The 65,030-nt window shown below is 42.3% G+C and overlaps 2 protein-coding genes across 2 annotated transcripts; both read right to left on the reverse strand.

Annotated features, from left to right (window-relative positions):
- Positions 1-32,879: 32,879 nt before the first annotated feature.
- Positions 32,880-44,246, reverse strand: LOC137643214 (uncharacterized). Its single transcript, XM_068376061.1, has 4 exons — positions 43,758-44,246; positions 42,716-42,718; positions 38,757-39,217; positions 32,880-33,045 (listed from the first exon to the last, which is right to left on the reverse strand). Exons 1-4 carry the CDS (start codon positions 44,244-44,246, stop codon positions 32,880-32,882), a joined length of 1,119 nt encoding a protein of 372 aa, XP_068232162.1.
- A 20-nt stretch (positions 44,247-44,266) lies between these two features.
- Positions 44,267-45,260, reverse strand: LOC137643215 (zinc finger BED domain-containing protein 5-like). Its single transcript, XM_068376063.1, has 2 exons — positions 44,506-45,260; positions 44,267-44,282 (listed from the first exon to the last, which is right to left on the reverse strand). Exons 1-2 carry the CDS (start codon positions 45,258-45,260, stop codon positions 44,267-44,269), a joined length of 771 nt encoding a protein of 256 aa, XP_068232164.1.
- Positions 45,261-65,030: the final 19,770 nt, after the last annotated feature.

Consider the following 65,030-nt stretch of genomic DNA (forward strand, 5'->3'; position numbering starts at 1 on the left):
CCAAAAAAATTTTTTTGAAGGGAAATAAAATCGAAAAAAAAAATGTAAAACAATATATTTTAGCTAAAAATATTTGATGATATTCAATCAAAAAAGAAGTAAACAAAATTTTCCGACAAATAAACATCTAGAGGAATCATTACTCTGTGATAGTTCCTTAGTACGTAGTAATTTTGAAAGAAATGGGAAAAAACGAAAAAGTGGCAATCGCAGGAAAATCAAACACATACCTATATATACGCCATATCTGGCTAAAAAATAAAGATAGGCATGGGTAGCCAGATCATCTAGAAACACTTTCCAACACTATAAAAATACAAGTTTCGCGACACTACTTGCCAATTCCTTACGGTAACATGACTAAGCAAAAAAATGCAAAACAAATAAAAAGGGGCACTCGCGGAAAAATGGCCAACATTCTAATATACGGCATTTCAGAAAAAAAAAAAATTCAGCCACGTACTAGGCAAACCATCAAGGCACATTTTCCGACAAATAAACATCTAAATGAATCATTACTCTGTGATAGTTCCTTAGTACGTAGTAATTTTGAGAGGCTGCAACATCTGCTCGACCCTGCTAACTAACGGCTTCGGCGAAGCCCACTTAGTTACCCTAGAGACTAGGGACGCAGCGAGGGTTACCCTTCGCAAGTGGGTATGGGGGTTCCAGAACTTCCCGGGACCATACTTACCAGATGACTCCCTGAGGCGCATATTGTTCCCCAAGGCTCTTCCTAATGTGGTGGTGTCCCAGGAACAGCTTCAGTCTCTTCATCCATCTGAAGGTTGACTAGGACACCAATAGGACCATAGAGGACATGGACATCCAACAAGAGAGGATGTCACAAGTGTCCTCCGACACGGAACAAGACCTGCTGCACGGTATCCCTGAAGAGGACGAGGATCTTCCCCTCATGAAGGAAGAGGAATCCCTCTCGATGGCGACAGAAGACCCCCAGTTTGCCGTGGCTGCATACCAGTCACTACCAGTCACTACTACAACCTATTGATCAGGCCAATGCGAGTGAAGAGATTCTGTCGTCTCTTAAACTCATAATGGAGTTGTTCCAACAGGAGCAGAAGCCCATGAAGGAGTTATTCAGGCAGCAGCAAAGAACCATGCAGGAGAAGATTGACCGTCTCGGAACCACCAGGGCGCGTCTAAGAAGCCTCTTAGAGTGTCCGATCTCCCTCATTGCTCCCAATCCAATCCCTGGAGGTATGCGGACCACATGCCCGTGATGGATGGGAAACTATTCGTTCCCGAGAAGCTGGGGGCCAGGCCGATTGAAGACCTCGAGTTCTGGCCTAACTTCCCTGCTTATCCCGAGTGCTATGCGAGACTGCGGGATGAAAGTGCGACCCGAGAAGAAATGGTTCCTAAGGAAGTCATCGTGTTTGAACACGATACAGCGCAGGCCATCCTTCTGAAGACCCTGAAGGGAGCCGAATATTCTAATTTTAAAGTTTCAGCACTGAACAAGAAACACGCCACTTTTCTTGCCCCTTCCTCAATCTCATTTCCCTTTACAGAGAAAACGTTCGACTCTGTCATCAAGGCTGCCGACAAGGGAAAACCCTGCCCGACTTTGGAAGAATGCAAGCCATTCTCCCTCTCACTGCCTACCAGTGAAGGAAAGTGAAAGGATGTCCACCTAACCTTCTCTTTCTCCAAACTAGACCCAGAGATCGCAGGACAGCAGTTCAACAAGAACCTTTTTAAGTTGCCAAACCATCTTCTGAAGAAAAAACAGGAGTCAAAAGGAGAGAATTGTGGCCTCTCTCTCTCATCAGAACTGCTTGGAACTAAGTGCGAGCAAGCATAATGCTCCATAAATCTTCCTTTTCCTAGCCAAGTCTCACATGGGTACCCTTGTGAAGGACTTTTATGCTTTCCTCAGGGCGAGGAGAGCTTACAGAGAGTTTGTCCTGGCTGCAGCAACCATTCGGCACGAACCAAGAAAGTTGATTACCTCGAATATCTGGGGTAAAGACCTCTTTCCACAGGATCTGGTCCAAGAGGTCATTGTGAGGGAAGCGACAGAGAACATGAACCTTCTCCAAAAATGGGGTATGTCCTCGAGGAGGAAATCTTCTACGGAAGGAGGCCCCCAACCCAAGAACAAGAGGGCAAGGAGACCGGGAAGACCTGCGCAAGTCCCAGCCATGACCATGATCACAATGCCTCAGACCACCTTCCAGATGGACCCTCAGCAGCTGGTAAGTCAGTCACCTACATTTAACCCGACCTTTGAGAGGCAGTCGACTTCCTTTCATCCCAGCCAGAAAGGAAGAGGTTTTAGGAGAAGTTCTCCAAGAGGTAACTTCTCTCGAGGGCGAGTAGGACGTGGTCGCGGAGGCAAATCTGCAGGACCCCCCAAGCAATGAGGGGTTTCAGGTAGGGGGCAGACTCCATCATTTTCGGGATCGCTGGACCTTCGATCCCTGGGCCCACAGCGTAATTATGAATGGACTTGGGTGGAGATGAATCAAAACTCCACCCCATTTTCCAGAATTCTTCCAACACTCCAACCCCTTGTTAGAAGAATATATCTCAGAACTCTTGACCAAGAAGGTGATTAGGAAAACGAAGTCCATCAAGTTCTAGGGAAGGCTGTTTTGTGTTCTGAAGAACATTCTAGACTTGTCTCCATTCAACAACTTCGAGAACAACAAGTTTCGGATGCTTACTTTGCAACACATAAGGACCCTTCTGGTCTCAATAGACCTGGCAGATGCTTACTGGCATCTCTCGATGTGTCGCCTCTTCTCCTCCTACCTAGAATTCAGACTACACAAGAAGAAGTTTGTCTTCAGAGCAATGCCCTTTGGACTGAACACAGCCCCAAGGATATTCACTATGCTAGTAGACACAGTCGTTCAACAGCTATGCACTGAAGGTGTTCAAGTGGTAGCTTACGTAGACGATTGGTTGGTATGGGCAGCATCCAAGATTACTTGTCTGCAGGTTCAAAAAGTGATTCAGTTTCTGGAACACTTAGACTTCAAGATCAAACACAAGAAGACTTGTCTCACTCCAGCACAACAGTTCCAGTAGTTGGGAATCCAATGGAACTTAAGGTCACACCACTTCTCCATTCCATCCAAGAAGAGGAGAGAGATAGCGGGGTCTGTCAGGAGACTAATCCGTTACAAGAGGATTTCAAGACGCCAACAGGAAAGTCTTTGGGCTCTCTACAGTTTGCAGCAGTGACAGACCCAGTGCCAATGGCACATTTAAAAGATGCGTCAGGAGTTTGGATGAAATACGCATCGAAGGGATCAACTAAGGTTAACTCAGGCCTTGTTGCGCAGACAATTAAAGCCGTGGTCCATAGCCAAGAGTGTAGCACAGATAGTTCCCCTGCAACCACCACAACCATCGGTAGTGATCCATACAAATGCCTACTTGGAAGGATGGGAAGGTCATTCTCACAACAGGAAGATGCAAGGGACTTGGTCGTGCCAATTCAAAAAATTTCATATCAACATTTTTGAAGCTATGGCTGTGTTCCTGACGTTAAAGAGACTATCTCCTAACAGATCAACCCACATCAAGTTGGTCCTGGACAACGAGGTGATAGTAAAGTGTCTAAATTGACGAGGTTCGAGATCACCTCACATCAACCATGTGATGTTAGCCATCTTCTACCTGGCAAGGAAGAAGAGATGGCACTTATCAGCAGTTCATCTACAAGGAATCCGCAATGTGACGGTGGATGCTCTATCCAGGTGAAAGCCCATAGAGACAGAATGGTCCCTGGACGCAGACTCATTCTCTTTCATCTTGGGAAAAGTCCCAGAACTGCAGATTGACCTGTTCGCAACGAGCGACAACAAGAAACTATCTCATTACTTAGCCCCTTACTTGGACCCTCAAGCAGAAGCAATGGATGCCATGTCTCTAGACTGGAACAGATGGAATTATATTTACCTGTTTCCACCAACCAATCTCCTGCTAAAAGTCCTCGACAAGCTAAGATCCTTCAGAGGGACGGCAGGGGTGGTAGCCCCAAGTGGCCCAAGAGCAATTGGTATTCTCTAGTCCTAGAGTTGAATCTGAAGCTGTTTCCACTGCCGAATCCAGTGCTGTCCCAACCGGTCCAGAAGCCGACTGTCTATGCTTCATCCTCGAGAACCAGAAACCTACATCTCATGATTTTCTCGCCTTAGCGGCGAGCAAAAAGTTTGGAATCTCAATGGATAAAGTTGACTTCATCGAAGAGTACAAGTCATGTTCTACTAGGAGACAGTAGAAATCATGATGGGAGAAATGGGGGACATTTGTGAAAGAAAGGAAACCGACAGAAATATTGATAGATTTCTGTCTTGCACTCTCCATACACCTCCACGAGCAAGGCCTGGCCTCTACTACAATTACTTCTTGTAAGTCAGCCCTGGCTAGACCACTTCTGTATGCTTTTGAGGTGGACCTTTCAGGTGAAATCTTTAATAAGATTCCGAAAGCATGTGCTAGACTCAAGCCTACAGCTCCACCAAAGCCCATCACGTGGTCTTTGGACAGTCTTGCACTATGCTTCGAGCCTGGATAATAAGAACTGTACTCTAAAGGATTTGACACAGAAAGTTATCTTTCTGTTCGCAATAGTCTTAGGGGCTAGAGTTAGTGAAATGGTGGACTTATCTAGAAACAAAGGCCATATTCAGTTCCTGGACTCAGGGGAACTGAATTTGTTTCCCGATCTTGCCTTTCTCGCTAAGAATGAGCTACCCACCAAGAGGTGGGGTCCTTGGAGGATCTCCCCATTGAAGGAAGATGCCTCTTTGTGTCCAGTAGAGTGTCTTAAGGTCTATCTTCGAAGAACTTTAAACTCCAAAGGAGGACAGCTCTTCAGAAGTGAAACCTCAGGATTGAACCCATCTTTAAAACAACTGAGAGCGAAGCTCACCTACTTTATTCGCAAGGCGGATTCTGACAGTACACACGAGGAAAGTTGCTTCTCCGCTGAACTTCTTTCAGCATATGGACTTTGAGAAACTCGGCTAGTACACTGGGTGGAAGTCATCCACAGTCTTCTACAAACATTATGCAAAGCAAGTACAAGAGATAAAACATTTTGTGGTAGTGGCTGGTAGTGTGATTAAACCTGCTGTCTAGTACTACGATGAACGGTGGACTGTTTTGGGACTTTACAGTGCTTCGGGTGCATGGGTATTTGTACCCACTTGTGCAGATCACAACTATGGTTGACGCACTGTTCTGAGTAGGAGCATATCTGATCAATACTCCAGTGCCGAGTGAACGTTTGCGTTACGGTGTCTTATGCCTTTCCGAACATCTGGCTACGTCAGATAGATTTGGTTTTCACATCTTCCATTGAGTGACATTATTTTGATGATGTATGTTGTATGTTTTTTCTTCACGAGAAAATATGTGTTTTATGTCTGGATTTCCACATATAGGTCTAGTAGACCAGATAAGGAGAATCTATTCAAGGTAGAAGGCACATACACAAACCCACATCAAATAGTAATTTCAAGATATTTCCATAGCATACTTCCATCAGCACAACATGGCCTGAACACAAAAAACGGATTTTGATCAAGTGAAAAATCTTTTTTTGGGTGACAGGGCCATGTCGTCCTAATGGAACCCACCCTTTTGCTGATCCCTCCTAAAACTACTTAATTTGTGGTCATTTCCGCTTAACGGCAAGAATAGGAATGGCGTCATAGTAGTAGTAGGGAAGGGGATCCACTGGGTACCTAGAACGGCACCCTTCCCTTTTTGCCACTCTTCCCTCTTACATCGAAGTGTTAAATTTATTCGGGGTGAAGATTGCCATGTGTCATATCTAAAATACGTCCCCTGATATTATACGATATCCTTTATTGGATATTCGTGCCAGGAGTTGGAATTCTGGAGACCTTTGGTTTTAATTCTATGGGAGTATCACTGTAGCAAATATCCCTTAGAAGGCTACCTTCCATCAGGACGACATGGCCCTCTCACCCAAAATAGATTTTTCCCTTTGATCAAAATCCGTTTTTTATAGAGATATCTGTTGATGAATATAAACCTCAAATTGACATAAAGAAAGGATATTATGTTATGAAGGCAGATGTTTTTATTATCATTGACTGCCTTTTTATAGATATATCTGTTGATGAGTATAAACCTCAAATTGGCATAAAAAATGGATTTTGTGTTATGAAGGCAGATGTTTTTATTATTACTGACTGCCTTTTCATAGATATATCTCTTGATGAGTATAAACCTCTAATTGGCATAAAGAATGGATATTATGCTATGAAGGCATATGTTTTTATTATTATTGACTGCCTTTTTATAGATATATCTGTTGATGAGTAAAAAAAAAACCTCAAACTGACATAAAGAAAGGATACCATGTTATGAAGGCAGATGTTTTTATTATTATTGACTGCTTTTTTTATAGATATATCTGTTGATGAGTATAAATCTCAAATTAGCATAAATAATGGATATTATGTTATGAAAGCAGATGTTTTTATTATTATCGACTGCTTTTTTATAGATATATCTGTTAATGAGTATAAACCTCAAAATGGCATGAAGACCTTACTTCAAAAATTTATGAGGTAGCTTTATACTAGTCAGTTTTGGAGTTCTCTTTTGTGAAAGATTCTCCTTAACTAGACTTTAGATTTAACTATTATATTTAGTTATTTATTTCTATCACTTTATTCAGATCCTTTGAGGACGTGGATTGGATTGTGCACCTTACAAGTGGGATTCTATTACGGTCCCCCTTGTCAGATTTTGGTTTTAAATTTAGCCTTTTATTTATCTTTGATTGCTCCAGTTATCGATGCGTCGATATATATGTAAGGTAGGTGACTCCGTTACCTTCCCATTAGCCCTTTCTCTGCAGAGAAAGTAGGATTTTGTTTTTGAGGAGTGTGACGAGCCGAGAGAAGGTTGTGACTCAAAGGCAGATTGAAAGCAACTGAATAATTTATTATAGAACACTCTCCTTTATATACAAAACCTCAAGGCAACAGGAAATTTCATGTTCTAAAAACAGACAAAGTTACAGAGGAAAAACGGAGACATGTTTATTCTGGTTCTTTTTAGTGCGAAGGAAGAGCGAAGATACAAGCATGATATATACAAAATGAATTATGTACGATTGTGTGCCACACGGTTGGTACATGGCTCCCCCCTAAAAATTACATATTATACATGTTAAATAGGGCACCCCGATCTAGAGAGGCGAACTGTAGGCGGGTTATCTGGCAGAAGATAAGCAGGTTTTAGACGATCAATGGAGACCCAGTCTTCTTTGACACGAATGTCTAGTAGGAATGCTTTCGGACTGCGACGGATCACAAGGAAAGGGCTCATGTAAGGGGGCGTTAGCCGTGGCTTGCTAGTGTCGTTGCACAGGAAGACGTGCGTTGCAGAGTGCAAATCTGTTGGTATGTGATGCTTTGCTGGGGGCTTGTAAGTCTGGCAGCATGGAGTAAATTTTCCCATGACGTGACGTATGCGCTGGAGATCGTCGGAGGAGGTTGTAGAAGGAAAAAATTCAGCAGGGACGACCAACGGGTCGCCATACACCATTTCAGCTGCCGAGACGTCGAGGGCGTCTTTAGGAGTGGTCCTTAGTCCCAGGAGGACCCAGGGAACCTGAGTAAACCAATTGGAATCCTTGCAGAGGGACATCAAAGCTGCTTTGAGGGTGCGATGAAAACGTTCAACCATTCTATTGGCAGCGGGGTTGTAGGCCATTGTCTGATGTAGGGTGATGCCCAGGAGATTCGCTAATAATGTCCACAATTGAGAGGTGAAAGTGGTTCCCCTGTCAGAAGTAATATGCTCAGGGATACCGAATCTTGCAATCCATCCTGAGAGTAAGGCAGATGTATATGCGGCGGACGTTGAAGTTTCCATGGGAATGGCTTCAGGCTAACGAGTGGAGCAGTCGATGACGGTAAACAGGTAACGATGTCCTTGTGATGTGGGTAGGGTGTCTACAACGTTGACGTGAATGTGTGCGAAACGACGCTGAGGTTGAGGAAAGGTGCCCACTCCTGAATCCATGTGTCGATGTACTTTGGAAGTTTGGCAAGAAGTACAGGCGAGGACCCAATCCTTAGCATCTTTAGAAATGCCGTGCCAAATGAACTTTGCCTTCAGCAGCTGTGCAGTAGAACGGCACGAGGGATGTGAAAGGCCGTGAATGAAATCAAACACCTGCCGGTGCATGGGAGCAGGAATCTAAGGTCACGGTCTACCAGTACTGACGTCACAGAGGAGGGGGGTGTTGGAGTCTTCGAGGGGGAAGTCTTCCCACCGGAGGGACATGCAGGATGTCCTACATGCTTGATACTCTGGATCCTGTCGTTGGGCTTCAGCCAGGGCGTTGTAATCCAATCCCAGTTGAACGACAGCCGTGTTTCTTGACAGGGCATCGGCAACGGGATTCATTTTCCCAGGGACGTATTGAAGGGGGCAATTATATTCAGCCACGGTGGAGAGATGTCGGCGTTGCCGGGCGGACCAGGCATCAGACTGTCGAGTAAAGGCGTGCACCAGAGGCATGTGGTCTGTGCGAATAACGAAGGGCGTACCTTCTAACAAATGGCGAAAGTGACGGACAGCCAAGTGCACTGCCAGCAATTCTCGATCAAAGGTAGAATAACTCGATTCTGCCTTGGACAGTTTTCTGCTGAAGAAGGCCAATGGGCGGGGCGAGCCGTTGACCACCTACTGCACCAATAGCGACGTCGCTGGCATCAGTGGAGAGAAGGAGAGGGGCATGTGGGATAGGAGAAGTGAGAACCGCAGCAGTTGATAGGGCCTTCTTTGCATTGCAGAAAGCTGCTTCTTGAAGGGGACCTCACTTCAGGTCCTTTGGCTTGCCCTTGAGGGAGGTGTAGAGGGGAGCAATGGTGGCGGCAATGGCTGGCAGAAAACGGTGATAATAGTTCATCATGCCCAAGAATTCCTGCAGAGCTTTGACGGTTGAGGGTGCGAGGAAGTTCTGAACGACTGCTACCTTCTCAGGGAGGGGATGGACTCCTTCAAGAGCGATGCGGTGCCCTAAGAACGACACTTCATTGGCGCCAAAGGTACACTTGTCGTACCGGACTACAAGGCCATTTTGTTGCAGGCGGTCGAGCACGATGCACAGGTGACGGAGGTGTTCCTCTTTTGAGGAGGAGAACACAAGTATGTCGTCCACATAACATACACAAAAAGGAAGGTCCCCTAAGATGCCATCCATGAGACGTTGAAACGTGGCCCCAGCATTACAAAGGCCAAAACAGGAGTAATTGAAGGTATGTACCAAACAGAGTGGTGATGGAGGTCTTGGGGATGTCTTCTTGGTTCATAGGCACCTGATAATACCCCTTCAGGAGGTCGAGCGTGCAGGTAGGAGGTCACGTCGGCAATGTTTGGGAGGGGGTAGTGATCCAGTTCTGTTTGCATGTTCAGGCGCCTGTAATCCCCGCACGGACGGAGGGAGCCGTCTTTCTTCAGAACGATGTGTAAGGTGACGACCATGGGCTGGAGGCCTTTTGGCAAAGGCCCATTTCCTCCATTCGGCGAACGTCTGTTTGGCGGCTGCCAATCGTTCCGGTGCCAGACGTCTGAATTTTGCGAAGACTTGGGGTCCCGTCTTCTTGATATGTTGATAAATTCCGTGCTCGGGAGGAACCGTGGGCGTTTGGCGAAGTTCTGGACGGAAAACTTCTGGGTACGACTTGAGGAGGTGGGCGTAGGCATCCGTGGGTGTGCTGATGTGGAGAGCGAGGTTAGAGGGGGCAGGTTGAAGAAGTGTCGACAAGTACGAGTCTGCGTTGACCAATTGTCGGTGGGCAACATCGACCAGAAGGTGGAAATGAGAGAGGAAATCCGCACCTAGGATTGGCAATGTGACGTCAGCAACGAGAAACTTCCATTTGAATTTACCGTTTCCGAACGATAATGTGAGGTTTTCATAACCATAGGTGGGTATTGCAGATCCCTTGGCAGCTACCAAGCGGACGTCGGCAGATGTAGACAGACTACGTCATGTCTTGAAGAGTTCCCTTGGCAAAAGAGAACGACAAGCACCCGTGTCTACCAAAAATCCCACGCCCGTTCTTTCATCATGTAAAAGGAAAAGATTAGAAACATGGGAGGCCACCGCCACGAGCGATGGCCTACTTACACGTTTTTTGGCCACTGACAACCCTCGGCACATTTCTTCGCGGTTGCCCCGAATCTGAAGTGATAGTAGCAAAACTGCAGCGGATGGGAGGTAGTAAGTGGCTGTAAAAGTCGTTTGTTGGGGTGCTAGCGATTGGTGGGTGGTGAGTGGCTTTGTTGCCGCTTCGGCACGTCACGGGGTAGGCGTGTATGTCCTACGGCATTCATGTCAGCTTCGGTTGACGTTAAATAGGCATCCTCTTCGTCAGGGGTGGAGGCGTTGATGGAGGTCTTGAAGTGGCTGTCTATGAGGGCGTCGGCTTTGGTCATCAAGTCCTTTATGGGTAAACTATCGACATTGGGTATGGCAGCGCGTATAGGTCCAGGTAAATGGCTTATCCAAAGGGCACGAAGTAGATTCACCTCACGAGGAGAGCTGTCTGCTGCAGGTTGAAGGTGAGCGATACATGTCATTTCCCTGAGGGCGAGCGAAGCCCTTTGGTCCCCCAACGGTTATTGCGAGAGCTGAAAAAGCTTTGCTATACGGGCGGCTGGCGACGGTGAGTACTGCTGCAGAAGGTATGTTTTGAGGGCGTCGTACGCTATTGGGGTGTCCCCTTGTTCACAAAGCCAGTCGGATATTTCTGGGAAGGTGTCCTCGGGTATCCCCGCGAGAACATAATCTGCTTCGGTGGTTGAGCGAGTCATGCCCTTGATGCGAAACTGGACTTTTGCGCGCTGAAACCAAGCAAACGCCTCTCTGCTGGCGAACGATGAAAGTTTCAATGGGACAGCCGCAGCGCTAACTTCCGTAGAGTCCGCCATAGTACCAACGATGGAGGGACGAGGAGGGTGGGGGTGGAAGGCGGTGGGAGCGAGTCGAGTTCCGGGGTCACCAATGTGACGGATCAGGAGAAGGTTGTGACTCAAAGGCAGGTTGAAAGCAACTGAGTAATTTATTATCGAACACTCTCCTTTATATACAAAACCTCAAGGCAACAGAAAATTTCATGTCCGTAAAACAGACAATGTTACAGAGGAAAAACGCTGACATGTTTATTCAGGTTCTTTTTAGTGCGAGGGAAGAGCAAAGATACAAGCATAATATATACAAAATGAATCATGTACGATCGTGTGACACACGGTTGGTACAGGAGCATTCTTGTTCCCTCTTTTATCTGAACGATATTCAAATGTTAAAAGGGGACAATATCAATTGGCTTTACTTCTAATCTAACGCCATTTTAGGAGTCTGAATATTGTGGTCCCTTTTTCTCTTTACTAACCATTCCTTTCAATGTGGTGGTCTAAAGAGACTAAATACTCATGGCTGATTTTTCCTCTTTACAGGCGGAATCTTCGAAGAAGATACATTGTTGAGTTCCGATCTGTGCCAGGACCTAAGGTATCCCTCTGGTCATGATACCTGCAGGATACATGTTCAATGCGGGAGAATGAAGGGTCCACTCTCCTAATGGGGCCCTCAGGTCTGCAATATGATAAAGACTTACATTATTTTGGATGGATATTGGAGGGTGTTCTTCCACAATATGAATGCTGAGCAAAGGCGCCTTATCTTCCTTCCTTAGCTTGGAAGAATACTCTTTTCCGAATGTGGTCGCGATCTCGGTTTTGGTGTATGCTCCACCTATACCCATTTCTACCGTTCAGTTCCATGTAGATGAAACTTTTAGTTTTTGAGCCTTGACGTGGACAATTTATCCTCGGTTTCTTCTTTATCTCCGAATTGAGATTCGGCTCTCCTATCGGTAGTAGATTCGGATGAACCCCTCCCTCATGTGGATGATTCTTACCTGTCAGAATTGGACGAGGTTAGTGTGACTTCCATGAGAGACTCGGTGCGTTCCGTTGTTTCAACTGCCGTCACTACGGTGGGTGCTCTATCACAATTAAGCGCTTTTACTGAAAGGTTGGCCACTCTTATGGCCCCCGACACAATGGTTTTTCCTTTGCTTCAGAAGTCTTTTTCGCTGGGGAAAAGGTCTTCAAGGAATGTAAGTCTTTTCCGGTCTTGGAAGAAGGGAAACCTGGGTCACTCTTTATTCCCCCTTGACATTGAACACTGGTTGGATATTCAGTTTACTTTTGTCGAAGGGAAAATTAGATAAGGGTATAGCCTGCCAGCAGTTAATGAAAGACTGCCAAGATTTCTGGCACACCTAGTTAAGGCGAAATTGGAGGCTATGGAGAGACTATCATCTTTGATGTTTCTTCAATGCTGTGTAGAAATGATAATTGGTAATCTGTTGATGCCCCTGTCTTTACGCTTTTGGCCAAGATGCATATGGCTACTTTTATGAAGGATCTTTTTAACTTTTTTTCAGGCTTGTAGTGTCTGCAGGAGGCAGGTCTTAGCTTCTGCAATTATTCGTCTTGAACCGAAGCGTCTTATTGATGCCTGTGTTGGGGTGAAGATCTTTTTCCATAAAATTTAGTAAGGAGATCTTGGATAAAGCGGCAGCAGAACATGAGAGTCTTTTCCGGAGATGGGGAAGATCTCAAAAAAGGGAAATTATTCCTGAGGTTCCCTTAACCTAAGAGGGTCCGTACACCAACATAACTTAGGAGGCCCTTCACTTCTGCTTCAGGTAGTGCAGGATCTTTTCACTGTTCCTGACCCAGTGACTTTACGGTCCCCACCGTTCAATCCTGGATTTGAACAAGGGACCTCGTCCTCTCGTCCCCCGTAGACTGTAAGAGGGGGTAGAGGTCGGTCCGTCGAAGGTCGTAGGCCAGGGATTCGGGGTCTCCGAAGTAACAGGGGAACTAAAGGCAAACATCCTCAACCTAGTAATGAGGATACTCCAGTAGGGGGAAGGCTGTTATGTTTCAAGGACAGATGGCTGTTCAGTCCTTGGCCACAAAGCGTGAATTCCAGTGGTTTAGGCTGGAAATGGTAGAGACAAACCCCAAGGATCAAGAGATTTTTCCAGAAATTAACACCACATCTGGTACAATATGTGCAGGACCTTTTGGGAAGAGAGTTATCCGTTACACGAAATCTATGAAGTTTTGAGGTCGTCTATTCTGCGTGGCAAAGAAAGTTTTGATAATTTCTCGAACTATTTTCGACTTGTCCCATCTAATTCTATTCGTTCTTTGCGACAAGTTCTGGAGGCTGACTATTTCGCAGATAAGGACCTTACTACCTGGGGGGGTTTACATTATCTCTATAGATCTTACCGACGTTTATTGGCATCTTCCTATAGGTCGACGCTTCTCCCTCTACCTTGATTCCAGGCTAGAGAGAAAGGCTTATATATTCAGAGATATTCCATTCGAGCTCCCTCAGCAAGGGAATGCACGGAAGCAACATATTACGTGGCAAGAATCCTCCAATATTTTGGATTCCAAATAAGCTTCCAGAAGTCAAGGCTGAACTCGAATTTCCCATGGTTAGGGATTCATTGGAATCTAACGACTCAGGTCCTCTCTATTCCTGCTGCCAAGAGGAAGGAGATAGCCCAGTCAATTCGGTCTTTCATCTACTTGAGAAAGACCACCATACGTTGTCAGGAAAGGGTTCCGGGCTCATTTCAATACGTTTCTATAACAAACCCTCTCCTCAGGGTCAGACTAAAAGATGCAAGCAGGGTTTAGAAGAGAAGAGCTTCCACAGCTCCCCGCAATCATCAGAAGACGACCCCGGGATTACTTCGATGGCAACTCCGTCAGTGGTCACATACCTGGAGTATTCCAAGATGGTTCCGTTGCACTTTCCACCTCATAGAGTGTTTCTACCTACGGACGCCTCACTAGATGGTTGGGGGGGGGGTCATGTTCCTCTCAAGAAAGTGCAAGGTCGTTGGTCCCAGAGTTTCAGGCAATTCTACTTCAATATTCTAGAGACCATGGCAGTCTTCTTATCCCTGCAAAGTCTATATTTACAAAACAATATTCATTTCCGTCTTGTATTAGACAGCAGAGTAATGGTTCATTGCATTGACAGGCAAGGGTCAAGATCTCCCCAATTAAACCATGTACTGATTGCCATTTTTTCATTGGCATAGTGGAGGGGATCTCTGTCTGCATCTCACCTTACGGAATCTGGAATGGGATCTCATACTCTCTATCTCGAATACATCCACCACTAAAGACAGAAGGGTCTCTAGATGAATCATTCTCTTTCATGCAGGAGGTAGTCCCAGGTCTTCAAGTGGACATGTTTGCAACGAGTCTCAACAAGAGACTTAGAAATTATGTGGCACCATATGCAGATTTAAAGGTGATAGGCATGGATGCGTTATTCATGAATTTGAAGCATTGGGAGAAGATTAACGTATTCCTACCCTTCAATCTTCTCTTGAAGGTGTTAGACGAGTTCTGTTCGTTCAGGTGGACAGCAGCCCTTGTTGCTCCTCTTTGGCCGATGAGTAACTGGTATCCTTTGTTGACATGATGAACTCCAGGTTGGTACCTCTACCCAGCCAAGGCCTGTCTTAAGAAGTACAGAGGACAACTGTCTTCGCTTCATCTTAATAACCGAATGTCCTTCATCTCATGATTTTTCTTTATTCAAATTTAATGGGACAAATTGGCATTTGTGGAAAATTATGCAACTTCCACTACTTTGAATCAATATGAAACTTTGTGGAAGAATTAGGTTTGATATGTAGAAGAGAAAAATAATTCTTCTTAATCTATGGATTTTTGTTTAGGCTTTCTGATCGACTTACATGCGACAGATTTAGCATCCTCCACGATTGCGTCATGCAAGTCGGTCCTACCTGGACCCATTTTATATGCTTTTGACATAGATTTTAACTCTGTCCTCTTTGCCATGATTTCGAAAGTTTGTGCCAAGTTGAGGCCAGCAGTCCTGCTGAGGCTGGTCTCCTGGGTATTGGATAGTCTTTTATAACTAGCTTCAAAAATCGATGATCAAACAATGTCTTTCCGAATTTTATCTCGAAGAGTTATTTTTCTTTTCGCTATGGCTTCTAGTGCTCTGATTAATGGTGTTATGGCTCTCTCTAGAGATGAGGGTCACATAGAATTTACTGACAATGGTGAAGTTAATTTTTACCCTGATCCTACCCTTTTGGCTAAGATAGGCTACCATGTAAACATTGGGGACCTTGAAAAATAGTTCCCATCAGAAGTGATCTCACCCCGTGTCCAGTACAGGGTTTAAAGACATTTCTGGACAGGACAAAAAAGGTTAAAACGGGCCAATTCCTTGAAGGTGAGATGGTCAGTTCAGAGTTGTCTTTGAAACCACTGAGAGCAATATTGGCAGCGGGGTTGTAGGCCATTGTCTGATATACAGTGATGCCCAGGAGATTCGCTAATGATGTCCACAATTGAGATGTGAAAGTGGTATCCCTGTCAGAAGTAATATGCTCAGGGATACCAAATCTTGCAATCCATCCTGAGAGTAAGGCAGATGTGCATGAGGCGGACGTTGCAGTTTCCATGGGAATGGCTTCAGGCTAACGAGTGGAGCAGTCGATGACGATAAACAGGTAACGATGTCCTTGTGATGTGGGTAGGGGGCCTACAACGTCGACGTGAATGTGTGCGAAATGACGCTGAGGTTGAGGAAAGGTGCCCACTCCTGAATCCGTGTGTCAATGTACTTTGGAAGTTTGGCCAGAACTACAGGCGTGGACCCAATCCTTAGCATCCTTAGAAAAGCCGTGCCAAATGAACTTCGTCTTCAGTAGCTGTGCAGTAGAACGGCACGAGGGATGTGAAAGGCCGTGAATTAAATCAAACACCTGCCGGCGCATGGGAGCAGGAATCCAAGGTCGCAGTCTACCAGTACTGACATCACAAAGGAGGGTGGTATTGGAGTCTTCGAGGGGGAACTTTTCCCACCGGAGGGACGTGCAGGATATCCTACATGCTTGATACTCTGGATCCTGTCGTTGGGCTTCAGCCAGGGCGTTGTGATCCAATCCCAGTTGAACGGCAGCCAATGTGTTTCTTGACAGGGCATCGGCAACGGGATTCATTTTCCCAGGGACGTAATGAAGAGTGCAATTGTATTCAGCCACGACGGAGAGATGTCGGCGTTGACGGGTAGACCAGGCGTCAGACTGTCGAGTGAAGGTGTGCACCAGAGGCATGTGGTCTGTGCGAATGACGAAGGGCGTACCTTCTAACCAATGGCGAAAGTGACGGACAGCCAAGCGCACCGCCAGCAATTCGTGATCGACGATAGAATAACCCGATTCTGCCTTGGACAGTTTTCTGCTGAAGAAGGCCAATGGGCGGGGCGAGCCGTTGACCACCTGCTCGAGCACTGCACCAATAGCGACGTCGCTGGCATCGGTGGAGAGAAGGAGAGGGGCATGTGGGATAGGAAAAGTGAGAGCCGCAGCGTTTGATAGGGCCTTCTTTGCATTGCAGAAGGCCGCTTCTTGAAAGGGACCTCACTTCAGGTCCTTTGGCTTGCCCTTGAGGGAGGCGTAGAGGGGAATAAGAGTGGCGGCAATGGCTGGCAGAAAACGGTGATAATAGTTGATCATGCCTAAGAATTCCTGCAGAGCTTTGACGGACGAGGGCACGAGGAAGTCCTGAACGGCTGCTACCTTCTCAGGGAGGGGATGAACTCCTTCAGGAGTGATGCGGTGCCCTAAGAACGACACTTCTTTGGCGCCAAAGGTACACTTGTCGTACCGGACTACAAGGCCGTTTTGTTGCAGGCGGTCGAGCATGATGTGCAGGTGATGGAGGTGTTCCTCTTTTGAGGAGGAGAACACAAGTATGTCGTCCACATAACATACACAGAAGGGGAGGTCCCCTAAGATGCCATCCATGAGACGTTGAAACGTGGCCCCAGCATTACGAAGGCCAAAACAGGAGTAATTGAAGGTGTAAGTACCAAACGGAGTGGTGATGGCGGTCTTGGGGAGGTCTGGGTTCATAGGCACCTGATAAAACCCCTTCAGGATGTCGAGCGAAGAGAAAACCTTCGCTTTGTGCAGGTAGGAGGTCACGTCGGCGATGTTTGGGAGGGGGTAGTGATCCGGTTCTGTTTGTATGTTCAGGCGCCTGTAATCCCCGCACGGACGGAGGGAGCCGTCTTTCTTCAGAACGATGTGTAAGGGTGACGACCATGGGCTGGAGGCCTTTTGGCAAAGGCCCATTTCCTCCATTTCGGCGAATGATTTAGATTTGGCTAATATCATTTGATTAGGAGGATTCTGTAGGCTTTACCAAATCCTTTCCCCATTCCGACATGAGGTGGTGTACATAAATCTAAAAAAGAAAGGCGAGAATGACCATCCTCAAACTGAATTGTTCCCATTCTTTGCATATATCTTAATCTGCCGATCAACTGGGGCGGTCTTTCACATGTACATTACATAGCCGTCTATTGGCCTTTCTCGAAACATTTTGTACAGAGAAGGTTTAATAAGAACCATTATCTCTGTGCAAGAGTATATATAAGGCCTTATCCGTAGATTTAACAAAGCTGCATTTTATACTTAGTCCCATCTATAGTGTTTTGGATATATATATATATAAATATATATATATATCTACATACATATATATATATATATATATATATATATATATATATATATATATATATATATATATATATATCTACATACATATATATATATATATATATATATATATATATATATGAATGTGTGTGTCTGATCATTTTTTTTAATTAAAGAGATTGCATCTGGCATGTCTGTGTCACTGCGCTACCAGTTGGCTTGAACAAACAATGAATATGTATTTGGAAATTTGTAGGTATGGAGCATTGTTATATTTATGTTTGTTGTAATTTTCAATATTTAAGTTTATATCATAGATTTATACTTGTATTTGTGTAATAAAAAATGTTTGATGTTTGAATTATCTGTTAATTAGGATATCTATTAAAAGCGATATTTAACTACAAATTAGGAAACTCAAAATAGATTCATATATGCCGAAAACATTGATGTGTATAAACCTAAGCAGCAGTAAGACATGTATATATATAAGACAGAAATGACAAATGAGTTGTTGGTGATTACTTAAAATGCAGATAAATATAGTCTCAAATTCTCTAAAAAAATGTAAAATGTATCTATGTATAATGTTTGTTTGTGTGTGCACTACATGAATATATAAATGACACAAATGAAGATACATATTTGTATTTATGATTATAAGTTTTTATAGCATTTCCACTGATATCATCATAGTTGACATTGGCAAGTCTTAATTGACTGATTTTAAACTCTCTCTCTCTCTCTCTCTCTCTCTCTCTCTCTCTCTCTCTCTCTCTCTCTCTCTCTCTCTCTCTCTCTCTCTCTCTCTCTATTGATGGATTTTACAAAAAGTTGTTACAATTATGGCAATGGCAAACGACAAAGGAATGCAGAAATATATGGAGGACTACATTAACATAGGTAATACTTGCTTTATCTCAGCAGAAAAAGAAAAACCTCAATTTGTGATGTGCATTGAAGTGCTCTCAGAAGAATCAATGACGCAAAATAAGTTAAGATCATTTTGAGTCAAAAAATGTAGAATTCAGTAAAGAAAGCCCGGTGTTTTACAAGAATAGGCATGTGGATATGAAAAAAAAAAAAAATCTCGTCTTTACATAGATGGAAATTCACAAAGACAAAGTTAATCTTTACAGGCGTCTTATATCGTATTTCTGAGAACTGCTAAAGAAAATAAAAACAGCATGTCATTGGTGAGGAATTACTTTTACCTTGTGCAAAAGACATCGTTCGTGACGTAATCGAAGATAAGGGAGTTAAATCCTGGAAAATTATATCGCTTTCTAATCATACTGTACATCTCCACTTGATCTCTTCACATTATAAGTTGATAGATCAACGTATATAGGTAATCTTCCTCAATTATTAATTTATATGCGATATATGAAACAATGGCGATTTTAAGGACGAATTTCTTTCTTGCAGACCATTAGAAACAACTAAAGCTGTGGTATATTGGAAAAAATAGGATAATTTCTTAAAAAAACCAGGATTGATGTGAGAAAATGTCGGTGGTATGTGTACTGATGGTGCACATTCTATGCTAAGTTGTAGTTCTGGGTTTCAACAGAAGGTAAAAAATATTTCTCCGGAAGCTGTTGGAATTCATTGCGTGATACATTGTCAAGTATTTTCTGCAAAACCATTGTCAAAGATGTGGAACATTATGCAATCAGTTGTTAAAGCAGTTAACTTTATAAGGTTAAATGCATTAAACAACCACTTGTTTTCTAAAGTGTCATGAAAAAATTGATTTTAAGCATGAAGTTATGTTGCAATCTGAAGTAAGGTAGCTAACAAAAGGCAATCCCTTGCAGATATTCTTTTTAGTTGAGTACTGAGGTAAGAGAATTCTTATCTCGGCAAGGAAGAACAAAGATTCCAAGTCAAGTTTCTTAGTTGATATGAATATGTGGGCAAAAACTGCATACTTAGATTTTTTCCCAATTTCAAATTCCCTTAATCTTCCACTTCAGAAAGAAAATTCCAGCATTCTTGATTTTGCAGAAAAAAACTAAATGACTTCCAATGAAGCTGGGTCTTTGGGAGTAAAGAATGAAAGAAATTTTTATTTTTCTCACATTAATGTATTTGTTCAAGAAAATGATACTGATATTCCATTCAAACACAGTTTTCAAAGTTTACATATCTTACTTTTTGGAGACCTTAAAAGAGGAATTTAGTCAATATTTTGCAAAAAAAAAACCCTAGTTATCCCATACTTTACCTCAAATAAACAATTTGATGCAACAATTAAAAATTTTCCTGAAAGATATCAACAGGAATTTATTGGCGTTATTGGATCTTACATTGCCAAAGCTGACTTTGATTCCCCAACAGAGATGGAGTTTTGGGTAAAGCAGTTACTTTGATATACAAATTCGGCTGAAGGTATGCTTAAAATGTTATGCTCTCTTATTCGCCATATGTGTGAAGTGACCTCTTCATCTTTACTTTTAATAAAGTCAAAGCTGAGAACTAATCTCCATGCTGAAGATGAACAACGTTGTGCTGTATCGCAAACATCACTGCTGATTGAGATACTGTTGATGGAAAAGCAGTTCCAACCATCATATGAAGAACATCACTGTTTAATCTCAAGATAATGCTTGTGTTACTCCTTTCAATAACATTCTATTATGCAGTGTGTGTTATATAAAGGAATTATATTATATATATATATATATATATATATATATATATATATATATATATATATATATATATATATATATATATATATATATATATATACTGTATATATATATATATATATATATATATATATATATATATATATATATATATATATATATATATATATATGTATGTATATATAACGGATTTTGAGCGAAGCGAAAAATCTATTTTTGGGTGAGATAGCCATGGCGTCCTGATGGAAGGTTCCTTTTTGGTAGCTTCCCAGAGAATTTAACCACATGTTATCACAGAATTCTAACTACTGGAGCGAGTATCCTAAAGGTTTCCCTTTAAGACATCATATATCAACAGGGGACGCATGTATTAATGCACTACATAGCTATCTGCACCCAACATAGAGTTTACACTTCGATGTGGAGGAGCGGAGAATAGCCGGGGAGCCGTTCCACAGCTATACTCGTCCGTGGCTACTTTTGGTACTCGAAACGTAAACAAACGGGCGCCATTGCTAAATGACATCACGTCCGTCCTCATCCTGATGTCAGTTGCTTGCCGATCACCATGATACAGCAGGACAGGGTGGGGCCTGAAAGGCTGGACAAAGTAGCAGGGAGGGTCCATCAGGACGCCATGGCTATCTCACCCAAAAATAGATTTTTCGCTTCGCTCAAAATCCGTTTTTGGCTCAAACCATGGCGTCCTGATGGAAGAATACCAGAGAATCAATGTATCGTGGTAGATTTCCCCTTGTAGTGTAAGTGCCGAGGGCTTTGAATAGGGTAAGCATAGTGACCTCGATAGAGGTTCCGTGGGGATGAAACTTCCTGCCCCCCTTGGCAGAGAAGTCCCAACGGACCATGCTGAAGATCAAAGTGGTCATCGAAGGGCTACCCACCTTGCAGGGAGAACGTGAAGAACTCGGAGACAAGACTGAATGGTTGATATTCATATAGGAACGTTCTCAATGACAGACAAGTGGTGGTTAGGCACTGTATTGTGTAACAAGAGAACTATCTGGTCTCGAAGGTATAGCGCAAGTAAGTATTCAGTTAGGAATATTACATCGCATAGGTGAGTATATAATATGGATTGAACCAATTATTCTTCATCATTTTTGAAAGAAAAGGGGATAATGAAACAATGACAACCATGTATTTCATAGTATAAGTAGGAGCGAATTGAGACGCACAAGTAATAAAATAGAAATTTTATTTCACAATTGCAGAATATATTAAATAAATGCAATAAGGGATGTAAAGTAATTTACAATAAATTATAATGTACATAGTAGTGAAAGACTTCACTCTTGAATCTGAAAGAAAATTTCAAATTATTAGAAGGCACAGGTTCCAAAGGAACGTCAGTCTTTAATAAGGAAAAAAACACATCATGCTCTAGGCATGCGGCACTCATGTGACGACTATGACATTTCACCTTGTAAAGAACAGTCTATGAAAAACACTAAGTGTCTGAATTCACTACGTATCACACGAGGGTCAACATAGGCATCCGAAGAGTTAATGTCCCAGGTAACTCACTGTTCTATGCAGAGTTAGGTGCAGGTTTCATAACACTACCTGCGGCTACCACGAAATGTTTGACTTCATGCACTTGTTTCGCGTAATGCTTGAAGAAAACACGCGAGGATTTCCAGCCTGTGAAACTCTTGAGGCTTTCTAAATTCATGCTCTGGAAGAAATTCAGAGACGATGCGACTTTTCTAGGATCATGACCTGTGGGTGTACTGTCAGGATCTGCTCTGCGAATGAAGTAGGTGATTTTCCCTCTTAGTTGTTTCAGTGACAGGTCGCTACCCGATGTTTCTCCTTTGAAGAGTTGGCCTCCACCAAAGTCAGAAGTTCTACGAAGATAGACCTTGAGGTTCTCTACTGGACATAGAGAGGCATCTTCTTTCAGGGGGCAGATTCTCCAAGGGCCCCATCTTTTGGTGGGTAGTTCGTTTTTAGCGAGAAACGTCGGATCCGGGAAGAGGGTAAGGTCTCCTGAGTCTGTAAACAGGATATGACCCTCGTCTTTTGATAATGCCACTATTTCGCTGACTCGGGCTCCTGAGGCAAGAGCAAAAAGAAATATAACTTTTTGAGTCAGATCCTTGAGAGGGCACGAATCGTTGTCCAAGTTGGAGGCAAAATGGAGCACCTTGTCCAGGGACCAGGAGATAGGTTTTGGTGGGGGTGCTAGGCGTAGACGAGCGCATGCCTTCGGCAGTTTATTGAAGATGTCGCTGGACAGATCAAACTGGAAGGCGTACAGTAGTGGTCTAGTCAAGGCCGATTTGCAAGTAGAAATCGTGTTGGCTGCTAAGCCCTGTCCATGAAGGTGAATGAAGAAGGTCATGCAAAAATCAATGGTGATTTCCGTAGGATTTTTTGTCTTGACGAATGAGACCCATTTTCTCCAGGATGATTCGTATTGCCGTCGTGTGGATTCGGCCTTGTATTCCTCGAGGAAGTCTAGACTTTTCTTCGAGATCCCAAACCTTTTCTTCGCGGCTAGGGAGAGAAAATCATGAGATGAAGGTCCCTGACTTTCGATGATGAAACGAAGACGGTCGACTTCTGTACTTGCTGGGAGAGAATTGGGCCCGGGAGAGGGATCAGCGTGGGTTGCAGCTCCAGGACTAGGGGGTACCAGTTGCTCCGAGGCCACTTGGGAGCCACTAGGGCCGCTGTCCCTTTGAAGGTTCTCGGTTTGGAGAGGACTTTCAGCAGAAGGTTGGTGGGAGGAAACAGGTAGATCCTGGACCATCTGTTCCAATCCAGTGACATGGCGTCCACTGCTTCTGCCTTGGGGTCCTCGTACGGGGCCACATATCGAGGAAGTTGATTGTTGTCGCTCGTTGCGAAGAGATGGATCTGAAGTTCTGGGACTTGGAGAGAGATGAAGGAGAAGGATCTTGCGTCTAGAGACCATTCCGACTCTATCGGGCTTGTCCGAGATAGAGCGTCCGCCGTCACGTTGCGGAATCCTTGTAGATGAACTGCAGACAGGTGCCATTTCTTCTTCTCTGCCAGACGGAAGATTGGGAGAAGCACCTGATTTAACTGGGGCGATCTTGAGCCTTGGCGATTGAGACATCGGACTACCACCGAGTTGTCCAGGGTTAGACGAATGTGGATCGAGGAAGGCGGGGAGAGTTTCTTCAGAGTTAGAAGGACCGCCATGGCCTCCAAGAAGTTGATGTGAAACGTCTTGAATAGGGGAGACCATGTTCCTTGAGCCTGTTGTTGGTGGGAGTGACCTCCCCAACCCTCCAGCGAAGCGTCCGTGTGGATGTTGAGTGATGGAGGTGGGTGTTGAAGAGGGATGGACCTTTTCAGGGCCTTTGCTTCTGACCACGGCTTTAGGAGTAACCGAAGTCTGTTTGGGAGCCGTCTCTTGAGGTCTCTTCGAGCGATGGATGCAGAACGTCTCCAGACTCCCGCGGCATCCTTTAGCTGTGCACGCAGCACTGGGTTTGTCACTGAGGCGAACTGTAGAGAGCCTAGAACTCGTTCCTGCTGACGTCTTGAGATCCGTTTGGATTTCAGAAGTCTTTTGACAGACCCTGCTATTTCCTTCCTTTTCTTCTGGGGAATGGAAAGGCAGTGTGACTGAAGATTCCACTGGACTCCTAGCCATTGGAACTTCTGAGCTGGAGAGAGGCGAGATTTCTTTGTGTTTATCTTGAATCCCCGGTGTTCCAGAAACTGGGTGACTTTGTTGCAGGATCTTAGACAATCTTCGGGCGATGGAGCCCAGACCAGCCAGTCGTCGAGGTAGGCAATCACCTGGACGCCGCGGAGGCGGAGCTGTTGAACGATGGCATCTGCCAGCTTTGTGAAGATCCGAGGCGCCACATTGAGGCCGAAGGGTATGGCCCTGAAAGCATAGCTTTTCCTTTGGAGTTGAAATCCTAGGTAGGAGGAAGCGTGGTGGTTCATTGGAACGTGCCAGTAGGCATCCGCCAGGTCTATGGAGACTGTGTAGGAACCTTGAGGCAGAAGGGTCCTTATCTGTTGAAGAGTCAGCATCTTGAACTTGTTGTTCGCTATGAACTTGTTGAGGGGGGATAAGTCTAGAATGACTCTGAGTTTGTCGGAGTCCTTCTTGGGGATACAAAACAGTCTCCCTTGGAACCTGGTTGACTTTACCCTCCTTATCACCTTCTTGTTCAAGAGTTCTAGGACATATTCTTCCAGAAGGGGGGGTTGACTGTTGGAAGAACTGCTGGAAGGTTGGGGGTGGTTGAGTCCAGCTCCAGCCTAGACCCTTCTTGACGATGCTGTGTGCCCAGGGATCGAAGGTCCAACGATCCAGGAATTGGCGGAGTCTTCCTCCCACCGGAAGCACTTCATTGCTTCTGGTTTCCCGAGGGTTTACTACCTCGGCCGCTAGCTCCCTTTCCTCCTCTGCCTCTGGAGGGACAGCGAGATGCATCTCTGCCTGCACCTCTGTTTGAGCCTCTACCTTTGGGACGAAAGGTAGTTGACTGTTGCTCAAAAGCAGGGATGAAAACCGGCGACTGTGACATGACCGGTTGGGTGACCAGCTGAAAGGTCTGTTGTGGCTGAGCTGCCACTTGGGGAGTAGCAGATCCCGGAAATTGTCGTCTCTGTTGACGTTGCTGGGGTTTCGGCTTTGTGAGTTTCCTCTTAGGTTGAGGGCCGTCGTCCTGAGAGGATTTCCTTTTCGTCGACATGCCCCACTTGTGGAGAAGGTTCCTGTTCTCCGTGGCGGCCTTGTCAGTGATCTCTTTCACAAGGGAGGAGGGAAAGAGGTGCTTACCCCAGATGTTGGAGGAAATCAGCCTCCGGGGTTCGTGTCTCACTGTAGCACTGGAGAACACGAATTCACGACAGGCTCTACGAGCCTTCGTGAAGCTGTACAGATCTTTTACTATGGTCGCCAAATGTGTTTTGGCGAGAACCATGTAGTAGTCAGGGACCCTAGTGTCACCGGCCATGACTTCGAGCTGTACTTGGAGGGACATGGATGCGGCGAGCCTTTCCTTCGTATCATGTTCCCGACGAAAGAGATGGTCATTAAGTTTTGGGAGGTCTTCGTTAAACTGACGGCCAGCGACGTCAGGTTCTAGTTTTCCCACCACGAATGTTGACTGGACATCTTTCCAGTGTCCAACATTAGGGGGAGTAGTCAGGGAGAAGGGTCTGCCCTCCTCCAGTGCAGGGCAAGGTTTTCCTTCTTCCACTGCCTTATGCACCGCAGTGAAGGCCTTTTCCAGGAAGGGGAGGGTCGCATCGTCTGGTGCGACGTAGGTAGGGTGCTTCTTGCTAAGCGCCGGAAGTTTCGAGCAGGTGAAGCCCCTACTTTTCACTGTATTGGCCAGCATAGCCTGGGCCTTCGCAAGATCGAACACTATAACCTCCTTCGGTTCGGTCTCTTCTTTAGAGGCAGGTTTGGATCGAAGTCGGACGTAACAGTCCGGATAAGCCTCAAAGTTCGGGAAGAATTCCACTTCTTCCAGCGCGATCGAGCCGATCTTTTCGCTTAAGAAGATCTTGCCCATCGTAATTGGCATGTGCTCGGCATACCTCCAGGGGTTGGTATCTGAGCATTAGGGGAGGTCCTTAACCGAAATCCTTTTCGGCTGCTTCGAACTTCCCATGTTGGACCTGAAGAACTCATGCGTCTCGCGGAGTTTCTTATCCTTGAGAGCCTCAAGCATTTTGAAGATCTCCTGGGTGTTGGATAGGGTAGGATCCGGGGTAGCGGATGTAGACGGGAGCGATACATCCGTCAGTGTAGGAGTCGGTGTGGGGGTGGATGTTGGAGCGACCTCCTGCTCCGACTCAGGGTATTCCACCCGATCTTCCTCTCTTCCTCATAGTCTAGCTCGTCGCCCATGAGGTTCCTCTTCGTATTCTCTGACACTTCCGACATACGTTCCTCGTTGTCGGCATCTAGACGGCACTCGTGCATGGACTGAGCCATGACTACATCCGGTTCCACCACTAACTGGATGGTGGGAATCTGATCTTTGGGGACCACTGAGTCTAGGGACGCCTTCGGGAAGAGCAAGGCCCTCAAGTCTTCGGAGGCAAGGTATGGTCCGGTGGCGTTCTTCTGGAAGCCACGCACCCACTTGCGTAGCTTCTCTCGAGAAGAGTCCCTAACCTCCGCTGAAGGAGGATTGTCAAACGCCTCAACCAGGCGGTCTTTGCAGACTGTACAGTGCTGCGGGTCCCAAAACTTCAGATCGACTTTCTTGTTGGCGCAGGGGGTGTGGGTCCTGCACGCCGTGTGCCCGTAGAAGTGCGGGCGCTTCACTCCACAGAAGTTGTGGTCACACTTCACGTACTCTTCCTGTAAGAGAAAGAGAACATGAGTATATGGAAGTCATACAATGACTCATATTATTCTAAAGTTAAATATTAAGAAGTTAACTTTAACTTAATCTTATATAATTAATAACATTATAATGTTAGAGAGTGGAGCGGGAAATGAAGTAGATAGACACATACTCCGTGTATCCTGCCCGGCTGGTTACCGTAACCTTATCAATAGGCAATTTGTTTGTGGTCGAGGACACAAGACAGAATTCTTCGTAGATCACCAGGGAGGCAGAAGGAATTCTAGCAGGAATTGCCTAAGATGTAGATCTGGGACTGAGACCACTCAGGCCATTAAAAGGGAGGGGGGTGTAGAAAACCCCATAGGGCAACGGTTTCCGGCAACCAGCCGTGCTAAGATACACGCAGCATACCGGAAAATTGCGATATGCAAGAAGACAGCATGGCTACTAATAGAATGGTAAGACAATACCTATCTATTTAGGTAGCCGAGCCATCTGGTTGCAGTGTAGGGCTATCAGCATGTGTTGATAGCTGGGTAGAAGGGGTGCAAGTCTCTTGGCGCCTTCGGAATGCGCCGGCAGACCGGAGGCACGCCGGAGGCCGCTCCAGCAGAGTTTCTGGCATTAGTGAAGACACTTAGAGAAGTCAGGAGTAATGCCAGGATGGCGGCTTCCGGCACAGCGGCGGCACGCCGGCGGGAGGCGGCGGATCTGGCAGCCAAAGGCTGCCGGCTTGGTGACAGGGTCATAGGATAGGGTAAGTGGATTATAGCATATCCGGACCGCTGGCAATGGACTCCGGCATGCCGGGGGCCGGCCCGAAGGACGGACGACCGGAGCTAGGAGGTATAAGGGTAGGCCATCGGCTGTACACCGACGGGAGGCGGCAGCCCTCCGGCACACGGAGGACTGTCGGCCAGGGGGAACAAGGAATGTGTCACCAAGGGGGGAGGGCGGTATCGCCTGCAGTAGAGGCGGCAAGGGACCAGCACCAGGACAGGAAAAGAGACAGAAGGAGGGATGGAGGGGTAAGGACACGAACCCCATAGCATCCCACCTGAATGGGTGTACCCATGATAGAGGCTAGCCCAATCACCCAATGGCAGGGGGCCGGCAGGCGGCCGGGAGCCAGAGTAGCCCAAGGGAGGGCTAGGGAACACCGAAGAGGGGGGGGGGAACCCCTGCGGACAAAACGCATCCAGTGGCTAGCTAACCCCATAGGATACTATGAAGGGTATATGTACCAGAGCGGACTGCACACAGGGATTCAAGATAGCCCTGTCACTCCACCCTAAGGAGGAGTTGTAGGACAGGGGACAGATGGGTATAGGCTAACCTAAGTATAGGCTAGGCCATACAAGGGATAGGTGGGGAGGGGAGAAGAAGCAGGGTCTTCCATAGGGGAGGCTGTACCAAAGCGGCCACCAAGGAAGGGAGGACGCTCCCTAGCCTAAGGTAGGCGGCCTGGCTGAGAACGGTGCATGGGTACCGTTTCAAGCAAGGCACAGAACTAGTTCCCCCCGAGGCCTAACCTAGAGCAGGGATGTTACACCCTAAGCTAGGAAGGCTGGAAGACGTATCGCAATTGCAAGGAAGGTCAGGTAACCTAACCTCAGCAATTGAGGAAGGGCAGGCCGTTCCTCATTCTCGGACGCAACCCTAAGGGGGGATCATTCCCTTAGGGAGGACAGAGAAGCGCTAGGTACTCTGGTATGAACTTGATCTCCTTACGTGGTAGGGGGAGCAAGGCTACACAGAGGGAATGCCCTAAGGCAGGGGGTGAAGGGAGCATATAGGGGTCCTACATTTAGGTTAGGTTAGAAAGGCACACTATCAAACCTATCCCCTATATGGTCCCTGAAAGCGAAAATAATGGCATCACATTAAACAGTATCATAAAATAATGCCACTATCTTCATAACTTAACCTAGGATCACTATAATATATCATTCATGAACACTGGTAATAGGCACTCTGGCCTAGGAGCTAAGCTAGCGATCTAGTATTGGGTCAGGCGATGACCGATAGAAAGCTTCAAAACACGATATATGAAGTTCCTAGCTTTGAAGACTAAATAACTAATAGTATCAATTAGTTAAAAGGCCGGAATAAGCTGTTCAGGCTAGCTAAATAATGCATGCAGGGTAACAGCGACGCCATAAAATGGCGTGTCCGGTAGTAGCACAGCTCTGCCAAAAACACAAAATATCTCGAAAAATAAAAGTTACTTTACGGTCAGAGCTTATTAAACAATACTGGGACCTGGTACACAACTTTCCAGAAGAAGGCGAGGCCGAAGGTAGCGACATAATGAAGATGGAAGCCGATGAAAATAGCACAAGGGAAAATCCGTCTTAGTAAGGCAAGCTACTAGCAGAAGGATGAGGACGGACGTGACGTTATTTAGCAATGGCGCCCGTTTGTTTACGTTTCGAGTACCAAAAGTAGCCACGGACGAGTATAGGTGTGGAACGGCTCCCCAGCTATTCTCCGCTCCTCCACATCGAAGTATTAACTCTATGTGGGGTGCAGATAGCTATGTGGCGCGTTAATACATGCGTCCCCTGTTGATATACGATGTCTTAATGGGAAACCTTTAGGATACTCGCTCCAGAAGTTAGAATTCTGTGATAACATGTGGTTAAATTCTCTGGGAATATCTTAGTAGTTATATACCCAAGGAAGCTACCAAAAAGGAACCTTCCATCAGGACGTCATGGCTTGAGCCCCCCCCCCCAAAAAAAAAAAAAAATATATATATATATATATATATATATATATATATATATATATATATATATATATATATATATATATATATATATATAAGTGCATTTTTTGGTTTTTGCTATTCAATGATAAACATTCTACTTGTATAGATATCTAATATTATGCTGTATATTATTTACATTGCGTACAGTTTATGAACATTATTGTACATTTGCTTTATTATTAATTTGTAAAAGAATGATATTTATTTCCATTTATCTTTTCCCATTACATATACTCTAAGACCACTTTTTCATTATGCATCGTGGCAGCAATGTAATTAGATATGTCAACACTGCTTTTCTTTCTGCCATGTGCATATAGTAGTCAGTCGCTGTTCAGTGGTCACTGTATCGACAAGCATGGACCTGCTTCCCGCTGCTTGTCACATTTATGTCCGTTTATCTTCATTATACAAGATTTTAAAGAACCTACTAGTTTAAATTGTCACCCTCCATTACATTTATCATATGGATGTATGTGGCAGTATCACACACATGGCTCAGTGAGTAACCGGACATTGTGGATTCCGAGAGGACGACCGCCATTGGTGTTTACTTCTCGTCTCGTCTCGCACATTGGATCCCTTACAGTGACTCCAGATTTTAACTACAGTGTCTCTGAAGAACGATACAGTGTTTGTTCAGTGCAGGGTTAGAGTGTCAGTGTGTTACAGTGCTGTGTTGTATTATGTTAGTATCCTTGCCAACATTTTTTTAGGACATTTGAGCTCTGGCGCCATTTTTCTCAGCAGCCCCACCACACGTCGTCCCTCTTTCATGCATCGATGGTGACTGAGGCCCGAGGCTCTCGCCCAGAGGCACGCTCACTCACCCCACCCGCCTCCCCTCTGATCGCAACACACACTTGCTCATCTCACCCAACTGCCGCTTATTTCACAAGCTCACTGACAAACATTGTAATTTTTAACTATCCAAAGTGATTTCTTTAGCTCACATACAGCGATTTGGATATTTTTCTGGCTCTCTACAGATTTTAAGCTCTCATACGACACGAAACTCAATATGGCTGAGCAAGAGGAACAGCTAATTGATTTAATGGATCAGACAGAGGATCAGTCAAAGGATCAAACGGAGGGTCTGACGACGGACGAAGTACCTATGCACCAATGTTGCCACTATAAAATTTTGGGTAAATTTACAGTTTCATCCATTATGGGGAAACTGGAATAAAAATATATTTGTTGTATCAGAAATAGTGTAGTTCCAACGAATTTAACGTTTATTTTGACCGCAAACGATAGGATTTAGAGATTTACTATGTAATAGGAGTTAAAACAACAAGTTTTTCCAGAAAAATCAGTTTTTGTAACTGTGTTGTTATTGTTTTTGTTTCATATTATGTTGTAATGCAGAAAGACCCTTCTTCATCCCAACAATTATGGGGGACACCAGGTGGGAACCGGGGTTTTGGGTGGGGGGGGGGGGGGGCGTCAAATGATATTTGCAATAAATGAATAATTAATGTTCCACCACCCCTCCCCCTATACCCCTACCTAGCCCTACCGGGGGGGGGGACCCCCTTGCGACCTCCCCTTAAGGCCACAGTGATTTTCAGGGCACTACCGAACCTAATAAACCCACCTAACCTAGCCTAGGGGCCCTGTACCCTTACCGGGGGGGCCCCCCCTGCGACCCCCCCTTAAGGCCACAGTGATTTTCAGGGCACTACCAAACCTATTAAACCCACCTAACCTAGCCTAGGGGCCCTGTACCCCTGCGACCCCCCTTTACCCCGGGCTAAATTTAAATATATATTTTGTTAAGTCACTTCTTACCTTAAATGGAACCTGACAATGAAGATGTGGAAGGTTGTGGTTGACCCTCTTCTGAATCATCAATAGCTATTGGAACACGTTGTGCCTCAGATTGTTGAGGATACAATTGGCTGACTGTAATAAAAAAATGATGGAGCAGCTCCTCCTCAGGGTATTTGTGTATAAAAATAAAACGTGACAAATACTGCCTGAAGTATTCACAACGGTTACCAGGCCGTTGTATCCACTCCTTCAGCTCCCGCCAAAGACGTTCAATATTTTGGGTATGGGTGTCGGGGTTTGAAGGATCCACCAAATTTTCTGAATGGTTTACAGTACGGTGATCGTATCCGAGAGACTGCAGAGAGTTATAAGCCCGCCACTTATCACTAACAACAATGCTGCCCCGTTTAATGTACTTTTGAATTAAAGGGATGAGGGTAGCTGCATCACGCTTCCGTGGTAATGGGTCAATTTAAGGCCCAATAAATGTTTTTTTGGACTGCCTCTCAATACCCCCGAACACTCATATGTCACTCAGAGGCCTTCCACGGTCATACTTTCGTTTTCCAAAATGAGATTCGTCAATCTCAACGAGTAGGCTACACCATCACCACCAATAGTCTCTTGGTTATCAAAAATATATTCAGTCACTTCTGAACAAAAACTTCTCCAGTCTACACTAGTAGAAGGAGATATACTAAGGCCCTTAGTAACAAAATGGTGGTCCCAACACTTATGCAACAAATGATTAACAAATAAAATTAATTTCCACGGGGGAAGGTGGGACCCGTGAAGAAAAGTTCCCTTATAGTCACTAACACTATAATTACACAAACGTCTTTTCCTCATTTTAGGTATTTTCACTGATTTTGTACTATACCACACATGTCTATCCTCACGGAAAAGTAAAGGTGAATCCCATTTAGCACACTTAACACTTATAGGTAATACTGAATGCTCTCTAAGAAACCAATTAACAACCTCTGGAGTACCATTATAATTTCCATGAAAACGCCCGAACACCTCAAAATAAGAATAGCGACATATATCGCACACCTGCACCGGAGGATCCATGACAGTTAAGTAACGAGAAGGCTGAACCGGCAGGTTTCCAAACCGAAAACAAATGACCATCAGGAGTTTCTCCCATAATGAAATAGGAAAAAAACAAAATACTATCGGTTACAATGTTATATTGCACGAAAAACAGATCCTTGAAACAAGAAGGAGAGACAAAATGAATCGTCCAATAATAACCCTTGAAAAGATCCCAGTAGTATTTTGATTGGAGGAGCGACATTAGTGGGAGGAGCAAATATCGTCATATTACGCAATGGGGAGGAGCCAAGTAGGATGAAAACAGATATACAAACTAACAAGAGGTACCTTGCGTGCCCATGGAAAGATATACACTAAAAATTAGAAAAAGTCAAGACCTTCAATACCTGAAATAGTTTTTTCTCTGTAAGTATGCATTAGCGACAATAATGTATTGAGAGGAAGTATTTTGTTATCACGTGCTTTACTAGGGTAAAATATTAATATAATACATTTCCCATAATGGTTGAAACTGTAATAATACCAAATTTTGTAATTCCCAAGAACGACCCATGAAAAATCCCAAGATTGACTATAAATTCCCAAGACCCTCAAATCACACGTTTGAAAGGTAAAACCAATTGATTTGAGTGATACAGTATATATTTCTCACCTGAAGCAGTTGCTAATTGAGGTAAACATTCATGGCTTCTTCAATCTCGTCAGTATCACCTTCATCCGCATATAAAGTTGCCAGTTCACCTCCTTTTCTGCTAGCTTCTCGTTCCATATATCGCTTATGACACTTCCCTCCTTTAACATCTTTAATGAGTGCAGGGGAGGGTTCCCAACTGTTACGTCTTTAGGTTATGGATAAGCCACAACAAGTGCAGATTAACTTGTACATAATATTTATTGAAGTTATTACAATGGCGCGTGGCTATGGAGTGCGCAGAATCGGTTGCGTTCTTCTATTACATTAAGGCGGTGCGTTCACATATATAACATCTCCCCTTCTTATAAAAAGATAGTAGTTTACATACAGATGTACATTACATAAACTTACATACTACTGCATGGAGAAATAGATATTTAAACAGTTATTATGCAAATTTAAAATTTACCAAAAATATTTATATATCTCCCTTTCTTTATAACAATCATTTAGAGCATTGTTAATACATCAGCAAAATTAGAGCATTGGTAATACATCAGAAAATTTAGAGCATTGGAAATACATCAGCAAATTTAGAGCATTGGTAATACATCAGCAAATTTAGAGCATTGGTAATACATCAGCAAATTTTAATATCAGAAAAAAAATGACATATTTAACAAAATTCTGAAAAGAAATATTTGATTAGGCAATTTTAGCACAATTAAACACTTTACTGTAAAAACCATCCAGGATTTTTTTTTTAATTAAACATCAAAAGCTAGCCGTGACCTACATTCAATATCAGTCACTAACAATTTTTATCCGACTTACATCTGATAATCCTGATACCTGGAAGGCATCCTTGAGACACGACCAGAGCGTGTCGTAACATGCGGAGAACTTGGTGGAAGACCCTGGGGACCTGGAGGAATGGGGCTTGAAGCAGGTCTAGGGGCCAGTCTAACTTGGACATTAGGATTTGGATTAGGAGCAGGTTGAGGTGTATCTTGAGGGATTGGGGGAGCAGCACTATTTGAACCAGGCTCAAAGTCTCTTGGAGCTCTATGGAAAATGTTCTTCTCGTGCGTCCTTAAAATGTCACGTCTATTTCTTCTCCATATGTTTCCATTTTCAGTTTCCACATTGTGTGATCTTGGCTGAGAGGGCTGGTTTGGAGCTAGTTGTGCTGGTCTCCAATGTTTACCATCTCTGACACGAACTGTATCACCAGGTTTCAGTGATGGAAGTGCCTTTGCGTTCCTGTTATAGTTTTTCCGGTACTTCTGTTGTCTTTGTTGTATGTTACCTGTAACTTGTGTACTTGGTACTACTTTAGGCTTTAGCAGTACTAGTGCAGTTGGCAGTTTTGTTGCTGTTCTCCTGGACATCAGCTTCTGGGCTGGGGAAGTGTCTGGATTGGGTGTATTTTCAAACATCAGCAGACTGTAGTAAAACTTACTTTGATCTCCATTGACTATCTACATCATGTGGCGAACAGTCTGATTGGACTTTTCTACTTTCCCATTGGACTGATGGTAGAGAGGACTACTTGTTTCGTGGATAATACTCCAGTCTCGGACGAAATCAGTGAACTTGTGACTCCGGAACTGAGGTCCGTTGTCTGTTAAAAGCTTCTCTGGGATACCATGCACAGCGAAGATCTTTGATAATTTGTCAATAACTGTCTGGCTATGGGTATTTCCCTGTAATTCTTCCACTGCTATGAAATCACTGTAGTAGTCTGTCACTACGAGGAAGTCTCGATCGCAGCATTGGAGTAAATCAGCTGCTATCGTCTGCCATGGCCTTGTAGGTATAGCATGTGTAATGATTGGCTCTTTCTGCTGTAGTCGGCGATTTTCTTGACAGTCGGCACACTTACTGATCATGTCTTCGATTTGACTGTTCATTCCTGGCCAGTAGACTATATCGCGTGCTATCTGCTTACACTTGACGATGCCAAGATGCGACTCGTGAATAATCTTCAAGATCAAATTCTGCATGGCTTTAGGAATTACCACTCTGTCTCCCTTGAACACGATCTCATCCATCACAGCTAACTCATCACGTGAGTCCCAATATGGACATACTTCTAGGAGCAAATTTTTTCTATTTTCTGGCCATCCTTGCTTTATCACCTTTATGAGTTCTTGTAATGTTTTGTCATTCTTTGTCGTCTCCCACAACTCCTTCTGCCTCGGTTCGGTGAACGCTGTCAGGCCTCTAACTTCTATAGCAAATACATCTTGATAATTGACGCTGTTTAGGAGTCTTGTATCCGTTGCTGGCAAGAAGGCACGACTGAGGGCATCCGCTACTGGGACGTCTTTCCCCGACTTTCCGACGATGTCGAAGTCATAGTGTTGAAGAGCCATCCTCATTTTCTGTAGCCGTAGAGGTACTTGCTGTAGCGGGTTGTCCATAATTCTGACTAATGGAAGGTGATCAGTTTCTACTGTGACATCAGATCTTCCATAGACATAAGTGTGGAATTTCTCGAAGCCAAAGACGATGGCTAGCATCTCTTTTTCTATCTGGCTGTAGTTCTTCTCGGTCTCGGTGAGGGCCTTGGAAGCGTAGGCAACTGGCTTTCCTCCTTGTAAAATAACTGAACCGAGTCCAGCTTGTGACGCATCGTTGCTTAGCGTTATGGGCTCTGTTGAACTGTAGTATCGCAAAACTGGAGCACTCGTCATCATCTCCTTGAGAGTTTTGAAGGCGGCTCTATGCGCATCGTTGAAGTAGAATTTGAAGCCTTCATCATTGCTTTCTTTAATAAGGTTCCTAAGCGGCTCCGTCACAGTCGACAGGTTTGGCAGGAACTTACATGTGTACGTCACCATGCCTAGTAGAGTCTGGACGTTGGCGATAGACGTCGGCTCCGGCATATCAGTCACTGCTTTAACCTTCGAGACATCAATTTTCACGCCGTCCTTCGTAAGCCTGTGTCCGATGTATGTGATTTCTTCGGCACACAGCTTGGTTTTCTGTCGGTTTAGTCTCAGATTTTTCTCTCTGCATCTCTTTAACACTTGTTCCAATCGCTGGTCATGGGTTTCTTTGGTCGCTGCATGCACCAGGATATCGTCCATTACTATCTCAACTCCGTCAATATCTGAAAACATGTCGTTCATGGCACACTGGTAGATCTCAGGCGCTGACGAGATTCCCATGGGCAGGCGTTTATACATGTACCTCCCAAATGGTGTGTTGAATGCGGTTAACCTCTGGCTGGCAAGATCTAGGCCTATCTGGAAGTAACCTTGGTTAGCGTCAAGCACTGTGAAGAACTTTGACCCGTCCGTCCTTGTCATGACGTCTTCTATCGTTGTGATCGGGTGGTACTCATGCTTTAGCGCTCTGTTAAGGTGCTGTGGATCAATAGTTACTCTGACTTCCACTTTTTCATTTACTTTGTCACTGTCTTTTTTCTTCTTAGGAACTATATGGAGCGCTGAACACCACGGTGTTGGCTCACCGACAGGAATTTTGACAATGATTCCCAACTTCTCGAGCTCGTCGAGTTTAGACTTTGTAGGTTCTCTTAGTGCTGCGGGTATGGGGCGGGCATTGAGGGCTACAGGCTGGGCATCAGGGGCAATCTGGAGACTGTAATCACCTGGGATTTTACATGTACCATTAAAGACATCAGAATACTGCAGCAAAAGATTAGTAGTATTAACATTAAAAATGCGTTTCACCAGGTTCATACGTACAGAGTCTTCTACAGATAACAAATTAGGAACATCTTCATTGTACACCTGACACTCAATATTATACAAAACATCTTTGTACTTAACTGGTAGTGAAACAATTCCCTCTGGACATTCTGGTTTACCAAACAAACCTTTTACAGGAAGACCACCACGCTTCAGCGGAGGTTTCACACTTAAATTATTATAAGCCCTACGACCCAAAATAGAAGTAGCTGCTGCTGTATCAATACGGAACCTTATAGTTTGACAACCTTGCACCTGCAAATCGACTAAAAATTCAGGGTGTGACATGTATACAGAATTACTAGCGTAAACAGCTTAACCAACATTCAATTTATTAAATGCGTCACTAAACTGCTCATAGTTTATTTGCGTATCTTGTGGCTGCTCATCTACATACCTAACGCTGTTTGATCTACAACATCTTGCAAAGTGATTTTTTCTGCCACACGCATTACAAGTCTGACCAAAGGCAGGGCATTGGCGCGGTGGATGACCACGACCACAATTACCACAGTTACTGTTACTAAAATTACCTCGACCTCTACCTTGTAAATTACCTCTACCTCGACCTTGAATTTGACCTTGGTAGGCTCGACCTCGACTTTGACCTTGGTGGGCTTGACCTCGACCTTGAGACGGCGCATGGCTCTGACTGCGTCCCTGGCGGTCTCGTCGACCACGGCTCCTACTGCCTCCTCGTCCAAATGCTGCTGCGTTGACCTGAGCCTCGCTGGTTATGCGCCTTGTCTCCTGCAACTGGTCATACTGGTTACATTTTTTGATAATGTCATTTAGTGATAAATCATCTTCCCACAGTTTTTCTTTCAACTTTTTGTCCCTGACCCCATTACTTATTTGAATGCACACTTGAGATTCAACCGTAGCACCGAATTCACACTGCGAGGCGAGCTCGCGAACGGCTGCTATGTAGTCATTTAAGGATTCTGTGGGACCCTGGACCCTTTGGTGGAATCTGGTTACATACGCCTTTAATAACTTTTTTGGCTGGAAATACTCATCGAATTTTTGAATGACTATGTCATATTTCTGGTCATCTCCTGCTTCAGTAAAAGTGAAATTTTTTGCTACCTTAATCCACTCAGGACCCATGGCATACTTCAGCATACCGATCTTGACCGGGTCGGTCGCAGCCGTCTTTTCCGCTGCGATGAGGTACAGGTCAAACTGTTCCTTCCAGTCCTGCCAGGCTTGAACATGGTTGCTGCCCTGTGGTGGATTGAAGCTCTTTGGAGGCTGGAACCCGGTCGCCATGGTTACTATAAAAATACTAGGAGAACAAAATGTTAATTAACCAGAAATTCACACTAGAAAAATTGTCAAAACACCAGCACTGTCAGTACTGTTATAGGCTCCAGGTCACTTGGGGTAGGGTGTGTGACTATCACTGTAGTAGACACTGGCACTGTAGTGGACACTGGCTATGTCATTATAGTCTAGTAGAGCTGTCTGGAAGATCCTTAGAAATCAGCCTAATATACGCAGAGCCACTGGTGTATTACAACTTTGCTGGGGAGCACCAGCCGGTTATATGCCAGAAAAACTTACACAATCATCGGCAAAATTTTCAAAAACATAGGCAAAGTTTCTCTTAAAACTTTGGCAGTTACTCTTAAAACATCGGCGGATTTATAATAACAGTTACACTGACAGGTCCTGGGGCACTCCTGTAACTTTAACCAGGTCGAAAACGGCCGGCAAAAATCGTGTTTTTTTACTTGAAAATGTCAAATTTCTTCAGCATTACTCGGCTATTTTAAACAACAATGTAGGCTGGACTAAAGTAACTGTCACTGTCTTTGCTTACCCACTACAAAAACCTTGGCAAATTTCTCAGTTCGTTATTGTATACATGGATGGGCATCTTGTTTCGGCGACGTCATCGGTCCGTATTTCGTCTCTGCCGGGATCGCTCAACTTTGGAGGCTTTATATCTTGGTTTCTCTGCTTTGTCCTTCACTTTTCTGTAGTTTTCTTGAATCTTGAGTCCTTACCCCACACCTGACACCATGTTACGTCTTTAGGTTACGGATAAGCCACAACAAGTGCAGATTAACTTGTACATAATATTTATTGAAGTTATTACAATGGCGCGTGGCTATGGAGTGCGCAGAATCGGTTGCGTTCTTCTATTACATTAAGGCGGGTGCGTTCACATATATAACACCAACGGTGGCACCCATCTTGCCTTGAAATGGATTGCATTGCAAGAATGCGGTTTGCAACAGTTGACACTTGCAGCTTGTTAGCTTGCTTATTTTTAAAACGATTCAGCTGGGAAAATGCCCTCTCTACACAGGCAGATGAGTGTGGAAGCACCATTAAATTGCACATAAACGTAGAGAGATAATGGAACTTTGTCTGATTATTGGCGTCTTTAATTGATTTCAACTCAAGCCAGAATAAGGTTGCAGGCATACCCGAGATATTTTTCAGAGATTCCTTGAATTGCAACAAATCCTTCCACTGATCTTGCAATTCATCTAAATCTTCTTCTCTAACTAAGTTTGGAAAATTCACTGCCAGTTTTCCAATAGATTTAATCCCTCTCTGAGGTGAAAGTGCTTCTTTGGGATCCATGATACTTAACATAGCAAGAATACAATCCTCCTTAAAATTGAATCTTTTCTTTATTTGTGTGGCGAAATTTCACCGGTTTATACTCAATAGCCCGATGTGCTGGGCTGATCACAAGGTCTGAAGGACTAACCTCTCAAAACCATCGGGGAAGTAAATAGAATATGACTATATTTTAACAAATTTTATTATAAAAATAATAATCTAATACGAGAAACATGAAAAATGAACCTTTACTTGACATACAAGAACATGTGCGTGACTGAAAAAAACTATGTCCGGATCGGACTCAAGATTTTAGCAAAATTAATTGAAAATTTATAAAGTTATCTCGATAAACGCCTTACCGAGACCTTCAGACGTACTTTACACAATAACACTGATCCTCTGTCACAAGGATCGACAAAATATTAACAGATACAAACTTTACAACAACTCTATCAAGACCTACATGGAAACCGACCTGGGTACACTAGGGTGGGGAGAGAGAACAATTAGATAGAACTTACTGTGGTTGGGGACGTCGGATCAAAGAGACAGAGCAAGCCTCTGCAACCTCCGACGTCACCTTTTTCGCGCAATTTTTCCTGAACCTAAATTTCTAGATTGGATTTTTTTATCATGTTACAATAGAATGACGTTATTTTTCTTTCTCTTAAATTACAAGTGGTTGATTTCTTTAGTCTCAGCGCCTGCCCTACCAGGCGGTTTCTCTTTTTGGTTCTAAACATTCTCGTCTTGAACGACATTCATTCGCCCGCGAGTTCTCTCCTCTCCCTCCAATTTGACGTAATCGTAGGCGGAGTCAAATGGCGGGAATTTCGATTGATCAGGTCGAAATTCCCGACATCCTCCACGCCCCAAAATAAGGAGCGATGAAACGTCGGTCAATTGGATAGAGCTGGACTCGGGGTGAGGGGAGTGACTTACTCCGAGACTCTGTTAGGCTCGCTGCGTAGCGCTCCGCAACGACTCGAACAGAGTACGCACGATATACACCACAGCAATGTTACCTTTCAGCAGACAGTCCATCAGTTCTGGCTGTTTCGCGGCAGCCCTTCTCAATGGGCGTGCAGAACGTCCTTGTGCGTTCGTCTGCTCTGATTCAGTTTCATTTTCATTTTCTCGTCGTTGTCGTGCGTTCCTGTGGCTGGTTGTTGAGTTGTCGTAGCTGGTGCCATACCCTGGTCGTCCCCAGACGTCTCCGCTATCCCTGGCATTCCGGCTGTCGAACTGTACGCGCCCTCTTCTCCGTCATCGCGTCGTCGTCTTCTCCGTCATCGCGTCGTCGTCTTCTCCTCCATCGTCATCCTCAGAGGGGGCTATTTCTAGGGGAACCAGGTGGCTGACAGCTCGCAGCGACTCGACACCCTCAAACAACACTTTAGCCGAACGTACGACTCCGTCGTCGTCAGGATACGTCTCCACGACACGTCCCAGAGGCCATGTCGCTCTTTTCTTATTCTCCTGCTTAACTAGCACGATGTCTCCGGGGTGCAGCTTGGAGGGTTCCCCGGGCTGACAGTCGTGCCGGGCTCTCAAGGCATTCAAGTATTCCCTTCTCCATCGTTCTCTGAACGTCTTTAGTGAATCTGTCAATTTTATGTAACGATCACGTAGCTTCCGAGAGGTGAAGGTTGCGTTGAGATGGTCGTCCGGTAAGATTGGTGCCATGAGGTGGACTTGGTGTCCTCTTATCAAATGGGAGGGGGTGAGGACTTCATCCTCGCGCTCGTCACCGCTGTACATAAGCGGCTGATTATTCACCACTGCTTCTGCTTCTTTCACGAGGGTTAGCACGTGGGCGTCCGGCAGGTACTTCTTTCCGAGGGCTATCTGGAGGGTCCGTTTCGTTACTCCTATCAAACGCTCGAAGAACCCACCTTTCCAAGGTGCACGGGGCGTCTGAAACCGCCACTTTATGCCAGTTTTCCTCAGGAACTGCTGGACTTCATCTTCTTCGTAAAGTCCCTGCAGGAGGTGGCTGGCAGCCTTGAAGGTTTGATAGTTATCGGACATGATGAGGTGTGGGGCACCATGGGTGGCACTAAACCGTCTTAGTGCCAACACGAATTCTTCTGCTTCCAAAGAGGGACAGAAGTCAAGGTACACGGCTCTGCTAGCAATGCAGGTTATGATAAGTATATATCCTGGCCGTGTTTCGGTTTGAATGGCTGCTGTGTGGTCCACTCCGACCGCTGTGAAGGGTTTTGTGAGGGTGATCCTTTCCTTTGGCAGGGGTGGTGGTGGTGGTTGTGTCGTTAGAGGCTGGAAGGCTAGCTTGCTTTCGGGGCATTGCCGCACGGTTCGCTTCGCAATGGAACGTAGACCCGCCACCCAACATTTCTGTCGAAAGATACCTATTAGAGTATTCACCCCACAATGCAAATGTAACTGATGTATATAAGTTAAATACATCCTAACTAAATGCCCTTTGGCTGGCAAGAGAATTAACTGATCAGTTTCTCCTACATGGGACACTCGTCCCCTGGTGCAGATGAGATTATCTACTAAAACTAGATTCAATTGTCTGACAAAATTAGCAACTTCACGAGGGGGTCTGACTCCGCCCTTTAAGTAGGCATAAACAGTAGGCAAATAATGTTTTTGCTCTAATTGGGCAACAATACTGAACGGATGCCGTTCTATCTTAGCAAACTAGTCTGGCTACTCTCAACAAGAATTGGAACCCTACTTCCCTTTTCAGGATGTCCCAAATCTCGCCTGGGGGGGTTGGACACATCTCCCTTAACTCCTGTACCACCGTTACTACGTGAGTTTGATGTAGTGGATCTTCCTCCTTGTAAGGAACAGGCTTTCCCGTGGTCCTGAGGAATTCTGGACCGTTCCTCCACAGGGAGTTAGCTTGCAATTGTCGAGCCGTTGCACCTCGGGATAGGATATCGGCAGGGTTCTGATGACTAGGGACATGGTTCAGATTGAAACTACAAACCTGCTGAATAAAAATAATCTCCGCCACTCTGTAAGAAACAAACACATTTTTATTAGATCGTGCATCGGGAGATGCTACCCATGCCAACGTTACCTTACTGTCGGTCCACATTACTATTTCCCGTGGCTCGATCAGTTCCTTGAGTGTTCTTGCTAGTCTGCTGCCTAACAACAAGGCCAGTAGCTCTAACTTAGGGATCGTCAGTTTGCTCATCCCTTTCGGAGTGATCCTCATTTTACTGGTAACCAAACTTACCCGATTGCAATCGTCCCTGGTATATGCCACTGCTCCATATGCCTTACTGCTGGCATCAGTGAACACATGAAGTTCTAAGCCCCTTCTTCCTATCGATCTTTGAAAGGTGATGTCGCTCACCGCTTTCAAATCATTCAACAATTCACTTGCCTGTTTAGCCCTTTCTTCTCCTAACACATCATCCCAACCTACATTATCCTCCCATAGTTGTTGAATGAAAAGTTTTCCCCTTACAAATAATGGGCTTATCAAACCTATTGGATCATAAATGGAGACTAATAGGGAAAGTACCCTACGCTTCGTAGGCACCCATCCCTCCCCCAACTCACAGATCCTTTTACTTTCTTTCACACACAATCTGTCCACGTCCCGGGCCCATCGCAGCCCGAGCACGTTCACACTCATAGGCTCACTCCACTGTTTCTCGCTATCGAAGGCCAAGTGATTGCTTGCCCACCCTTCTAAGGGCATACCCGCCCCTTTTAAGATGTTATTAACAGACTCATGCTCTTGCCTCATATGTTCTAAATCTTCAAACGTGGCCAGATAGTTATCGACATAAAAGGATTTTACTAAATCTGGGCGCCCTTCCTCTTTAAAATGACAATTTAATATCTGTTGTAGCAAAAAATGGACTAGCTGTGATGCCGAACACCACGACTCTAAAGGCGAAGGTAAGCGCTCGACCAGCTGCCTCGCGCCACAGAAATCGTGTGTATTTGGCATCACGAGGATCTAACAAAACACGATGGAATGCTTTACTTATGTCGGCTAACATGGCATATCGGTTCAACCTAAACCTTATAATTAAGCTATATGCTACCTCTACCAAATTGGGCCCAGATAAGAGACATTCATTCAATGACTTGCAACCCTTTGACTTTGCCGAGGCATTGAACATGATTCTAAGGGGGGTGGTACGGCTGTCTTTCTTAACACCAAAGTGTGGCATGTAATAACCTTCCACTATGGGATTTTTCACCTCTGATATAAAACCTGCTTCGATATATTTATCTATCACTCCCTGATATTGTTCAAAATATTTCCTATCCTTTCTGAATTTGGTCTGCAACAACTCTAACTGCGCCACAGCGTTACGATAATTTGTTTCTGGCCTAGCATCCGACCCGAATGGTAGGCTAACCTGATATCCCTCAGGTTTCCTTACAACGCTTTGCGATACCTTTCGCACGGCCTCGGCCTCGCGAACATTGTATTGCTCAGATGGGGCGATGCCAACACGGTCTAATCGCCACCACTTGTCTACATCACACAGATATGGCTCGTCCGTGATTCTGCACACTCTCAACGTTCTTACTTGTTCATAATCGTAGGCGGAGTCAAATGGCGGGAATTTCGATTGATCAGGTCGAAATTCCCGACAATTTGAGTGCACAACTCCACCAGAAATCTCTTACAATCATTCCGAAATTTGCCTTCATATTCTCCTAATGGCTGCTTAATGAGCATGGCCTCACATCTGCCACCAAGTTCTATAATGCTTTTGTGTTTTGCAGCATCATTAGGATCAAGTTCTGCCAAACTATGTGAATGAAGAATGTCTTCATCTACAAACAAAGCAAGGATACTTCTATATTCATCTGATATAGTAGAATATAGGGTTGCAATTCGAAAATATTGAGATTGGAACTCAAGGTTCATTTTATCAATTTTACTTATGATGTAATTAAGGAATAATAACATGTGCTTTGTTCCTGGGGTAGCCATGGTCTTGCTAATTTGCGATGCCCCATCCACCTTATTTGTTTTAGTTTCTCCCTGAAAGAATAACTGCAGTGCATCCCATTGTTCTAAAATCCGCAATAATACCAACCCCCTTGACAGCCATCGAGTCTGTGACAGTTTTAACATTTTGTGCTTAGGAGACTGTACTACATCTTGAATAATCTGAAATTGGTGTTGACGTTTACTGCTCCTTGAAAAATAACAACACACATCTTTTAAGAATGTTTCAAGGAATGATGGCAATGTGTTAGTGGCATGGCTCGAACATAAGGCAAATGAGTGACATACACACCCTAAAATGAACACAGACGGAAGATCTCTCTTTAGATGAGCTTGAAATCCATTATTTACCCCTAGCATAGTGGAACAATTGTCACTTGCAAACCCTACAATATTTTGTAAGGGTATCTCTTCCTTTTCCAACATCTCTTTTACTGATTTATAGAGTCCTTCTGCACTCGCATCATCCACCTCTACAAAATCTAAAAGTAAGTCTGCAACTTTACACTTTTTTTCATCATACACTCGTACCATCACTGCTAAAACTTGAGACACAGAAACATCCGTGCTTTCGTCAATAATCAATGAAAAATAATTTTCTCTGCAAAACTTTGCTACCAACTGTCTTTCTTCCCATGCAATGCCATCCTGAAGCATGTATGAGGCTTTTGTCTTTTTTATTTTCATGTTGCGAGCTGTTTCACACTCTGGGAACATTTTCTTTATTACGTCAACCAAATGGTCAGCTTGAGCAAAAGGTACACCATGTTCTGCCATGTAACCTGTTAAATACATTTCAGCTTTTGCAACCTTATCTTGTGGAAGTTCTGCATCACTCCTCTTGAAAAATTGTTTAATATTTAAGGTGTTCTTTTTTGTATCTAAATTTCTTGTGTGCTTTGATGAAGCTTTGTGCTTCATAAGTGCTGATTTATCACAGTTCTTTAGTTTCCAGTCACAAACACTACAGATGGCAGTATTTTTATCATTCGGATCTTCTTTCACCCAGTCTCTAAGTTCGACATCTGTCAACCATTGCTTATTAAATGATTGTTGATACCACCGTTTTGATTTTTTTCTTGGTGGAGTATTACAGCCACTGTTAGAAGTTCCAGTCTCAGGATCGCTAGAGTCACTCATTGCTGTGGGTTCATACGTGTGTTCTTCAACTGTTAATCACAAACTAGATCAAGCTAGCCTCCTTACCTTCAGAGGCTCGGAAGGCTTGTAGATAGACAGGAAAGCTACGATCACCTTACTCGATCTCGACGTGTACTGTACCTGTACGGGCAGGGAGGGACTAGGGAGGGAGGGGCCGGGTGGGGAGTAACAAGTTGAGTGAGTAATCAAGTACATTAAAATGATATAGACAATTGATGTTCTGATACATATTCAGAAGAGGCTATTTTAATTCTTTTAAGTAATTGTTGGTCTGAATGAATGAAAATCCCAAGAAAGCAAAGAATTTTACATTTAAATCCCAAGATCCCAAGGTAGGACCCGAAATCCCAAGATCTTGGGAAAAATCCCAAGGAGTGGCAACACTGCTTTGCACCTCCCCACTGCTGATGAAGATACCAGCACCATTCTCCCTCCTCCCCTGACTCCCAATAGGTCAGGAGACCACAGTAATGATATACTTCATCTCATCCATTTTCTACAGACTTCCAGCCTGCAAGAACAAGACCGGCGACGACAAGAGGAGCAGACCTTCAGACTACAGATGGAGCAATCAAGACAGGAAGGCAACCAGCGGTTCATGTCCCTTTTCTCCTTGCTATCAGGACTGATTGCGGCATCGCAACCCCAGCAACCTAACCCCATAATTGCACCTCCTGTTACACCTGTTCCCCCAACCCCTGCCTTCTCAGTGCATACACCTACAACTTCTAGCAAGCCTACGGTCCATCCCCCACCTCTCTTGCAACAAGATGCAACCTATCAAGCGTTTCGCTAGTGGAGACTGCGTTTTGAGGATTATGCAGCATTAGTTGGACTTGATAGATTACATCAAACTTCCCAGCTGATTCACCTGAGAACCTGCATCTCCCTGGACGTCCAGCGCCTGCTTACGCATACACTGGGCATCCTTCCCAACACATCACTTTCCCTTACAGAGGTGTTGGATACACTGCAGAAGCACTTTCGCAGCCTTAGAAATGACGCCTTACGATGCAGGGAATTGTTGTCCTGTAAACAAGCTATCGGAGAATCATTTTCAGACTACTACGCACGCCTCAAGGACCTCGCTGATGAAGTGGACTTATGCACTGGCAACCCCACCTCTTGTACAGAACGGCAATTGCAGATGGTAATTTTGATGGGTGTGAAAGACGAAGAGTTAATACAACGCCTTATCCCCCTCCAACCCTTATCTACCCTCGCAGAGTTTGTGACATGCTGCCGCTCCTACGAATCTACACGTGCAACTGCATCAGCCATTGCATCTTCCCCTAGCCAAGTCAACACAATATCTACATACAAGAAGAACCAGCGTCTACAGAAGAGGACTTCTCATCGATCTCCTGATCAACATTCTCACCAGTCTCATAACAGTGACCCTTATCAATATTGCTCTCGCAAACACAATTCCGGACAATGCCCAGCCACTGGTGCATCATGCAATAACTGAGGACGAACAGGTCATTGGCCCCGCACTCAGAAATGCCCTGCTAAGGAAGCTCAGTGCAATAACTGCAAGAAACAGGGACATTTTGAGAAGATGTGTATGTCTACCAAGAAAAGTCAGACTGGGTATACAGCTTCACCTCCTTCTACTAAGTCAAACACCAGCTGGCATTTCGTGGGTGATAACTCGGGTAGTGAGTCCCCCACACCAGTCACTGTCTCTCTGTCATTTGGCGATATATCATCACATATCCACCTAATCTCCGATACAGGAGCAGACATCACGGTGATTGGCACCATACATTTGGATGCACTCTGCATACCTCGGACAAGCCTTGAACCTCCACCCATGACAGACGTTGTGACAGCAGATGGATCCCTCATGACACCGGCTGTAGGATACTTCCAGGCAAAACTTCGTCTTGGCAACAAGTCTTGCTCAGCAACCATACATGTTCATGAGGATATCCAGACTCCCCTCCTCTCTCGCGAACATTGCCGAGCCCTTGCCATAGTGTCACCAGACTTCCCGAAGCCTATCCTCAAGGTAACACATGTCAACAGATGTGCTCAGTTTCCTGCCTCCGCCATGATGTCACCTGCAGCTATTAAGGACTATTTTCTTTGGTACTTCAGCGATGTCCTCATATCCAAGAAGGATCTACAAACCCAGCCACTAAAGAAAATGGCAGGCCCTCCAATGAGGATTCACCTGAAACCTGGCGCTACACCCTTCGCTGTCCATACGCCCAGGTCCATTCCGTTTGCTCTCAGAGATCAAGTGAAAGAAGAACTTGACTCCTTGGTGCAACAAGGAATCATCAGACCAGCAGGTGACAAACCCTCTGAATGGTGCCATCCCATGGTCTTGGTACCCAAGGACAAAGGTGTGCGCATCACTGTGGATCACACCCATCTAAATTCTCAGGTAGCCCGCCCTACACACCCATCACCAACACCCCATGATGCTGTCTGCAATATCTCTCCTACTGCGAAGTACTTCACCACAGCGGATGCCCTGCATGGCTATTGGCAAATGGAGTTGGCAGAAGAGGACCGCCACCTGACTACATTTATAACTCCGTACGGAAGATTCCAGCACTGTCGTGGCCCAATGGGATTTTCAGCAACAGGTGATGCATACTGCCTCCGTGGAGATATGGCACTACAAGGTGTTCCCAACTGTGTGAAGGTTGTAGATGATATCCTCCTTTCCGACGAGGATCTCCCTTCCCACCTACAACACGTGCACCAGATGCTAACCAGATGCCGTCAATATGGCATCACCCTCAACAAGGACAAGTTCACTGTAGCCGCCCCTAAAGTTAACTTTTGCGGTTATGTCGTATCATCCGATGGTATTGCAGCAGACCCTGACAAGGTATCAGCTATACGGGACTTTCCTACACCATCTAACGTGACAGATGTCAAGTCGTTTATGGGTCTTGTCAATCAACTTGCCGACTTCACTCTAGACATTGCAGCAGCAGCACAGCCCCTACGCTCACTTATGAGCCCCAAAAGCTCATTCGTCTGGACGCCCGACCATGAGCGAGCATTTAAGAAAGTCAAGACAGCTCTGACTTCACCTCCTGTCCTAGCACCCTTCAATCCTACCTCGCCTGTAGTTCTACAAACAGATGCCTCATGCTTATATGGTCTCGGCTATGTCCTACTTCAAGATAACGGCCGAAGTCAGATGCGTCTCGTCCAGTGTGGCTCTCGTTTCCTTACGGATACTGAGATTCGTTACACCACCATAGAGCTGGAGCTACTTGCAGTCACTTGGGCTATAGCTAAGTGCCGCCTATACTTGTCCACACTTCAGCATTTCACCTTAATGACTGATCATTGTCCCTTGATACCGATTCTCAATCACTACACTCTGGATGCTATTGAGAATCCACGCCTTCAACGTCTCAAGATGAAAGTGGCCCCCTACATCTTCACTGCAGTATGGCGCGCAGGGAAACAACTTTTCATACCAGACGCCCTGTCTCGCTCCCCAACTAGTCGGGCCACACCTGAAGATGAAGAAGAATGCACTACTTCAACTGCACATGTCAGGCGTATCGTTGCCACCACCGCCACTTCTACTGACGACCAGGCAACAGGACCCATCATCGAAGAGGATAAGTCTCTACAAGAGATCCGCATGGCCGCATCTCAGGATCAAGATTACAGTCATCTCGTTCACTACGTATCCAATGGCTTTCCCACCAACCGCTATGATCTCCACGCTTCCGCCCACCCGTATTGGAAGCTGCGGGACAACCTTTACGCGGATGGAGAGTTGGTATTGTATGGACCCCGGATCGTCATCCCTGCAGCCCTCCGTCGACGCACCTTGGATCGACTCCACGACAGCCACTGAGGGATTGAAGCTACTCGACGTTGTGCAATGCAGACAGTATTCTGGCCAGGCATCAATGCAGATATTAAGAGTAAAGTAGAAAGCTGTGAGGCCTGCCAACAGCTTCTCCCTAGTCAGCAACAGGAACCTTACATGTGTGACGACCACCCATCCCGGCCCTTTGAAAGCGTGTCGGCTGACTTCTTCCACGTAGCAGGAAAATCCTTCCTTGTAATTGCTGATAGACTTTCAGGCTGGCCTGTGGTTATTCCCTGTGGACGTGACACAACTACAGCCAGAGTTACTAGAATGTTCTGTGTTTTCTTCTGCGAGGTTGGTGTTCCACTCTGCTTATGAACTGATGGAGGACCCCCATTTTCCAGCCACGACTTCAAGCAATTTGCTGACCGCTGGGGAGTTCATCACATCATCACATCTCCACATTACCCTCAGTCTAATGGACACGCAGAAGCTGCCGTGAAAGCTGTGAAACACCTTATCCTCAAGACTGCCCCATCTGGGAACATAGATTGTGAAGCCTTTGATAGAGGACTGATGGAGCTTCAGAATACACCGAACCCTGCTGGACGCTTCCCTGCGCAGATTCTCTATGGCCATCCTCTCCGTACTTGTGTTCCAGCACACCCCAGATCATTCAAAGAGGAGTGGCAAACTAAGACCGAAGATTACGACCGCCGCACTGCTGCCCAAACTGACCAGTCGTGAGCCTTTACAACTCTCATGCCCGCCATCTACCCAAGCTCACCATCGGCCAACGAGTCAGAATACAGGACGCAACGACACTTCAATGGGACAAGATTGGTACCGTGATGGGCCGCGGAATGGCCTGAAAGTATGATGTACGCCTTCCAAGTGGTCGTGTATGGTTTCGAAACCGACGACATTTACGTCCAGTGACTAATATAAGTGATGACACCTCTCCCCAAGACCCTGTGTCCCCTTGTTCTTGCCAGGAAAGAGAGCCATCATCCGAACCCTCCAATGTCCCTCGTCATTCACCTCGACTAGCTCAGAGAAATTACCGTTCTGCTCGAGACACTGCTACGAGCGTAAAGGGGGAGGGAGGTGTATAGATATCTAATATTATGCTGTATATTATTTACATTACGTACAGTTTATGAACATTATTGTACATTTGCTTTATTATTAATTTGTAGAAGAATGATATATATTTCCATTTATCTTTTCCCATTACATACACTGTAAGACCACTTTTTCATTATGCATCGTGGCAACAATGTAATTATATGTGTCAACACTGCTTTTCTTTCCGCCATGTGCATATAGCAGTCAGTCGCTGTTCAGTGGTCACTGTATCGACAAGCATGGACCTGCTTCCCGCTGCTTGTCACATTTATGTCCGTTTATCTTCATTATACAAGATTTTAAAGAGCCTACTAGTTTAAATTGTCACCCTCCATTACATTTATCACATGGATGTATGTGGCAGTATCACACACAATACCATAATGAATTATATTTTTTCATTAGAAGAAAAAAAAAAAAAAATAGAATATAGCCTTGATATTTGAGTGGGGTTGCAAAAAGTATGGTGAAGCTAAAATGGGGTCACCAATGGAAGAAGGTTGGAAACCACTGCCTTAAAGTGTCATCTGGGCTTCTTGACCTTGGATTGAGGTCCTTCATCGGGGGTAAATTTCCGTTTAGAGGACATACCCCACTTGTCTATAAGGCTCTTATTCTTCTAAGCCACTTCGTCCATGACTTACATAACCTGTTCCTACTTTGGTGAGGCTGTCTATCATCCTATGCTGTCAACTTGTCACGGTGGCGAGCTGCAGTCTTGAAGGTCTCTTTGGGAATTGGATAGTGTTTTCAGTTTTCCTAGGGTGACTGCTTTCACTTTCCACTTAGCCTATATGTGTGTGGCTAGGTGGCACAGGTCTTGGGAACTTATTTCCTGTGTCTACTTATGTTTACCCATTGGAACACTTTACCCCCTGTTCTATGCTGACAGGTAGACCCCCTTGTGTCCCATTAACCATTCTTAGGCTTCCCTTTTAGTCTTTGGTATGCTATGTCTGGTTGTGAGGACTTGTCCTCTGTGCCTTATCACTGCAGACCCCTTAGAATACTATTTCTGTTCTAATGTTGCAGTTGGGCCTTCCTGTCATGCCGTCTCACCAATTTCTAAGTCTCCCATTACCACCTCTTTTTCCCTTTTCCTAGTGCCCATTAGTGTGCCTACTTGCTGTGGAACTTTGTTCCCATCCCTATCTAGTCCCATGGCGGCTGAAGTATGCTTTGTCTCCATTCTTGGACAGGATACCTTGTAGGCTACCTTTCTTGGCTATAGGTAGGTGAGATTTTCTCCTTTCCTGAACTAAATCTCTCTGCCACCTTAGAGATCCCCCTTGGGTCTTTTCTCTGCCCCTTCCCCATCCTAGTTAGGTCATAACCTGACTGTACTTAGAACTATGTTCCTCTTGTCTAGTCATCTTACTGTAGCTTTTGATTTTTCCAACAATAATATGACTGAATAACTAAGCATTTCTGAACGATTTGATAACATGATGTAATGTCACCGACCGCATGACGGCCACAAAACAATAAAAGCATGTAAATCTTAAAATACACGGGGTGGAGACGCAAAATTCTCCAACACACAAAAAGGAGGGTACTCAAATTAGTCGATGAGGGAGAAGCCAAAACATCCATGATAAAAAGTCACTCAAAAAGCTAAAAAAAAAAAAAAAAAAAAAAAAACAGGCAGAAACTCCCCATGTGATCGTCAATGATGTCTCTGTGAAGAGGAATTGGTTCAACAGAACACGTGTTAGTTGCAGCACATTGTTATCGGGTGTTGTATCGGCTCACTTGCCCATGTATCCTACCCTCTACCTTATCCTTCGACAGAAGGTTAACTCTATTCGGGGAAGGATAATCATGGCTTGTTATTAATACGTCCCTGATTTATACACGATATCTCTCAAGATATTCACTCTGGAGGTCAGAACTCCGTTGATATCTCTAAGGTAAAATTTCTCTGGCATATCACTCGCAGAAATATCCCAAATAGAAGCTGCCAATGAGGAACTTCCATCAGTATCCATGTTTCTCTTCTTCTGCCTGTCAGTGATAATACCATCATTATTCTTTCAATAACTCTATGAGGTGTAACTAGCTTGTGTTCTAACGAAATTGTAGGGTTCTGTTTCTGATGAATAAGTTAATACTGCTAGGACCATTTGATTAAATAATTTTCTTTTTAGAGAAAGGGGCATTTCAATTCTCATAAACTAATTTTGTTTACCAAAAGCGCTCCATCCTATACTTATCTTTCTTTTAATTTCTGCCTCGTGTCTCTTTGAGAAACGCTTACTGTCTGTTCTAAGTATGTATATTAATCTCAACAATCTCTAGAGGTTTGCACATAACCATTATTTGTTGTCTCTCGAAATTTCCATTCAACATTATGTTAGTTTTATTCATATTCATTTATAGTCCTAAATATCTGCTTTCTCTATTCAAATCTTCTATCATCTTTTGCAATTCCTTCTATGACGCACTTAACAGAACTATGTCATCTGCAAATCTTAAGTTGTTAAGATATCCCACAACAATATCAATTCCTACATTTTCCCAATATAAATTCATGAAAATTTCTTGGCATGCTGTGAATAACTTAGAAGAGATGTGGTTTCCCTGTCTTACTTAATTCTCAATTGGAATTTTTTTCACTATCTTTATGTAGTTTTAGGATGGCTATACCTCCCGTATAGATATCTCCAAGAGTTCTTGCATAAGATACATATATTCCTTGTCTTTAAAGGCCTTCATTAATGATGAAGTTTTGACAGAATCAAAATCTTTCTCATAGTGTATAAATGCCATACATATCGGTTTAATATACTCTGTTGATTTTCCCATTAGCTAGTTAATTCCTTCGTTATGGTAAGTTGTTGAATACCCACTTCTAAAACCTGCTTGCTCTCTGGCTTGACGAAAGTCTACCTGTCTTTCTATTCATCCTAATATGATCTTTGTAAATGTTTTATATATTACTTAGAGTAAACTCATCGGGCAGTAATTTTTCAAATCTATTGTGTCTCCCTTTCTATGACTTAATATAATGATAAAGTTTTTCAAAGCTGTAGGTAATGAGCATTCTTGCATACATTTTATGAAAAGTTCAGCTAGTTTTACTATTTTGAAATCTCGTCCATCTATACTTGAATAAATTTTTCGACCCACTTCTCCTTCTGCTTTGCCTCTCTTCTCTTAATGCTTTCTTTAATTCGCCTTGTGTTACGTTTGGTACTGGCTCATGTGTATCATTATTTCTATTGGCAGAGTTATTTATTATACCACTATTGCATAGCATTGTATAGAAATCCTCTAAAAGTTTTACCACTCCATTTCTTTTGTTGATAATCGTTCCATTTTTATTCTTTAAAGAAAACATCTGTTGTTACTATGTTCCAAGTGTTCTTTTCATCAATCTGATGCTTCTTCCTTTGTTTAGTGTTTCCTCAATTTGATTGTGTTTACGAATTTCTTCGATTTTTAGTTTGTTTACTGTTTTGGATAGTTCTGCTAACTCTATTTCATTTCTCTTGAATTTTACCATCATTTCCAATGTTTAGTTTTTAAGGGTTGTGGTCTTTTCTGATCGTTTTCCTAAAAAAAAATTCATTTTTTAGGAACTTTTCCACTTATCTATTGTTCTGTGATTCCAATACAAATGTTTTTCCATTACTTTTCATTTCTACTTCACTTGCTTCCATTTCATCTTGTAGCCGGGAGTATCTATTTTTTATTGTTGAACTAAACTTATCCTGTTTTTTTCTTATTACAAGAGTGTTTATTTTTTTCTTTAGAGTTAGTTTTTCTCTTTCCTTCTTTACATCTAAAAGAATTTTACTTCTTAACATTCTATGGTAGCTTAAATTTAACTTGTTTAAAATTGTTACATCTTTAACAAAATCAACTTTTTCACTAATAATAAAATCTATTTCATTTTTCGTTGGGCTTCTCCTCGTGCATTTTCTACATTCCTTTTTATAAAAAAAAATGCCCATACACACACACACACACACACATATATATATATATATATATATATATATATATACACACACACACACACACACACACACATATATATATATATATGTATGTATATATATATGTATATATAATATGTATGTATGTATATATATTATATATATATATATATATATATATATATATATATATATATATATATATATATATATATATATATATATATATATATATATATATATATATATAAGTATATATGTATACATATACCTAAATTCGACAGGTATAAGTACAGAAGAACTGTCATTGGCTTTTATCTTTCTTCGTGGCCAAGTGGTAGTGTCACTGTTTATACAAACTTCCCGAACCAGGGTTCGACTCCAGGCCGGTTAGAAGCTCTTGTCTTTGTGTGATTTCGCCTAGGGCTCTGCTCCCGAGGTCGTTAAGAGAATCAAGAAATTAATATATGTAAAATATATGGCTTATTTGAATATGAAAAACATCTAAATGTGCAAAATTTATCATACGTATACATAAATGTATGTATATATATATATATATATATATATATATATATATATATATATATATATATATATATATATATATATATATATATATATATATATATATATAGGCCTTGTACATGTCTTTATTCATGTCTGGGGTTTGGCTAATTCACCATCACGCTGGCCATTGCGGATTGGTGATGATAGGGGACTGATCACTCACAGAAAACCAACGTAGTATGGGGGCCGCTGATTAATACATCTTTGCTGATTATTGCGATACACAAAGCCTTTCACCACGTGAAGATATCCCCACTCGGAAAGGTATATATATATATATATATATATATATATATATATATATATATATATATATATATATATATATATATATATATATATATATATATATATATATATATATGAAACATAAGATTACTTCCTAAAACTCATTAGCTAAATTTTGAGCCCAACACACTCTGGATATTTAATCTCTATCTTGTAGACTCTTGTGTAACCCTTTTTACAGATATCTTTATCATTCATTTATTTAGTCTTTTTAGGTTATCCTCACCTCGTCCTTGTTAGGGGTTTGGTATTATTCACTCTTTTCAATTAACGAAGGCATCTCAAGATAATCTGAAATATTCTTTTACTCCAAAATTTTACCACATTCCATACCATTTGATTATTTTTGCACTGCATATACTATGCAAATAGTTCAAAATTTATATTTCATATAAGCATTTCATATTCATAAAGGAGAGATGGGGCTAAAATTCACCTACTGCATTCGCTGATAAGTTTGCATAGAGAGTTATTGTTTTGCAACCATTTTCGTGGACCCTTTTACATTTCTTACTTTACATAATTTGAGGTAAACTGTTTTTTCATTCTACGATAATCCAGTTTATTAACTCCTAAATATCTATATGAATCAACTGCATCTACAATATTATACACCACTGATATTAACATTCATTGCTCTAACTTTCTTTAGCACTTATATCTACTCTTAAATTTCTCCTCTTTCAGTGATTTGTAAATTCTCTTACATTTTCCAAAGTTTCTCTTTACTATTCATAATCATTACATCATTATCCATAAACGGAAACCACTTTAAGCTTCATTTACGACTCATTTTTTTATCACACACCTTTTTGCATTAAGGTCAACCATCATTTTTTGACTTCTGAAATCACTTCAACCTCAAAGATATTGAATTAGCTATTGAAAAATGGTGCATATAGCTCTTACGAGCTTTAATGCAAAACCATTCACTCTTTTATCTATATACATCTAATATATACTCTTCTACTACCAAATAAACTTGATGTCACTCTCAGCAAGTTATCTTCTTGGTTAATAAACCAGGTATCGACACTATCCACCAACTAGAGAATTTTCAAGACGCTCTAAATTTCTTCCAAGATGTCTAAATTATATATCTCTGTTCAGTAAAAAAAAAAAAGATACCTGCTGCAACAGGACAATTTTTCCTACCAGCCGCATCAACCATTCCATGGGCTTTAGTAGTCGTAACTGGCCACTCTCATTACTTCAATTTATCGGCAATAACTCTACCATTTTTGTAATAATCAATTCGAGTAATGTCTCATGGAAAATAATATTTTATGTTAATCATTTGAATATGCAATAGGGGTACTTTTATATAATTCAAAGTAAGTTATGAGATAGATAATTGCATGTAGGTTGAAAATTTGTAGATATCCCGGAAGATAATATTGTTTTTATCCAAGACCATAACTCACTTCGAGTTATAAGCATTCTAAATATATTTCCAAGTGTTTAACCAAATCCGTTTGTTGCAGACATGTTCACGAAATTGTTATTTTTCCAAACCTCACCATTTTTTTTTTTTTTTTTTTTCTAAGACACTTGGCACACACCTCACTCTGGAATATTAGAAATAGATTTTTTTTTTTTTTGCAGAATAAAACAGTTGACCTGCAATTGAAATGATAGAGTTCTTGGATATATTTTGGTTATCTATATGACAAACTGAACATTATTGACATTAGGTAATCTTTCTCTAAATTGAAAATAAGTTATACTGTTAGAACATATTTGAGCATGCCGGGAAAATGGACTTCCAACTTTATAGCCCCGATTAATTGATATAAATCTGAACAAATAGCGAGTATCATAATTTTAGGCCTGTTTCGAGTGAAAATACTTTGTCCTAAATAATTTTGTTAAGACAAATTTATGGGAAAAGTAAGTATATCAACCAACAATAACACGCCCTCTCATTCAGTTTTAGGAAAAATTAACTGGTTAAAATGCAAAATGCAGCTTTATTGTTATTCATTTCGGACCAGAAGGTCAAAAAATCTATGGGAACAATACTTTGAGAAAAATAGAAGAGAATAAAACAAATCTACCTACAAACATATCTAAAAATGAAAGAACTAAAGTTATTGACAAATTTGAAATACAATATTATTTTCCTCTTCTGGAACCAAGAGATGATGACAAACGCGGAATTTATACAACTCAGTTCTTTCAGAATAAAAGATATAAGGCAGTTTAAGGCAGGCAGCTGAGAAAGATTTCTCATAGATTAAAAAGGTTTTATGAACAAATTCCAAAGAAAATCAATATTGATAAACTTGCATATCACCGAAAGTGTTATTAAATGTTTAATAATATTTATATTGGTATGGAGAGAAGATGATTTATCCCACTCTGTCATGTTAGAGCTTACTCTATCTTTAATATATTTGGGGTTGTTACGATCTTAGAACTGATACAGGATTCGAGAACAACAATTGAAATACATATTGGAAATGAATATAAAAAGAGTCATATAAAAAAGCACAACAGGCTTATTCAGAAACTTGTATACAAAGTAAATCAATGTTGCTTCTCCATTACACTCACATGATTAAAATTAATTTAAGATATTTAAGATAGGAAGTAGAGTAGAGCAATAAATTACCTAACTGGAGAGTGGCGAGTTGTCTTCACTTTCTGAAATGTTGCTCAGACGGTGACTTTATACTTAAGGACGTCGCAGAAACGTCAGCTTCTATGTTAAAATCTTGGAGATAGGTATCTAATGTCTGAAGGGGAGGTGGAAACTAACTCTGTCTGACCTCTGGTTTACGCCTTTCTTCCTATCTCGTTCCTTTGCCATTTCTTTCTGATTTTATACCTGTGTATGAGTAGAGCCAGTCAACATTATAAGGAAGATTTTAATATCCTGCAATATAATTTGTTTCCTTTAAAGTGCCAACTGTGGTTATGCCATAGAAGCTTCTAGTAGAGCAAGTCTTCTGTTAAAATCTGGTTGCGATGTGGCGTTAAATAGTGAAAGCACAACAACCGTAGTAACGCTACCAGAAAGAAAGGGATTTTCCTCGAAGCTCTGGTGCTGCCGACAGTAATAAAGGTGATGTAATCTTTGACCAAACGCTAGGTGGATTCTTCTCTTAAAAATGAGATACGTTTACCATATATATATATATATATATATATATATATATATATATATATATATATATATATATATATATATATATATATGTGTGTGTGTGTGTGTGTGTGTGTGTGTATGTATATATATATATATATATATATATATATATATATATATATATATATATATATGTAAATTTGTAATATATATACACACATATATATGTGCGTATATATATATGTACATACTTATATATGTGTATATATATTCATATATATATATATATATATATATATATATATATATATATATATATATATGTATATATGTACATACTTATATATGTATATATATATTTATATATATATATATATATACATATATATATATATATATATATATATATATATATATATATATATATATATATACATATTCGTTAACTTTTATTGCATCAATCTCTGACACGTTCCCTTAAAAGAAAATTTATTAATTTTATTTTATTTTAAGTTCGCAAATTTTTCTTTTTTTTCTGAATGGAGGAACAAGTGCATTACACACCAACTTAGCATCAACAAAACATGCTCACTTAACACTCGTTTTCTAATGGTAAGTGCCGAGCTATCCTCAAATTTCCTTTATAATTCTTTAGATTTTGTATGTAATCTTCTCTACCCACTGAAGTATTAATTAATACTTTAAAATTGTGACTAAACAATAATTGAAAAGGACTAAATCCCATAGTATCATTAGGCTCCAACTTAGCTAACAAAACAAAGGAGGTTTTTCTTCCGTCATGTTCTAAGATGATACACAATTTTCGTGCGTAACTCTTTAACGTTTGGTATGACTTGAGGGTGATATGCTGTGGAAGTTACAAGTTTGATACCCAACTCTTTCATTTTGTCCCTGAAATACTTGGGTAGGAAGTTATTGTCATTATCACTTTGTGTAATGCAAGGAAGACCGAAATTAGAAAAGTAGCTCAATAAACGGTTAAATACGGTTTTTGCAATACAGCTTCTTATGGTGATCGTTCACAGATAATGAGTTAGTTTAGCAAAGATTGTTAATAGGCAGATATTCCCTCCTTTACATCTAGGTCCGACGATATCAATTACGGCATTCTCGTTAGGTTCTCCTACCGATAAAATATTATATAAAGGAACTCTGGGAATCAGTTGGTTAGGTTTACCACAATTTAATATTTGTGACTACTTAAAACATATCTTTTCACAATACTTCTCATCTTAGGCCAAAGTACGTCCTACTTATACACTAAAAAGTTTTATATACCAACAAATGTCCTTGATCATCGTGTGATAATTTCAAAACTAATTCACGAATCTTCCTGCCGATTGCTATATTTGATGATTTCTTTGCTACCTAACTTGGGACGAACATAACGACACAAAATTCGTCTTCTAGACAAAAGGTTTCTTTACACACATTAATAGGTTCATTGTCCTGCTCATACTACACAATCATTTCAGCAACATGATTAGCTCAACCTTCTTTTAAATATTAGTACCTAAACCATCGCAGCAGCTATTATTGAATCCACTACATTGAATAAGTCTACGTCTTTACTTTCGACAGCTATGTTATCGTCTTGGCTAATATTGTCAATCATTTTAAAGTTGTTCTTCTCAGCCACACTCATGCTAAGATCAACCTCACCGCCTCTATCACACTTGATCAAATCCTCAAACTCGGGCTCGTTCGTATTCACTAGTAAACAATAACTGTAATTTACTGTATAACTGTGTTGAGAACTGACATAGTTACTACCATTTCAGGCACAGGAACTTCACTCAAAATAGGATTATCACACTTGGATATAACTAAATCATTATTCGTCAATAGTGTCAACCCCACCAACCGGCATATTGTCTACTACTGCTAATTTTTAAATCTCCCAACACCACCTGACTTTTTACATTTATCTTCAAGAGAGGACAAACAACACAAGTGTTTGGAAGCCCAACTAACATAACTTTTTATTTTATACTGATTACTGCCCTTATTGGCACAGTCTCTCCTAATGAGGGAGACAACCGCTCCAGTGTCACAAAGTAAGCCTACTTTATAGAATCCCCTCGTTCAAGACAAGACACTATACCTCGAGACAAGAACTCTCCAAAAATTTCCTAGTTTCTTTCATAACGTAATTCCTACTTGACGAAAGATTAACTAGAGACACCGACTCCCGTCTGCTACAGAATTCCTTGCCAGATGCCCTTTCTTATTACATCAGAAGCAAGTTAGTTCGGAAGTACTAACGACCAGTTTTTTCTTACAAACCTTAAAAGTATGAATACCTTAATCTTTGAAGTTTTCTATCCAAGCGAAGTTATTCAAATTATCAAAAGTATCAACTTCAGCGTAAGTTTCCCATCACAAAATGGTCTTTCGAACTTCTCCCTATATTCTACAAACATACTGTTGTTGTCCCTTTTCAAGATCCTATTTTTTTTTTTTTTTTTTTTTTTTTTTTTTGTGGTACGCCTCCAGTACTACCTTATATGCACTGAGAACATTTTCTTCCCCAATATCATAATCCTCATATTTCTCCATGCAACTTTATAGAGAGAGTGTCCAACTACGTAAGACTGACTGTAAATACAAAGTCCATATGTTTCTTGATCAGCCTACTCTGTTCACAAACTTTTCGAAACACAGGAAATACATCGCTACATTTTTTCTTCTCAAAGATTGGCACTAATTTCAGTACCACACCTATACCTGGATTATCTACCATCGTTTAATGATTTATTACTTCCGAATCTGCTACCTGACGGTCTGCTATGAGACATTGCCTGAAATTCTCTCTCTCTCTCTCTCTCTCTCTCTCTCTCTCTCTCTCTCTCTCTCTCTCTCTCTCTCTCTCTCTCTCTCTCCCCAACATACCCATGAAGAGCATTGACTTTTAGACCCAGAAGCTAGCTTGATTCCATCAGCTTTTTCGTTATCTCACAAATTCAGCATCTTTTTATATTCTCCTTGTTTCAATTGATTATGGTTTCAAATATCTTGGCAAGGTCCACCACTGTTACGGTCCAGTAACGGATCCAAAAAAAAAAATTAATTGGGGGCCCACTAATTTTTACATTATACACACCCACACCCACAAACATTCACACACACATATATATATACATATTATATATATATATATATATATATATATATATATATATATATATATATATATATATATATATATATATGTATGTATGTATATATATATATGTATATACATGTATATATACCACAAGCACACATGATTTCAATCAATGTAAATATCAACCACGAATGGCATTTAATACCGAATTCTATCTTGGGAATATAATTCCACTTGGAATTCATTTTATGGTAACAGTTTCTGGCCGGGTGGAGATTCGAACCCCCACCTGTACAGCTGGAAACCATGCCTGCAGGGACACTACCGACTGAGCTATCAAGAGAGATAAAAAGTTTATGACAAGTCCCAGTACATATTCCTGTCGAATTCAGGAATCTGTTCATATACTTGAAATAAACCCATCTCCACCATGATAGCTGAATCGTAAGTTCTTAAATTCAGCTATCATGGTGGAGATGGGTTTATTTCAAGTGTATGAACAGATTCCTGAATTCAACAGGAATATGTACTGGGACTTGTCATAAACTTTTTATCTCTCTTGATAGCTCAGTCGGTAGTGTCCCTGCAGGCATGGTTTCCAGCCGTACAGGGGGGGGGGGGGGTTCCGAATCTCCACCTGGCCAGAAGCTGTTACTATAAAATTAATTCCAAGTGGAAGTATATTCCCAAGATAGAATTCGGTATTAAATGCCATTCGTGGGTGATATTTACATGTATATATATATATATATATATATATATATATATATATATATATATATATATATATATATATATATATATATATATATATATATATATACTTTTTATTCTTTCAGATAAAATTTGAACAAATACTGATATATGGGATAAATTATTTAATTTTGGATAGCTTTACTTTTGTAAGTTGTATTTTTTTGGGTTAATCGTAAAAGCTCCCTAGAATTACCATCATTAACCCCTTAACTCTGTCCACAGAGAGAACATCTCCATCTCTCCCTCCTTAAGGTAAACCTTGCCCCCCAAGAAAAATAATAGCATGCATAATTTCCTCTACACCCCTGCAATTTGCAATTGCTTCCTATTTGTTATGCTTATCAAGAGATGCACTTATATTAATGGTAATGTCAGAAACTTTTGAAAACATTCTCCAGACCTTAGCACATTTGTCTGATAATCTTATTATGTTGGTATAAGTATACACCCGTACCACTTAACCTGTCATAATGTGTTAATGGCTCTGTTACCGGGGATTTTAAATGTTTCACCTTACCACCTTCCGTCTAACCAAACACAGTACACATTTTACAATATAGTCTTGATTTCACATAGGAATAAAAAAGCCAAGGATAATTATCAAAGGGATGTGGACTTAGATAACGTTTTTTAGCACATTGCATTGTATACATGCGGTAATGGGTTGTCATGGACGGGCCTCCAAACATGCGTTAGAATATGCTCCATCTCTTTATTTGTTATTGTTTTGTCCTACCCATAAACCAATATCATATTTTGAATGTGGTTCTTTATCTTCGTGTCCAATATTTCGAAGACTAGAAATGGTAGGTATCTAGAAGCAATGCTATCAAGAAGTTCTTTCTTTTTATAACACTAAAACTACTCAGTATTCTAGAAGTCTTATTCCATCTTTGACTAAGTTGTGAGATGATCTTCCTAATTAGGTAGTTGAATCGGTGGAATATCAAAAGTTCAAACTTGCAGCAAATGTTTTTATTTTGAACAGACTGACTTGAGTCTCTTTTTAAAGTTTGTAATAAACGAAAGATCTGTTTCAATATTGTTACTGTTCTTAGAATATTTCATTTCAATTATCCATTACTTCTTTTGTAGTTTATTTATTTCTTTATTTCCTTTCCTCACTGGGGTATTTTTTCCTTGTTGGAGCCCTTGGGCTTATAGGATTCTGTTTTTCCAGCTAGGGTTGTAGCTTAGCTACTACTACTATTACTACTACTACTACTAGTAGTAATAGTAGTAGGACATGAATCAAAAGAAGTGCTTGGACTATAATTATTTGCAGGCTCTCCTACACCGACTTTACTTACATCACCAGTCCGTGTTAATGTCTTCCCTGGGGGCAGGGGAAATAATGAACTTCAAGACTCATAAATTCTAGATAAAACATAGTATACAATACTCTACTGTTCAAAATCCTGAAGAATGGAATAAAGGCTAATTCTAAAAAGAAACAATACGAATTATTAGTTTAAGATGCTAATGATAAAAGTTTTGTATACTACATTGATATTAGTCCTTTCTATGAAAAATCGTGAGACAATAGGTATGACTGAAACTCATGAAATCGTTCAATCGTACAGAGATATTCATCCTTTAGAAAAAGTTGAATATCGTTAAAAAAAAAAAAAAACATGAAATTTCTAATGTCAATTAGATATATTATTTAATAAAAAATGTTCAGATAAACGAAAATTCAGGAAATATCCTCTCTCGGCGAGGCAGACAATTAGGCATAACTTGTACATTTCAACCGCGCTTGAGACTTATACAAGGCTTCTACCTCTTTATTCTTATAAGAATAAGGTGGTAAGTTGATAGTAGGTCTAGCCTGTACAACAAAACATTTTTATTTTCAAGATAGAAATATCCTGGAATGAAGGAACATAAAACAAATTCGCAAACTGACATAGTTTCATCTTCATCGTCGTCATCTCCTCCTACGCCTATTGATACAAAGGGCCTCAGTTAATAGAGCTGAAACAGACAGACTTTCTTGTCTTATAGATGTTCGAAGACAAGATCCAATTTACTAGATGATCGCTCACAGCCAGCAATTGATACTGCTATGGTCAGTCTAATCCGAATGTTTGGGAAGACAAGTTCATCACCATATTGTATAAGGGGATAGAAACAATTCCTGTAGATTAGTGATCAGAACACAATCTCATGTCTTAAGCAGCATTCTTCAATCTACAATTTTGCCGAACAGTTTCAAATCGTCTAAGTTAGTGTCATTGAGACTCCACGTCAATTCACCTTACTTAGCTGTATGCATTATTGATTGTAGATGGAAACTGCCCAATATCCACAACAAAGCCAAACTTTGAATTCAAGTTACACAATCCGAGGAACCGTTAGTTCATTTCATTATACATTCTGTCAAATCTTTTAGCAAAAGTTGCAAATTATTTTCTGCTGGGAGGCCTGCATCATCACCAGTCAATTTTATTTTCTTCACCCTAAGTTGTCTGTCAATTATTACTTCACAAGCAAGATAGAGCTTCTTTGCTTTTAAATAGATGGCTGGTAAATTTCCTCCCGATTAGCAAGGAAATAAACTTGCAAAGCCTAGATATCTTGTGCTGCTTCAAGGAAGCTCATTTTTGGATTCTGCAGTCTCCTCTGGGCTCTGTCAATCTTGGTAAGTAAAATGTTTCAGAATTAAAGAACAGCAAAGAAATAGAATGTAAAAATTCTGCTCAACAGCTGTAATGCTTCATTCAGATATTTGCTGTCTAATTTCAATCACACCGATGGTCTCTAAAAGTTGGACCAAATCCCACACATTTTCATATATGGGTTGAACTTCATCCCATCTAGAACTCCGGTGTGTTTCAGATTCAGCTTTAATAAACATAAGCATAATCTTCAGTCTCTCCCATCAATAGGTCAACCTTACAAGGGAAACATACTGCCTACACATTTCCGAAAAATGTGGCCATCGCCACCTCATGAACTGCAGGATGAACCCCAACCAAATTTAATGAGTGGTTATAGCAGTCCACAAAATCAATTCAGGGTTCACTATCTCAAGTTGTTACATAAA

Source organism: Palaemon carinicauda, chromosome 6, assembly GCF_036898095.1.
Source record: "Palaemon carinicauda isolate YSFRI2023 chromosome 6, ASM3689809v2, whole genome shotgun sequence".
NCBI classification, from domain to species: domain Eukaryota; kingdom Metazoa; phylum Arthropoda; class Malacostraca; order Decapoda; family Palaemonidae; genus Palaemon; species Palaemon carinicauda.

Coding starts and splice junctions, on each gene's coding strand:
- LOC137643215 (XM_068376063.1), bottom strand. CDS start 45,260: ATGAGTGACTCTAGCGATCCTGAGACTGGAACTTCTAACAGTGGCTGT.
- LOC137643214 (XM_068376061.1), bottom strand. CDS start 44,246: ATGTTAAAACTGTCACAGACTCGATGGCTGTCAAGGGGGTTGGTATTA. Junction 33,046..38,756: donor CAAGATGGGTGCCACCGTTG/GTGTTATATATG, acceptor AAGACGTAACAG/TTGGGAACCCTCCCCTGCAC.